General features: G+C 33.7%; 1 pseudogene; it reads left to right on the top strand.

The window, feature by feature from the left end:
• The first annotated feature begins 28,284 nt into the window (after positions 1-28,284).
• LOC143388316 (protein SIX6OS1-like) lies at positions 28,285-62,245 on the top strand (annotated as a pseudogene).
• The last annotated feature ends 9,844 nt before the right edge of the window (positions 62,246-72,089 follow it).

Raw genomic sequence — 72,089 nt, 5'->3', positions numbered from 1 at the left:
AAACTATCCTGAACAATAGCTAGTGAACCTCTTCTTGTGCCTTCTGTGTGCCTCCAATTCCCTTTAGAACTATCCCCCGCCCCACCCTGGATTTTTGTATCTAGTGACCTTTGCTACTGCCTTATCTGGACTAGGACACTGGCATCCCAATACTAGTGCCTACTTTTTTTTTTTTTTTTTTTTTTTTTTTTACTATATTGACTGATGCGAATACCTCTAGGCTCAGTCTCTGTCCAGCCACATTAGTGGCAAAATTTAATCTATGGAGGAAGAAAGTTTCTAGTTAACTATGCTGACGTAGACTCAGCAGTAGGGAATGATAAAAGCAGTTCCTCTCTCTGAGCCTTGGGGAGAGTTTGATTTGAACTCTTGTGGGTAGAGGTGTCAAAACACTCCCAGTGATTGGATGGTCCCAGGAGGTAGAGTCAGGCCAGGAGCCTTCCAAAGAACCCTAAGGGATGGCCTGTTTGTGAACTCTGATAACAGCCACTTCTATTAACAATTGTATTACCTGTTTAATATTTCCTACCTGTTATCTTTTAACCTTAATTTTTCACAAGTTATAACTTCACATTAGCTATACGTCAAGGATTTTAATGGAGGATATGTCCCATAGAGATGGAGATGCAAAGGGGAGAACTTTGAGATAGGAGAGAAGTTACAGGGACAGAGATCATAAGTGGGACCGCTGTGCCTGGTGGTGTGGCAGTTTCGTGCAGTAGTAGGAGTGTGGTGACAAGGAAACATAGCAGAGAAATGTAAACAAAATTCAAAAACAATCTGGGGAAATCTCAGGTATTTTACTTCAGTCAAGGCACAGGTTCATTGTATTTTTCATATGTAGAAGAAGTATGGTCTGAGACCTTATTTTGTGGTTATAGGCTGTGAAAGCCTGGACATTTGAACCAGACCTATTAAAATTTATCTTGTGTGTTTGGGCCAAACATTCTACAATAATAACATCATGTTGAATTTTATTTCTGTCAACTATCATAGAAGTTATTTTTTTTAGTTATATTTTTTAACCTTCATACAAATCTAAAATTAAAATGTTGGCTTAGGATGGTGACCTGTGATACTCACTGTGGTCCACCATGCAGATACAGAACTATCTATGGCTTTTTAAAATGTATCCTTATCCCTTTTCTTTCAGCTGAGGTAATCATTCTCCCATCCCAGGACTCTGGCATTTCTTTCATTGCTCATTGAGTATCTAAGATTTCTAGTAGTGACTTAGAGAGACAACCTCAGCCAGTTCCCACTGGATCTTGGAGTGTAACTTATCATTGTTTGAATATTTGGATTTACTTACGAGGGCTAAGTGCTCCTTTCTGATCTCTATCTATTAGACATTCATTTACTGATAATTACTTAAACTGTGAAAAGGTGAAGAAACTTTCAATGTGAGTAGAAACCTGAAAATGCCTGTACATAGTAGGTAAACAATAGATGTTGGATGACGATTTTAGATGATTGAATGAGTGAATGAATTTCTCACCAGTTTGAATGTCTATAATAGTGTTAAGGATACCATTGGGGTATTGACAGTAATTGTTTCTTCATTAGAAGAATGAGACTTATGATTTATATAAACTAAGATTTTATAAGTTTACTACTTAAGATGTTGCAATGAAAATACCAAGCTGATCCTTTTACCTAAATGAAATGATATTTTAGTTAATTACAAATTAGACTCTAAATTGATTGTGTCAAAAGACCTGATTTTCAATCTTAATCTAGAAGAATGATATTGTATGCCAAAATACATTGCACTGTCATGTATATCTAAAAAGAACAGATTAAAAAAAAATGAGATTGCTTTTTCTTCTCCCTTTGGTCTATTAAGCTGCTTACTTTTATTGATTATTAGCATTATCCATCATGGTGAGTTTTAAAATTTTATTTAGATGACAAAATATTTCAAGATATGAGGCCCATGATTGCAAAAAAGAAAAAAAAAGCCCTTGGATGAAAAGACTGAAGATGACTGGATCAAATATCTAAAATACTTTTCAATTTAACATTAACCTTATTTTCTCATTTTCAAAATCACTCATCCAAAAATTTAAATTTCAATAAGTTCTGACAAAAGGACATTTTTTCTTCATTGGAAAGAAAAACTGTGAATTAGTAGATGAAGAATATGAAGAATTCTGAATTCTCTGTTACACTTAATTTTTATGTGAAATAATTTTATTTGAACCCTTTGAATTTAGCTTCAGTATCAGTGTCATTATCATCTCCAGGGCTATTTGTTCCAATTAATACAAACTCTGATAGAATTTACTAGAATAGGTAATAATTCACATGGTTAAACTAATTTAAATATATCATTTTCATCTTTAAGTTACTTTTTTGCTTTACAATATATATTTTATTATGATTATTAGCACTTATTAATTGTATAAAATGATTGGTTTCATTGTAACATTTTCATACATGCTTATGCATAGCATGCTTTGATCATATACACCTTCCCTATTACCCTCTCTTACCCCCGCTCCTGCTGGTCCCCTTTCCCTCTCTTTCTACTTTCACATCATCTTCTCCCCACTACATTCCATATATGAGAAATAACATGTGATACGTATCTTTCAGATTTTGACTTATTTCACTAAACAAAATGATTTCCAGTTCCAACCATTTCCTGAAAATGACATGATTTCAATTTTCTTTACAGCCATAGCATTTTTCAAAACAAGAACACATGCCATCACTTATGCATATTTCATTAGAAGGTAAGTTTCTCCTTTCATCTTGGAGGTGAAGAATGATCTTTACCAAAAACTTCACTTTAGTTATTAGTTTATTCATTTAATTTTATTTTCACTTTTGAATAGGTAATGATTCACATGGTTAAACAAATTTAAAATATACAAAGTTATACATTGAAAAGTGTCCCTCTCATCTTGGGCCTCTATTTTTTTAGCTGCTCTACCAAACTTGAAACCACTGTATAGGTTCTTGTGCATCTTTCCAGAGTTTATTTATTCAGATAGGAGTAAATATAAACATAAGCTTTTATTTCCTCACCTTTTAAAAAAATCTGATTGCTATCTTTCCCTAGCAATCAATGGGCTATTCTTCTTTTATTTTGGCTTTGGGGAAAAAATACTTTATTTTATTATTATTATTTCCTTTGAAATTCAGCTCATTCAAAATAAAATTTCCTAATATAAAATATTATGATTCTGGCTATCCTTTATGTTATGTTCATTTATTTATTTCATGTATTCAGCAAAGATCTATTGAGTTTTCCGCTGTGAGAAAGATCCTGGAGGATCCTCAGTTCTTGGAGGATCAAAAATATTATGAATCTTGTTCTTGAAGAACAGATGGTATAGTGGGAAATATAAGATTTGAAGCTAAATAGCTATGAGAGATACATGAAATGCCTCAGCAGTTCAAACAAGGGAGCCATTAGTTAAATCCTATGGGTCAGGGAAGCTTCTGGGAGGAAATTGGCCTTTGAGCTGACCCAGGAAAGTTAACTCTATGTACCTATGAAGGAAGAGGAAGAATATTTCTGAGGTGACAGAAACTCAAAAGTAGTTTAAACAACAAAAGAAAAAGGAGAAGGATATCATGTTAGCTACTATAAACAAACCAGAGAGACAAGGCCAGAGCTGGCTTCAGCATGGAGCTGGCTTCAGCATCAATAGCACAAATAGGATCCTTCCTGTAAGAGGTGACATGGCTGAGGTATGGTGTTCTTACTGATCTCAATCCAAGAGTACAGAGAGAACTGCTTCTCTGCTTCCAATTCAGAATTTTTTCTGAAAGGGATGGCCCTGCTTGGGGGTTAGAACCCATTATGGGTTGGGGGAAGGAAAATTCTATGTGACAGAAACATTGAAGTGGGGAGGGCCAGTTCCCTAAGGGTGCTGCTACCAGAAGAAGGTAGAAAGGGATGCAAGGCAGATGCAAAACATGGAGATCTATTTACAACTGCATCATGAACAAAGGCATGAAGACAGCAAATTGCAGGCCTTGCTCTGAATTTGGTGAGATCCATTATGTTCTAGAAGGCTAGGGTGAGGCATCTTTGGAACAGAAGTTAAGAAGGTACTCATTCTTGGATGCCAACCCTAAACTTGTAGGACATTGAGTAAACACTTCCTTAACTTTTATACCTCAGGCAATTTGCTTACCTTAATCTATTCCTAGTCCTGTTAGAAGGAAGGGAGACTCCATAGATGACGATGAACAGGTTGCTAGTTTGAAGACCAGGTAGAGCAACTTTTGAGGTAAACATTTTGATGGAGTGATGTAAGTAAAAGTCATAGTGTGTGAGTTAAGGAGGAGCATATAGAGAAGAAATGGGGGCAAATAATGTAGGCTACTCATAAAGTCTGATGGTAAAGGGAAGAATAGAAAAGGAATTGTGTCTTGAGAGCAAAGCTTGAGAGGCCTGACTAGATGTTCTTTTTTATTTATTTTAAATATATTTTTTTAGTTGTCAATGGACCTTTATTTTTATTTATTTATATGCAGTGCTGAGAATCCATCCAAATGCCTCACACATGTTAGGCAAGCACTCTACCACTGAACTACCACCCCAGCCCCTTCATTTCATTTTCAATATTGCTGTTATATGACTTATAAAACAGTCATCTACTTCATTGGAGTGATTTGAAGGGTTCTTGGCTTCCTTCCAACCCCAAATAATTTTCTACTAGCCTGATGTGATGTCTGAATTGCACCATTAGTTACTTGGGTTATTGAATTAAAGGATTATCTCCTAGCAGTTAGAAAGTAGCATCTCAGGTCCCAATCTGTAGCTAATTCATTAAGCTTTTAGCAGCTATTTTTATGTGGATGTGAATTGGTTTATCTGACTTTTTTGGTGACTCCTGAGAATAGATTTTGATAAAGGGAGAGTGAAGAACACTGAAGGGCTTTTGACAGTTTGGGTTGGGACACTTGTAAGGAGGCAAAGTGGAGGGGGGACTCCCAAAAGGATAGGTAAGGGGGTTCAAAGGGATAACCCACCTGGTAGTTCTACCCAGGGCTAGCTCTCCATGAGCAATCACGGAGGCGTGAAACTGCCTGTGCTGCCCTGGGATCGCCCTCACCAGGCGGTGAAAGGGGAAAGGAAACCAGTTTGTTCTCTCTCGGTTGGGTATGTCTAAACATGCTTGGGAATATAAATCCTAGCAGAGACAGGATCAAGGCAAGATCTAGAGAACTGCGAGCCAGGATGCACCCTGAAATGTCTAAGAGTTTAGAAAGGGAAACAGGAGTCGCAAGGTTTCCAAAAGAAGAGGCGTCCTGGTGGCTTGCCAGGCTTAAATATGCGGTTTGTTCCTCGTAGTGCACTGCTCCTGGTCTCCTCCCAGACAGCTGAGCCTCTGCGGGCTGCGCAAAACCCCATGGAGGTCCCAGTGCCTGCATATCCCGCTCCGTGGGTCTGAAACTTCTCAGCTTTTTTACCCTGGCGGGGAATCTAGCTCTGCGCCGCCTACAGCCAGGGGCTATTACTGCGCTGGGGCTAGCGGTCCCGGCAAGACTCGCGCAGGCCTAGTCCCGACACGCGCACAGACACTTGCGCAGGCCCAGACTCGCACCGGCCGCCCTGCGTGGCTTAACTGAGGCTCTAGCAGAGCCCAGACTTCGGCGAGGCCCAAGGCGGAGCGCGTGTCTCCCGTGGCTCCTGGAGCGCTCACTTGGGTGTGTATTTTGCTCACCTTGTTTTTTATTTAACCCCGTCCCCAGGTTTTGAGAGGTTTCTCTCCCGGAGCTAGTTGAGTGTGGCCGTCACAACAGGAGTAGCTCGAGGTCTTCAGTGTGCGAGCTCCCTGGGTGCTGGACGGAAAAGGTGGGTGCGCTGAGTTGCCTCCCCTCAGAGTCCCCATCCGAGCCCGGAGGAAGGGGCACCTTCCCGGCAACTGTGGGTCCGGGCACCATTTTGCACAGGACCGCCTCCCCGAGGGGACCCACGCGACCACCGCTCCCGCGGCCGCTTTCCATCGGGCCTCCAGGAGGCCTCCTGGCCACTGCCGCCCGTCCCTCGCGCCGGGCTCCAGGGGCGGCCGTGCGACAGAGGGCCGCGCCTGGGCGCCCGGGCCAGTGCGCGGACACGACCCCTTCTCCCCTCTCTGCCTCCTTCTCCTGACACCGCCCCTTCTTTGCCAGCAGGCAAATCTATTAGCCATTCAGGCCGACAAAACCCAGAGGCCCCATGCATTGTCCCGCCGAGCGCCCGGCTGCTGTCATTAGCCCTGATCACGCTGAGCCGCCTGACAGCCCCGCGGGCAGCCCGGCAGACCCCCCATTCACCGCTGCGCCCCCCCCCCCCCCCCGCCCCGCCTCACAATGGGAGCGGAAATCATCCGGGCTCCTGCGTCCCCGCTGAATTCCTCCCGCCCCATTCACATTCTCTTTGGATACAATATTTTTTTCCTTTTTGTTAAAATTAGGGAGAGAGAACGAGGTCAAGGAAGACTTAGCCTGAGCTCTTTGCCTGTCATTTGTTTAATGTAAACAAAGAGCAAGTCCTCCCCCACCCAAGCCTCTCCTCCCCACCCTCTCAGAATTTTATAAACAAACTGGTGAAGGGGAAGAGGGGGTGGGCAGCGGCGGGTGGAAGCCGAGTGGGTCATTAAGTGGAGGCGACAGGAACTGCGGCATTTGGGGAGCAGGGCCATCGGTTTTCTTTCTCTTTCTTTCTTTTCTTTTTTCTTTTTTTGTGGAACTGAAGGATGATTGGAATAGTTACAAGCGGTAAAAGAACCTGAGCGGAGACTCGGGTTAAAATCCTGACATTGGTCAGGTCTCTTGAAATGTAAAAATGCTTCCTTCTACTCTGCCAGCCGGAGTAACTGCTTTTGGGGCAACTGTGATCAAAGAATTTCAGAAGAAAGGAAACTCATCATATGGAGATATCTCTAAATTCAGAACGTTAAGCCTTTCTACATTTTATTGATTAAAAGAACCCTGTCTAGAACAAGATGAAACTGATATTGGGAATAGGGGGCTTAAAAAGAAATCTTTTATAATAATGTTCTTGGGAAATTTTGGACCTTTAAATAAAAGAAATCGCAAATAAAAGAAATATCTGTGAACATCTGGACTAATTTCCAGTATGTGGTGGCCAAATAACTGATTATTCACAAAGGCAGTTAGGTGTCACCAGATTTCACATAAACTGTGTGTGTGTGTGTGTGTGTGTGTGTGTGTGTGTGCGCGCGCGCGCACTGGGGATTGAACCTAGGGCCTTGTGCATGTGAGGTGAGTACTCTACCAACTGAGCTATATCCCCAGCCCCAGATAAATACTTTTTAAAGGAATCTTTAAAAATGCATTAACTACTTAAGATTCTAAAGTGAAATTAGAGGAACAAATCTCCAGATTATTGAAACATTATAGCCACATTATAATGTAATCCTTAGGGAGCATGTTAATTTAAGTAAATGATAAATGTAGTTTAAAGGCTTTCCCTAAAGCAGAACGTTGAAAACAATAACAAACAAACAAAAAACCAACTTCCACCACTGTTTGGCCTTCTTGCTTTCTCCAAACAAGTAAGTGTCATTTAAAAATTCTTTTCAAGAGAAAGCTTAGTTCCTAGAAGTGTTACTTGTTTCCTTTAAAATGCAGAATGGGCATTTCTTTCTGCTTCTAGACATCATTTGAACTGATAAGTGGGTTGGAATCTTTAGAATATCATTTTTTTACATTATTCCACTCATTAATTATTTCCTTTTCCTTTTGGACCTGGAATCATCAAGTTAAGAGAAAAAGTTTGCCAAACAAATTCCTCCAAATGCTGTTTCTGGGCATCTCCATAGATAGGATGGGATGGAGCTGAGGCACAGGATTGGAAATCACTGGATTTTTCATAGAAGTGCAATACTACTTGGTAGATTCAGGACTATGGTGAGGCAATACAGGCATTCAGAGTGCAAAATTTACAGAGACCTTCAGATTCCTGGCACTTACATGACCTTGAAAATGAGTGGCTCCTTAAAATTTGCATTCTAGGTGCCTCCCTGGCCTCACTATAGCCCTTTCCTGCTCCTGGGCATTTGAGGAACTAGTGGAACTACTATGTGCTCTAGGAAACAAACTTCAGTCTGGAAAGAGCTCTATCATCTTAGCCTTTCAGGACCTACAGGAAGGCATTTGCTTGCTTTTGGGAAGAACACCAATTTGATCACAAAGTGTTTCTCAATGCTTCAGTCTAGGGCTCTTGTGCAAGAAAGAGTTTTGATTTTTAAAAATTCTCCAAAAAGGGCCACTGTGTGCAATGACAGTCATTTATAAAGTTCAGATGAGCCAGATCTGTTTAAGTAATTTAAAAATCAAAAATCAATCCTTCCTGGGCTTTCAAAGTATATCTCGCCATTTGACTGCTTTTTGTTTTCCATTACTTCAGTTATTTTGGTTGGTTTGCAGTTCAACATATCTGCCTAAATCATCCACTAGTTAGCAGGCTTCTGACCCAAAGAACATCTAAGGACAGAGAGGTAAATTTAAAGGACTCTAAGGGGGTGGGGAGAGAAGTCCAGCTCAAGTGATTTAAAGATGAGTGTCAAATTTTATAATATGCAATCTGTTTCATTAGGTAAAAAGCTTAGGAGACTCTTTGGATAGCATTTCTTTCTTAGTGTCAGAATAGTAGTACGTGTGTGTGTGTGTGTGTGTGTGTGTGTGTGTGTGTATGCAGAAGGAAAAATTAATGCTAGGCATCATGTACATATTAGTTATATGTATTATATATATGTATATATGAATGTATACACATACACACATGTTTATTTATATTATTTTGGTAAGTCATGAATCCTTTCCACATACTGCAATGTCAAATAGAGACAGTAACTTTTAATAAATACCTTAAATTCTCTGAATTGACCTAACTGGTTAGCAGAAAATACTTTTAAAAATTGCATTATAAAAAATACATATTCTTACCCTTTAAAGCTGCAATTCTCAGCTGAGGGCAATTTTGCTCCCCTTTCCACTTCTCAGATATTGGACAATATCTGAAGACATTTTTGTTTGTAGCAACTGGCATCTAGTGGGTATGGGCATGTTGTTAAACATATTGCAATCAAACAGAACATCTCCCTATGACAAATATCAATAACATTGCTGTTAAGGAACTTTGCCTCACAGGATCTCAAAATAATTAAGGCATATACAAAACCTGTTGAAATTCTGTTTATTCTGGAGTCAAAGTGTTTTCAAAGGAATCAGTGCATTTTTAATTTCACCTTGGATGTAGGCCATACTAATAAAATCTATTCCTAAGAATATACTATTAATTTTTCTTCTTAGAATTTACCATAAGTGGTATTAGTAACCCATAAATATCTGTGGCCAAAGTGGGGATTTTATTTCTATCATGATGGAATCTATGTGTTTTTTTTCATAATTGGTGAAACAGGCAACAATGGGTTATCAGTCTCTCTCTGTTTTACAAATGAATAAAATAAGAAGATCAAAGAGTTTAAATGATTACCTATATTACACAGCTAATGACAGAGGTAGGTGTAAAATACATTCAAACTTCTGTTAGATACCTTGTTTCCCTCAGTCAGGAAAGGTGGTTTAATTTCAGTTGAGTTGAGGGCAGAAGATATGAATTACACAAATGATTATTGATGCCTGTCATATGTGAGACTCTGCACTATTTCATGCTGCTGTGATCTTCCTAATTTGCAGCAGGAATTTCAGAGATATTTAAACTATCCTCAGTCTTATCAGGTGGTGTGATCCTCCTTTCAAAATGTGACTCAGGGACATTCTGTGTTTTCTCTGGGGAGTCTGAGGCTGATGAAGACTCTTCCCTGAGTCAGCACACTGTCCACTAACAGGAAAAATGGAACTGAATGCAGCCTGTGGGGGAGAAGAGATTGGACTTGAGGTGTTTGTTGTAAAGCTGGGTTTAAGTGGAAAAACTCTGAACTCTTTTGTCAGGTCTTTCAAAAGAATAACAGTGATGCTTACAAGCATTTCTATAATTAACAAGCTGTCAACATTTCTATTATGACTACAGAGGTCTATTACAGACCTCAGAATTGTGATAAATGTTTCTTTAGGTCTGAAATGTTAGCCTTCATCTTTTTTTTAGCCTCGGGGCAATTTTTGAAACCAATTTTGTTTCAATCATTTTGGATCAGTTGTGTGGTAATTTTGGAAGTGCAGATGCTCTAGGCCCACCTATTGAAATAAAGATTTTTAAATGGAAACACAGAGAGGAGGCTGCTTAAGCCCCAGTGGGGACCAGCTGCAAAGCTCTGGCAGGGAATTGTATGGGCAGACAGTGGGAATAGATTTAGAAAAACATTAAGGGACAGAGAAATGTGTGCATGTTTCCTTTAACAACATTTTTTTTTTCCTTCAGGTTCTTTCAAATTATAAAAATTTAAACCTTCCTATTTTTTTCTGGAATTTTTTTTTGTTATTACCTTCTCTGTTGTGCTAGGTTTTGGAGTGATTAATGTAAGAAAATTCATCATTTCAGATATTAAAATTTGGGGCTGAACTGATTTTTTTGAATTTTATATTTATTTTTTACCCTTCCTTTAGATAAATTTTCTTCTGTTCCACGCATCTCCTTTTTGCTTGTTCATCTTTTCATCCTTATTTGTACTTTTGGGAGTTTCTGATGGTTATCTTATTTCCTAATGATTATATTTCAATATCCTAATAATTTATATTTATGTTCTTTCTGTTTGTTCTGATTCCACAACTCCTTCCTTCTGCTTTCTAGTCTCCATTGCCCAGTACCTCCTCAGTAGACTTTTATTAGTACATTATAGTTATACAAGTAGTTGGGTTCATTTTGACAAAATTATATATGCATGATTTGATTTCTCCATTTCAGTCCCTGGTCCCTTAATCTCTCTTCACTTCTCCCTTCCCCTAGTCTTCTTCCTCTACTGTTTTTTCTCACGCTTTTTTTATTTGTTTATTTATTTATTTATGATTTTTTTATAGATATATAAGGTAGGATTTGCTTTGGTATATTTATACATGCACATGGTATGATTTTATCAAATTCACTCCATATTTTTTCTCTTTTCCATCCTTCCTTTTTTCTTCCCAGTCTCTTTCCTCTTCACTGATCTTTCTTATATCTTTTTGACAGCTGACCCCCCCACCCCCTTATTTTACTCTAGCTTCCACATATTAGAGAAATCTTTTACCCTGGATTTTATGATCTGGGACTTAAGACTTCTCTTAAAATTGTGAGGTAGACAAAGACAAAAAGCTTATTACTGAAAGAATATGAAGGGGAAGGAGTGCAGTTCTCAGAGAAAGAGGGGTATAGTCACTATAATGATATTTTGGGCACTAATGTATGGGACAATAATAGACTGTCTAGTATACACATACACATGTTCCTCTCTTCATTCTTCACTTTGCTTTATTTGTTAAAATTTAGGTTTTTTACACATTTTCTTCATCCAGAATATTCATTTTCCCCTTATTGGAAATATCTTCTTTGTTTTTCTTCTTATAAAATCTCTAATGCTCATTGAAATAAAAATACAAACACTAAGATTATATGGAGTCAAAAGTGAAAGTTTCTTGTAGTGCTGTTATTCCAGAGATAACCAGAACTTATCAGTATGAGGTGCATATCTTTACAGATATATTTCTCTTTGTATAGAAATCTATACTTTTCAGGGGGAGTACTAGGAATTTAACCCAGTGGTGTTTTACCACTAAGTCACATCCCCAGTCCTTTTTATTTTTTAATTTGAGACATGGTTTTAATAACTTGCTTAGGGCCTCACTACATTGCTGAGGCTGACCTTGAACTCTCAATCCTCCTGCCTCAACCTCCCTAGTCGCTGGGGTTACCGGTATGGGTCACCACACTGGGATTAGAAATACACACTTTTTTTCCCCTTTGACAGAAACAGCCATATTATTTGCACTGTTTTAGAATCATTTTTCATGATAAAGTTTCTCAAACATTGTTTTCTGATAATAAATACATGTTACCACTTTGAATGGTTGTATTCCTTCATAAATGCTGTAATGTAGTTAACTAGTTTCTACTGATGTTTAAATTGTTTCCAGATTTTCACATTATAAACAATAAAGCAATGAACATCTTTATGTATCATTCAGGCTTTTCCTTCAAATTCTTGGAAGTGAAATGGATGGGCCAAATGGTATACATATTTTTAAAAATTGGTACATATTTCCAAATTACCATTCAAAAATATTTTTATCAGTTTTTATGTCTACCATACTGCATATGAATTTATTTTCCCCATATTCTGACCATTATTCTTCTCAGAAATATTTGCCAACTTAATAGGTGAAAAATGTATTTTTTCATTTTTTAAAATAGGTCTTTCTCTTATTATTAATTAGGTTATGCATTTTCATCTAAGTACTGGCCATATATTTTCTTTCTTTTCAGAATTTTCCACTTACATTCCTTGATTGGAATTTTTGTTCTTTTAAAATTATTTGTAAGATCTCTTCTGATATTAAGAATACTGTTCCCATCTTTCCATTGCTGTGATAAATTCCTGAGAAAAACAAAATTAAAAGAGGAAAAATTTATTTTGGCTCATAGTTTCAGAGGTTTCAGTCCATGGTCAGCTATCTCCATTGTTTGTGGGCCTGTGGTCAGATGGAACATCATGGCAGAAGGGTATGGTAGAGAAAAACTGCTCACCTCATGGCAGCCAAAGGCCAAGTATAAGTTATAGACCATAAGGGCCCTCCCTCATGGACCCATTCTCTAAAACTAGGCCTCACCTCTGACAGTTTCTACCACCTCCCAGTAGTCTATTCAATTATGGTCCATCAATGGATTAATTCCCTGATGAGGTTAGAGCTCTCATGATACAATCACTCCCCGAAAGTCTTACCTGTGAATACTTACTATGGGGATCAAGCATTCAACATATGAGCTGTTGGGGAACATTCCACAACAGATACATTTTCTTCCTGTATATATTGCAAATATTTCTTTCAAGTTTTTCATTTGCCTTTTAACTTCATGGTGTTGTTTGCCCTATAGGTTTATAGTTTTTACGTAATCAAGTCTGGTTCTGTCTTGGGTATCATATTTAAGTATAGGCCCTCTAGTCAACTATAGAAACAATCTGTATATTCTTACACTATTCTTCTTAGATTAAAAAAAAATTTAGACTTTTTATTCCATCTGGATTTATTTTGATATATGATATAAATTTGGAATCAAACAGGGTTTTATTTCCCCTTCTAATATCATTTTCTAATGTTACTGCTATTATTTATTGATTGATCTGTTCTTTCCCCAGGAAAATCGTACCTTTATCACATGATAAATTTCTATGTACACATGGAAATTCTTCAGGACCTCCTATTGTCTTTCATCATTATGTCTACTTATTCTTGTAATTTTAGTATGCTAGTTGAGCTACATTTTAATATCAGGTAGATCAAAATTTCTAGAATTTTTTTAAAGAAAATTCTTTGTTTTGTGAATATTTTCTTCCATATGAACTTCAAAATATGTTTGCATTTAGGGTGAACTTTTTGCTACTGTGACCAGAGACCTGACAAGAACAATCTTAGAAGAGGAAGTTTATTTGGTGCTCATGGTTTTACAGGTCTCAGTCCAGAAGTGGCCAACTCTATTGCTCTATGCCTGAGGGAAAGCAGAACATCAAGGCAAAAGAGCAAGACACAGGCAGCCAGCGGAGGATGTGAGGATCTGGAAGCAGAGAGAATTCTCCCTTACCAGGAACAAAGTATATACCTCAAAGACACATCCCAATGACCACGTTCTCTAGCCACACCCTACCTGCCTGTACTTACCACATAGCTCATCCCTATCAGAGGATTGATTCGCTGATTAAGTTAAAATTCTCATAACCTAATTGTTTCATCCCTAAACTTTTTACATTGTCTCACACATGAGCTTTTGAGGAATACCGCATATCTAAACCATAACAATTTGTCAAATTTCTTTTTTACTACCCTGATGAGTCTACTGAGAATTTTCATGGAATTACATTACATAAATGCCACAGTCTGGCTGTAGCAAAATAAACTAGATACAGCAGTCAACCAATAAGAAATAAACTAGATACAGCAGTCAACCAATAAGAAATCTCCACACTTAATGGCTCACTGGCACCACCTCACAAACCACTCCCCCTGGCAAAATGCCAGGTGCCATCCTGACTTGTTTACAGACTCTAACACATAAATAGATTGATTTGGAATAAATCTTCACCATGTTGAATGTTCCAATTCAGGTACATGGAATGTTTTTCATTTACTCAAATGTTCTTTTATTCCCTTCAGTTAAATTTTATAGTTTTCTCATGTAGGAAAAACAGACATAAGAATTGAAAAAGTTTCTCAATTTGAGGTTATTAGTGTTAAGGCCTTAAATCCTATAAAACTGCAGAGTTTAATGCCATCATTGTATTACAGCATAGTACAATAACTAACACTTAGTATTGCTTTAAATGAATGAGAAGGTTTTTCCCTTGAGTTCCCTTTAGTTGATAGATGAAGATAATTGGAGGGAAGGATGAGCAGAAAATGAGGTTAGAGCTTAAAGAGCTGTTTGGAACAAGGGCTTTGATAACTGGCCTTTCCTATCCCTTCTTAATCTGTGAATGCATCCAAGATATTCCTGAGAAATTGTAACTAATGGAATAGAGTGATTAATCTGGGAAGGTATAGGTCTCCCTAAATGGAGTGTTCATACTTATTCTGGGCCTAGAAATAATGTTAGCTCATTTGACAATGAATTGTATGCCAACTCATTCAATAACTAATAAGAAGCCAAAGGTTTTGATGCTACAATGAGTATGTGGGATTCTGTTCATAGAAAAAAAAAGAAATGCTATTAGAAACTCTAGGGAAAACAAAATTTATATAAGAAGCCATGGATTAATATGAAAAAAACCCTAAAATATGGCAGTACTATAAATAATTGGTGGAGACTAAACAAAGAAAAATGTAATTGATTTTGATGCTTGGAAAACTGATGCAAGTAAATTTTCAAGTGGCATATGCAGTGATACAGATTTTCACTACCTCTATGTTTTTTGCATTCCACAGGACCCTGTAGGTGCAGGTAGTAGAAATCCAAGTTAGACTACCTTGAACAAAAAGGGAATCTACTGTGTTATAGAACTGGAAGTAGCTGATTCTTCTATACCTTACATTTTCTTTCATCTGTGTTGCCTTCATTGTAGAACAGGCTTTTTCCATTTAATGTGATACATAATTATTAGCAGCCACAGGCTTACAAGGTTTTGGAGTTTACTAGTTGAGAGACATCTTTCTTCTATATCATTTAAGAAAATATTGACTCTGGGAATGGAGTGCTATAATGGACCACACCAATTTACATGTCTTTCCAAAAGAGCATACCCCTGTGGGAGCAAGATATGGTTTGATTCCTGTGGGGGGAAAAGTAGTTTTGTTGTCTGAGGATGAATTTTAAATGTCATAAGTCTTTATTTCTCTATAACTGATCCAATCTTTTAAATCTTCCACCCTTCTACATTTCAGGAACATAGGGATAGATGGGGAAAAACTTTAAATTTCTCAATCAGAGATATCTTAGATACTGCCAGCATGTAAGTTTCTTTTAGGTAATTTATTATTTTTTAGTTAAATACTAAATCTCTGCAATTTCCTCTGCCTCTCTAAAATGGCATCTTTTTTATGCGGGATATGGGGAAAATGTGACTTCATGATTTGGTCGATAGTGCCTTGGGTATATTTGATGTTTTTTGTTCCTTTCTGGTCTCTGCTGTAGAACAAATGACTTTATGGTGTATGTTTTGTTGGAGTGTTATGCAGGCATTCAGTACAAGCATCTGGACTTCTAGACATTTACCTTCAGGAGGAAAACACTATTTAATTGTCTTTGCTCATATCTTTATAAGTAGTCTCTTTACTAATGTCTTATCATTTTAATTTTTTGGTGTGAATTTTGTTTTCTGTCCTGAGCTACTGGCTGACTTTGAACTAAAGGTCATTGAGATCATTGATTTTTCTCTCAATATCATCCCAATTACATGTATATATTTCATAAGGTTTTCATCACCATTATCATCTGTCTTTGCTGTTAAATGGTGATGTTTTTGAGAGTGAGGACTTTGTTCTTCTTTGTAATCCCAGTGTTTAGTATACTACATAATTACATGCAGTTTTCTATAAAGTGCCATAGACTTCAGTTAAGGGATATGTGTATTAGTTTGGGTCGGCCAATCCTGAGCTATCTGAATGGCCTCTACTCGGCCTTGGAGCCAAGAAGATTTTGGTCTGGCATTGCAAGTCATTTTATGGCTTATTATGCAAAGCACATGGTGACCTCAGTCTTCAATGGGCTAGAGAGGCTGCTCTGTAGCTCCAGATTTGGGTGTTACCCATTGGCCTTGGACAGCACCCCCACACACACACCTAATTTGGCAAAAGAACATTCTGTTGAAATCCTATGAAGCCCCCTTGTATAAATAAAGAAAACACAGGCTCCTCTCTCTCTCTCCTTCCAGTGTAGAAGCAAAACCGTTAAGGTCACGGAGCCATCCCACCCTCGTTTTTCAAAATTATTTCTGTGTTGTGTGATTTTTCACCATATTTCTCAGCCAGTACATTTCACGCAAGAGAAACCCACATTTCATATCCCATGTGAGACGCAGGAGAGAAAAGTAAGAATCAAGATATTAATATAGGATTTCTGGGGAGGTTGGGACTTGACCATGAAGAATAAGTAGATCTTAATTGGGTCAAGAAGAAGAAACTTTTCAGTCAAGTGGAACAACCTGAACACAAAGCCACAGAGGCTTCAATAAGCACAATATCTTCATTGATCATTGAGGGATCTGTCTTGATTAAAGTAGAAAGATTTTGTTGAGAAATAAAGTTGGGGTCATAATATAGTCTTAAAATACTGAAGAGACATTCCAATTTGAAACAGAGGAAAATGTTTTGATTTTTTTTTAATCAGGTAAGTAATATGATGGAATATATATAAGAAAAATCAGTATTATTATTGCATGGAATAGAAAACTGCAGAGTAGATCAAATAGAAGATATCCCCAGTCTGTTACAGTAATCCATACTTAAACAGTGTATCCATTTTGGGGCACCCACTTCTCATTCATTCATTTATTCATAAATTAATTTATGTTGAGTTTCTGCTATGAGTTAGGCCCTGTGTTAGGTGCTGAAGATACAATGGAGTAAAAAACAGGAGTAAAGTTAAAGAATTGTGTAAGATAAAGGATAGGATAAGAGGGAATGAGTTGAATTGGATTTTAGAAGTAAGAAAACATATTTGAGGAGAAATATCCTCAAAAATATGAAGAACAGAATCAAAGGTACATAAACAGTAAAATAGTGGATGGGTTAGATTAACATTTGGTTTTGTCTAAAAGATATATTGTAATGAAAAAGTCTGCTTTTCACATTTGTTTCAAAAAGTTTGCATATCCTCTAGCATTAAGATTATTGTCAGAAAGGCAGAATTGTCAAACAATTACCCATATTTTATCAACATGATAATTTAAGGCAGTGATGAAGATATAAGCCTGATTTAGCCTAGAAAGTCAGCTGCACTGACCCAGACTTAGAAGATCCAATGAAGGGTCAAATAAAAAGCTTTGGGTATAAATCCAATCATGCTATTTGAAAATCATTGCACATTTTAAACCTGTTTTCTCTATTGATTTGACTGCCATGTCTATAAATAAATTGGTCTTAGCAAATTCACATTTTTCACTTCCTCTTCTGTAACTCTTTTTCCTATGAAGACTATTTGTAAAGTGAAGTGGCATCCATTCTCTTGGAAGTGCTCATGAGTTGAATTGGGATTGTAGCTATTAAAAAACTACTGCTGTAAGCTATTTGTTGTGGCTACCAAGGGGTAGGGGAGGCAAGACGGGGTTGAGTCTTTTCTCATGGCACTACAATAAGTGGATGATGTAGATATTCATACAATAATTATACAAATAGTGGAGAATTACAACTGTCTTAATGGCTATGAAGGATAAGTGCTTAAACATTACAGAGGCTGTGATTCTTGAGTTGAGAGTTGAAGAATAAGTAGGAGGTTATTAAACAAAGAAAGATAGAGCAGTCTAGGCTGAGGAACTGGCAAATAATATGTCCCTGTGATGGAAAGGATTATGTTGAGAACTGAAAGGTTTTTAATAAGGCTGGATTTCAGAGAAGAAGATGGAGTTAGTATAATATGAAGATACAGAGATAGGTAGGGACAGGACTATAAAGGACCCTATTGGTCATGATAACAATTTTGTTCTTTATCCCTAGAGCAGTAGAAATCACTGATGTATTTTAAGGTGTGTGTATATGTATGGGGGGAGATAGAGTATTAAGTTTTTATTTAAGAATTGCTCTATTAGGCCAATTGTAGTGGCAAATGCCTGTAATCCCAGTGGCTCTGGAGGCAGAAGCCTCAGCAATTTAGTGAGGTGCTAAATAATTCAGTGAGACCCTGTCTCTAAATAAAATACAAAATAGTGCTGGGAATGTGGCTCAGTGGACGAGTATTCCTGAGTTCAATCCCTCCCTCTCCCCCCGCCAAAAAAAAGAATTGCTCTATCAGAATGATCAGGATGGGTAGAGAAAGGACAAGAGGGTCAAAGTAGATATGCAGCAAAATTAGTTTGAAAGCTATTACAAAAATCCAGATACAAGAAAGAATGATGATAACTTAGAAACTAAGATGCTAGCAGTTGAAAATGAGAGCAATGGATGGATTTGAATTATGTTTAAGAGGTGAAATTGGTAAGATCTATGGTTGATTAGGTATGGGGGATGATAGGAGAGGAAGATTATTTCTGGTATGTATAAATGGATACTGATCTCGTACATGAAAAAAGAATTAACATTGAAAGAAGCCTAGCATTATTGGGGGGGGGGGGGATCAAGTTGAATTTGTGTGTGTGTGTGTCCCTCCAACATTTATGTTGAAATTTAATCCCCAATGCAACAGTATCAAGAGGTTAGGCCTTTAGGAGGTGGCCTAATCACCTCCCAAAGGCCTTATAGGTGGCATTGCCCTTATAGATGGGATTAGTGCCCAGGGAACAAGTTTATCCCTTCCATCACTTCTGTCCCTTTTACCATGTGAGGACACAACATTCATCTCCTCTGGAAAACACAGAAACAAAGTGCTGTCTTGGAAGAAGAGACCAAACCCTTATAAGATACCAAATGTGCTAATATCTTGATCTTGGTCTTCATGGCTTCTAGATATATAAAAAATAATCTTTTATTATTTAAAAATTGCCTAGTCGATGGTATTTTGTTATAACAGCAGCAATGAACTAAGACAGCTTCTGATGTTGGTGATTAGATACATGGGTCTGGAACTCAGAGGGTAGATAACATAAAAAAGTTGCTGTTTTTTTTTTGACTATTTGTCTATATGTAACTCTTTTATTTGGAGAATGCCTATTTGAGTAGTATGGAAGGAAGGAGAGACTGAGCATATATTCTAGACGTTTAAAAAATATATATACATATATATATTTATATTTAAGAAACTTATGAATAGTATGTGGAAAAGTGTTAGAGTCAAACATTCAACTCAACAAAAATAAGAAACATTTTTGATTCCTCTGTTAGGCATAGACTGCTTCTCCTTTTGCTAATGAATGTTTTGTAGCTGTAATACTACTGAGCTGAACAAATAAATCACCTGAGTACATAAAGAAAAATAAACACATGCTAAATGGATAAACATTACTACTACATCTTTATTAGACCATCTCTACCTCTAACACTTCAGCAGCTTAGAGTTTTAGAGTATTTTTACATTAACTGCAAGAAAAATTAAAGGAGAAATTCATTTTCTGAGGTCACAACTATAAAGTCATGTGGTTATAAAATTCTGTATTTGTGTGCAAAACATGAGAGTTCCTTAAAGATTCTTCATAATTGTATTGTAGAAGAATTTAGTAAGTCATAAGCACTTAATTTGACATTCAACTGTAGTAGCCATATGTTCTTTGATTTCCTTATGAGCACCATTATGGAAACACTCAAATGAATTTGAGAAAAATTGGAAGAAATTAGATTATTGGGTTCTGTTAAATTGTTAATGTATCTTGCTTAATTTTTTGTTCATTAATTTATATCCATCCAATTATATAAAACAAATTTGGAGGAAACAGCTGAAGTTGTGCAATGTTTTCAGTGATAATTACTTTTTGTTCTTGTCTTTTCTACTTAAAACATGATGTCTATGTTATCCAGTATTATAGTCAGACCTTGTTTTCTAGATTTTCAGAATTGCTAAATGAACTTTTTTTAAAAAAAACAAATTTCCATGTTGATTTAGTCTTTCTTTGTTATAAGGCTTCTTTCACAGAAGTTTGGTAATATTGAAGGCACCGGTATTGAACAGAATGATTTTTTGGGCACTTTGTATTTTTTGACTTTGTTCTCCACATATCATGTTAAAATCCATCAATTTTTGCTTTTCCTGAGTTGTTAAATAAAGATATATATATTTTTAGTTGTCGATGAAACTGTATTTAATTTATTCATTTATATGTGGTGCTGAGCATTGAACAACATCATTCTACATGGAGAAAAAATAAAGGCATTCCCTCTAAAAACTGCAACAAGACAGCGATGCCCTCTTTCACCACTTCTATATAACATAGTTTTTGAAACACTGGCCAGAGCAATTAGACAAAAGAAAGCAAAGGGATACACAGGAAAAGAAGAACTCAAATTGGCAATATTTGCTGATGATATGATTCTATACCTGGAAGACCCTAAAAGTTCCACAAGAAAACTTCTAGAACTAGTAAATGAATTCAGCAAAGTAGCAGAGTACAAAATCAACACCCATAAATCAAAGGCATTGAGCCTCAGAAAGGGAAATGAGGAAAACTACCTAAAAAAAAAAAAAAAAAAAACTTGGGAATCAACTTCATGAAAGAGGTGAAAGACCTATATAATGAAAATTACAGAACCCTAAAGAAAGAAATCAAAGAAGACCTTAGAAGATGGAAAGATCTACCTTGCTCTTGAATAGACAGAATTAATATTATCAAAGTGACCATACTTCCAAAAGCACTATACAGATGTAATGCAATTCTGATCAAAATCCCAATGACATTCCTCATAGAAATAGAAAAAGCAATCATGAAATTTATCTGGAAAAATAAGAGACCCAGAATAGCTAAAGCAATCCTTAGTAGGAAGAGTGAAGCAGGTGACATCACTATACCAGAACTTAATCTATACTACAGAACAATAGTAACAAAAACGTCATGGTATTGGCACCAAAACAGACTAGTAGACCAATGGTACAGAATAGAGGACACAGAGACCAACCCACAAAATTACAATTAGTTTTTTTTTAAAGAGAGAGAGAATTATTTTTTAATATTTATTTTTTAGTTTTCAGCCGACAAAACATCTTTGTTTGTATGTGGTGCTTAGGATTGAATCCGGGCCGCACGCATGCCAGGCGAGTGCACTAGCTCTTGAGTCCATCTGCAGCCCCTACAATTATCTTATATTAGACAAAGGCGCCCCCCAAAAAAAGCATTGGAGAAAAGATAGCCTCTTCAACAAATGGTGCTGGGAAAACTGGAAATCTATATGCAACAAAATGAAATTAAACCCCTATCTCTCACCATGAACAAAACTCAACTCAAAATGGATCAAAAATTTAGGAATACAACCAGAGACGCTGTGTCTAATAGAAGAAAAAGTAGACTCTAATCTCTATCATGTGGGATTAGGCCCCAACTTCCTTAATAAGAATTAAAATTAAGAATCAATAAATGGGATGGACTCAATCTAAAAAGTTTCTTCTCAGCAAAAGAAACAATCTGTTGGGCTGGGGATGTGGCTAAAGCAGTAGCACGCTTGCCTGGCATGCGTGCAGCCCGGGTTTGATCCTCAGCACCACATACAAACAAAGATGTTGTGTCCACCAAAAACTAAAATAAATAAATAAATATTAAAATATTCTCTCTCTCTTAAAAAAAAAAAGAAACAATCTGTGAACTGAATAGAGAGCTTACACCTTAGGCGCAAATCTTACCCCTCACACATCAAATAGAGCACTAATCACGAGAGTATATAAAGAACTCAGAAAGCTAGATACCAAAAAAAAAAATAAATAAATAACCCAATCAATAAATGGGCCAAGGGCATGAAGAGACACTTCTCAGAAGATGATGAACAATCAATCAACAAACACATGAAAAAATGTTCATCATCACTAGCAATTAGAGAAATGCAAATCAAAACCACTCTAAGATTTCATCTCACTCCAGTCAGAATGTCAGCTATTATACGTACAAACAAAAATAATTGTTGGTGAGGATGTGGGGAAAAAGGTACATTCATACACTGCTGGTGAGACTGACTGCAAATTGGTGCAGCCAATATGGAAAGCAGTATGGAGATTTCTTGGAAAATTGGGAAAGGAACCACCATTTGATCCAGCTATCCTTCTCCTGGTCTATACCCAAAGGACTTAAAAACAGCATACTTCAGGGACACAGACATCAATATTTATAGCAGCACAATTCACAATAGCTAAGTTGTGGAACCAACCTAGATGCCCTTCAATAGATGAATGGATTAAAATGTGGCATATATACACAATGGAATATTACTCAGCAATAAAAGAGAATAAAACCATGGCATTTGCAAGTAAACAGATGGAGTTAGAGGAGATAATGCTAAGTGAAGTTAGCCAATCCCAAAAAACCAAATGTTGAATGTTTTCTTTGATATAAGGAGGCTGATTCAGAGTGGGATAGGGAGAGGGAGCATGGGAGGAATAGGCAAACTCTAGTAGGGCAGAGGGGTTGGAGGGGAAGGGAGGGGGCATTCGATAATTAATGATGGTTGAATGTGATGATCATTATTATTCAAAGTACATGTATGGGGCTGGGGTTATGGCTCAGTATAGAGCACTCATCTACCATGCATAAGGTACTGGGTTTGATCCTCAGCACCACATAGATGTAAAATATTGTGTCCAGTTAAAACTAAAAAAAAAATATATTAAAAAAAACAAACAAAAACAAAGTACATGTATGAAGACACGAATTGAAGTGAATATACTATGTAAACAACAAGAGATATGAAAAATTGTGCTCTATATATGTAATAATAATTGTAATGTATTCCACTGTTATGTATAAATAAAAAGTATATTTAGTTGTTGATGAACTTTTATTTGATTTATTTACTTCTATGTGGTGCTGAGCATTGAACCCAGTGCCTCACACATGCCAGGTAAGTGCTTGTTTTTTAAACAAGTGTACCTACTCAAGGTTTTGAATTGGAAATGCATAACACAAAGAAGTGTGCCCTAGGAAGTATCCTCTTTGCCACTGGTAACAGCTGAAGAAAGATAGTTTGTAGGGTAATTGTAGTATTTAGTGTTCATGGCAGTGTTGTGAGCTACAGACTTTAGGGGCTGGTTGTGATGAACGTATCTTGACCACCAAATCTGTGATGCATCTTTAGGTAGTACTCCTTCTTGTATAGCCTCTGAGTTTGGCTCTGTAGCCATTCTAGGCAGTTTTGCAACACACCATATCTTTTAACAAATTCTTCCTTTGCTTTAGTTGGCCCGAATAAACTAACTTTGAAGTGAAAGTTGTTTGCAGCTGGGCATGGTGGTGCATGCTAGTAATTCCAGCAGCTCAGGAGGCTGAGGCAGGAGGATTGTGAATTCAATGCCAGCCTCAGCAATGGCGAGGCACCAAGAAACTCAGTGAGACCCTGTTTCTAAATAAAATACAACAAAGGGATGGGGATGTGGCTTCGTGGTTAAGTGGCCCTGAGTTCAATTCCCAGTACCAAAAAAAGAGAAAAAAAGAAAGAAAAGAAAAAAAGTTGTTTGCAATAACCAACTTGGATTGGTACTAGAGGCCTGAGTTATAGATACACATTTGTGAGTCATCTATGTAATGGTTGTATTGGAAACTTGTACATGAAATACAAAATGAGAAGAGACCTAGGATTGAACCTGAGAAATTTATAACATTTAATGGCTGAGTAGGAGGAGATGAACCTGAAGGAAGTGATAGAGAAATTTCTGTAGAGAGGATAAAAATAAGGTAAACTTGTGTTTTAAGGAATTATACTGTTGAATGCTGTGGAGAGGTAAGGTTAGATAAGGACTAAAACATGTTCATTGGGTTTAATAACATGAGATCATTGTCATTCTTAACAAGAGCAAATTTTATTGTGTAATGAGGTTGGAAGGCAGATTGAAGTAAATTGAGAAATGTGGTAGGAGTTTGGGTACCTGTTTAGAAATCAGGTTGGCTAGAAGCAGAGTAAGACAGTGATGTAATGAGACCTTCTAGCAATCCTCTTCCCACAGAAATATTAATTTGAACACCAACTTATGCTCAGAAATAACCTTCACAAGAGCTAAGGAAACCAGTCCAGATGGTATCATAATAATGAAAGAATTATCAAATAAGGACAGAAGCAGAGTTGTTCCTGTTACCTTTCCCCCAACTCCAAGCAGGGCAGCATAGAGAAAGATGCGTTCTTTTTGGGGAGGAACAATCCAGCCTAAGAATTGTAATCCTGGCTTACCATAGTGAAACCCAGTACCAACCAGTGGTCCATACTCTTACACCCAGGCCAGTGCCTATGAATGGAGCCTCTGAACCCACTCTAGACTGACCACCATGGGTCTGCCTCCACCTTTCCTTGCCACACCTTGGACAGCACAGAGTAGAGAAAGACTCCATCTGCTGGAAAAGAGGAGAGGTAAGTACAGGATTTTGCCTTGGAATTAAGCATCAAGTCAGTACAATCCTACATCTGGTAGATTCCAGTGTCCCCTGTTTCCAGGGAAGTGCCCCTATTTAGAGCCTCTGGACTTGTTCCAGTGCCAGGTGGATACCCATGGCTCCAGTGAAACTAACTTGTATTCTGGTTAGCATTACCAGATCGGAGGGATGAGAGAAATATGTTGACAAATAGAGATTTTTAGTGTTTAGGAAAGGTTGATTCCTTCCTCCCTTCCACCCTCCCTCCCTCCCTCTCCCCTCTTTTCCTCCCTCCTTTTCTTTCTCTCTCTTCCTGCCCTCTTTTCTTTCTACTGGTAGAGATTTCACCAAGTTAAAAACTTATGGTCAAGAGCTACCTGAATGGAAAAAGATGAATACACCTAAGAGGAAAGGAATACTTGATATTTTAACATTCCTGAGGAGGTGAAAGGAGATGATACTCAGGACGCAGAGGAAATGGCTTTATGGAAGAGATGAGATTGCTTCTGTTATGCTTTGAATGTGAGGTGTCACCCAAAAGCTCATGTGTGACAAAGCAAGAAGATTTAGAAGAGAAATGATTGGGTTATGACAGCCTTAACCCAATCAATGAATGGATTCCCCTGATAGAATTAACTGTGGCTGGAGGAGGCGGGTCATTGGGGGCTGCCTTTGGGGTATATATCTGATATCTGGCAAATGGAATCTGTATCTGCTTTCTGATCATCCTATGAGCTGCCTCCCTCCCCCACATTGTTCACCCATGATGTTCAGCGTCACATTGAATTTTGAGGAATGGAGCTTGCAGTCTGTGGGTTGAGACCTCTGACACTGTGAGCCCCCAAATAAACTATTCCTCCTCTACAATGAAAATGTAAGTGGGATCATATGAAATATGACCACATGGAACTTGAAGAATTTTGTTCTGAATGGCTTTTTAATTTTCTATATACCATGTGTTGGCCATTACAGTTGGGCATTACATTAGGGGCTTTATAGAAATAATTTAATTTTCAAACTATCCTATCGTAATAATTCTCATTTTGCTTTTGAGAAAACTGAAGCTTAGGTTAGAAACTTGCTCACAGTTTTGACCTAACAAATGATAGAACCATAGTTACAATCATATCTGTTTGACTACAAAGACTATGTATAGAGTGGATTGGATGCATACAAAGAATATATCAAAGGAAAAAATCAATGTCTTGTGAATAATTATTTATAAGAGATGATGATAATCACATAAGATAACAATTTTCATGTGTTGATTCTTAGAAAGTGTCAGAAAGACAGGAAATATTAGACAGGATGATATAATTTTGGATTTGGGTCAAGTTCAACCTGAATTCATAAAAGTACAGTGGAATGATGGTTGCCAGTGGGAGGGGAAGTAGAAAGTGGGAATGGGGAGATTTTAGTCAAAGGGTATAAAGTTTGAGTTAGGTAGATGAAAAGTTATGGTGTAGCATGCTGACTATAGTTAATTACACTGAATTGCATACTTGATATTTGCTAAGAGAGTAGATCTTAAATGTTCATGCCACACACACAAATGATAACTATATGAAGTGGTGAATATGTTATACAAATTAATTTGATTGTGATAATTATTTCAAAATTGCTATGGCTTGGATATGATTTGAGGGTATTCCCCAAGGCTTCATGGGTTGAAATTTACTCCCCATTGTGAGATACTAACAGGGTGGAACAATTCAAGTACAGAGTCCATAGGTGGGGCCTTTGGAAAGTGATTAATTATACCTCAATAATGCTGGAAAAATAAAGGTTTTCTTTCTCACACACAAATAAATATGGTAAATTCTTAAATCATCAGAACCTAACTTAGCTTTGATGGTTCACTATCATTAATACTAGTGATGAACATTACAACACATTATAATAAAATATACATATGGTATGTACTTAAGAAAAGCTTGTTTTCCATTTTAAAATATGAAATGATTTAGTATTGTCGGCTTAAGGCAATTATTGATATTATTTCACATGTTCACCAGGAATAAAAGATTCAAGAGGGATCTAGCGCAGTGGTAGAGAGCGTGCTTAGCATACTTGAGGCCGTGGGTTCAGTCCAGAGAACAACAACAACAGATTGAGGCAAATTGTTTACATTATTGTTTCTTCACTCTTCACTTCGACATGAAAAATCTAAAACATAAATTACCTAGTGGTGACAGTTTTAGGCACAAAATATGCTTTATTTGCAACAACAAATGAGGTAGTCATAAAATGTTTACTAAAACGTGTTTGAATTATGCTTTTCAAAGAAGCAAAATGCCGAATTCAAAACTGAATTCTGATTGATGAGTTTCTTATTGTCATGTTAAAGTTAATTTTATTGCTATTCTGCAATTTTTGTCTAAATCTATTATGTTAGAAGAGGGCTGGATAGTCTTCGAAGTTAACACTAGGTTGCAAGGCAGCGGGAGAGTTCACGACAGACCCCCTGTGTTTTTCTGAGTGCTACCTCACCCTGCACTCACTCCTGTGGTTCTAACTCCCCGGATGGCGCGATCCCCACCCTGTTCTCGCAGGGAGCGGGATCTCGCTCTTCCACGCCATCTGCTTCTTGCTGCGTGCTCCTCGGGGTCTACCCACGCTGACGCCAGGGGGCGAGGGCAGGACGGGGCTCCAGACCTTCGAGTTAGGTTTGGGGTCACGTTCCTGACGACTCCGGCCCTAAGTGGAGTTTGGGACCCTAAGGAAAGAGGGTTTGGACGTCGGGGTTTCGAGGGGCTGTTTAGGTGGGTGGGAAAAGGAACCGTGTGTGGTGGTTTCTGAGGAAAGCGGGCTGAGTGGCTAGCCTGGCCCTACTCCAGAGAACTACCCGCCACACCGAGCCTCATCCTGTGGCGGGCGCTTGATGCGCGCTGCGTGGTGGTTGGCTTGTGGTGGGCAGAGACCACCAGCGCTGCCTGAGGGGAGGGCGGGCCAGCAAATTCCCGCCGCAAGTCTCGACTGATAGCCGCAAGCCGCCCCTCGGGTCTACGGGGAGCCAGAGCTGTGAACCCCACCTCTGGCGTGTTCTGTACTGTGAGTTGGCTCTCGTGTGAATTTTTTTTTTTTTTAAATATTGGGAGGCAAATTGGTAAATGTAAACCTGCACCACTTTTCTAGGTTTCACCTTGCTGTTGGTGAAGGACTTTCACTGCGCGGGGCAGTACACACGCCAAGCAGGGACATATTCAGATATTTATTTTACAGGGCACACCCTTTTGAGAAGTCTAGTTGTCTGGATCCACAGAGATTCAAAGACTTACTGCAGTACCAGGAATAAACAATCACGAAGGCGCCCACCCTTGCCCCTAGTCTCAGCCATGCAACGACGTTCAGCAGCTGCCTAAGTGTCTCTTAGGGCTCTACCAGGAAGGTGGCTGTGGACTGAAAACGTCTCTTACCCTCTGTCTTGCTCCATCCACATTTTTTTGTGAGAATGTTATATTTAAAAAGTTGTTACTGAATATACATGTGTATTTTCATTTTATATTCATGTGTATATTCACTTATTTTTTATTTTCTTTACATAGTATCCAAGATGAATGACAGCCTCTTTGTCAGTCTGGACAGACTTTTGTTAGAATTTGGTAGGTATAAAATGAAAATAAATAGGTAACTGTATTATTATTCGACATTTTAACAATGAAGTAAAGTCACAATAGAATTGTTTTAGTTTTCCAGTATGAGCAAGATACAAGTACTAAAGAAGACATGATTCAAAGAATTAATAGTAAGTAGTTTTGCATGTTAAAGATGTTTTTGTCTTAATTTTTATGACATATAGCATAATATATAATTGCCCTGTTTATGGCAACTTGTAGTTGGCATTGTAACTCTTCTGGAAATTCTCTACTAATTTATTAGTATAAATTCTCTACTAATTCTGGAAATTCTCTACTAATTCTCTCCACTAATAATGAGCTTTTTAGCCTAGGCAAAATAGTTGTGATTCACCTACTGTTTTTCAGTAATTTTGTGTATTCTGCATTTAATTATTTTGTGAAGAATTTTGCTTTAAGCAGCAATGACCCCTAAGGTTCAGTTAAAAAATGTTATATTTCTCAAATAACAAGGTTACTTCAAATATTTGAGTGAAATGTTTCTCTTTAAAGAAATCATCAAAAATTAGGAACCAGAATTGATGCCACATTTTCAGGAATAATAATTCTGAAAATAAGTGAATTGGCTAGTAAATATAAGTGAAGTGGCTGCGCAAATTAAATAAATATAATGCTTTAAATATTTTAGTTCTAAAAATCTAACTATTAACTTCTTAATTGTCACAGAAAGATTGAATTTGGTTATTTTTTTCTACAATCAAAAAATAAAATATTATGAAATTATTTAATATTTTCAAGAACTAAGTTTATCTTAAATCATTGGTAAATAAGTTAGTTGATGGTGTATTTAATAATTAATTGATAGAAATTATGTATTTGTCAATAACAAAATCCTTATGTTAATACAATTAATGAGTAAACATTTGCATGAATTTATAGCATCATAAGATGAATTGACCTTAAGTGTTACCTAATCTAGCCCAGTGTACATTCTTCAATTGCAAATACAAATCCTCCTTAGTTTCTGGGGGGCTGTGGTCTTCTAGTTTTTAGTACAGGAGGCTTCCCTTCTCAAGCCTCACTTCCTCTCCTTTCTGGCTGTCCTCCTTTTAGGTAAGTTGACATAAACTGTTTTTCTTACTGTATTTGTTTATTTTGAATTTATAATTTCTACTTTAAGAAAATAAACATTTCCTCTTTTAGAATGCTGTGAAGACATAAAAGAAAACAAATCAACTATTTGTAAGATACATGAAACTATAAATACAACAGATGAGGAAATTGCTCATTACTGTAAACATAGTAATGAAATCAAAGACAACTGTAGTAAGTGAGTATTTGAAAGAAATGAACCTTCAGTAATTGCCATTTGATTTTTTTATTCAAGATTTCTAGGTTTATAGTTGAAGACACCATTGCTTGTTTTGTTTTGTTTTGTTTTTTTGGTATTGGGGGTTTAACTCAGGGTCTTCCTTGTACATGCTAATAAGCATGTTCTCTACCATTGCCCTAAGTGCTGAATTATGAGATTTCACTAACTTAGATAAAGTTAGTATAAATAAAGAATTTTAGTGTAGTCTATGTAAGTCTTATTAGTCTGAAATAATTTCCATTTTTTGACTTTTCAAGATCTTAGTGTTTTTGTTTATGTGGTGCTGGGAATCAAATCCAGGGCCTTATGCATGATAAGCAAGTGCTACCTTGATACATGATAGACAAGAACCACTGAACTACACTCTGGCTTAAGATCTTAGTTTGTATAAGGGAATCCAACCTAAAACTTTTCAAGATAAAACACTTCTTTTGAGAAATATTTCTCTAGGTCTTTTGTCCAATTTCTAATCAAGCTATTTCTTTTCTTGCCATTGAATTGTGTGACTTCTACTTCAACCATTTTTATGATAGGAAAATATTGGAAGTAACTCTAAATGTTCAACATTAAGGGACTAGTTAAATGAATTTTGGTATATCCAGATGACTGAACACTAGGCAGCCAATAAAATCATGACATAGGTATATGTTTGACATGGGAAAATGTTAGTATATTGCAAATTGAACAAAGCAGTTTATGCATCATTATTCATAATAAGAACCCAATCCATGATAATATATCTATATCTAAGAAAAACCTCAAAGGATGCACATTGAAAAGCTTATAGTAAATATCTTCTCATTGAGCTTATGTTTCTTATGGAATTTTAAATACTCAGAATATATGCATGTATAATCTTAGACCTTCAAATTTCCTTTTGGGGAATATATTTTAAGTATCAGAAATTAAGGGGTTGGGGATATATCTCAGTTGGTAGAATGCTCACCTGGAATGCACAAGGCCCTGGGTTTAATCCCCAGCACCACAAAAAAGAAAAAAAGAAAGAAAGAAAAGAAATTAAGACAAATATTTAAGTATAATTTCAGTAAGTGATAAAGGAGGATAAATTTTATGTGAATATGATCTCAATAATGTTAAAATATATAATTGTAGCAAAATCTTGAAACAATTTTAAAATTATAGTAGTTATTTAATATTGAGAATATGTAAGATAGTTTCTTATGTATACTCTTCTGTGCTTCCAAATGGGCATATGGACTTTTTTTTTCTTTTTCATTTTGCATATGTACTTTTTGAATTTGGAAAAAAAATGAAAATAGAGGAAATATTCAAACAATACTTAGAATGGAAGCTGCCATGGTATATATAGTAATTTTAGATTTTTTGCATTGGTAATAGTTTTCAAGTTATATAATAAAACAAAAATATATGAGGTGAATATTCATTTTATTCTATCTGATTTGATAATCTATTTTGGCCTAGTTTCAGCCATGCTATATTTGCTTCTTTCCCTATCATATCTCAAAAACAAATTTTATGTAAAAATTAATGAATATTAATATTTGAGCATATGAGTGTGTGGATATTGATAGTGATGGGGATAGGATATGCAATTTTTTTTCTTTTTTATACTGTTGTATTTATTATTTTAAAAATTGGTTTATATTAATTATACAGAGTAGTAGATTTCATTGTGGCATAGGGAATGTTTTCTTGATGTAAACTTGTTTTCTCTAGGAAGACACATTTATTTCTCTTTAAATGATTTTGTTCATTTTTTATTATCTCTGCAAATTTTTTTATTTGTTTATCGTTCTGAAGTGCTAATTACAACTATAACTTTTTTCTATAGCTGGAAGCCAACATGTGATGTTTTTCATAAACATGAAGATTATATGCAGGACCAATTTACTATTTATCAAGAAACCATTGAAAAAGACAAGTACAGTATATATATTAACTTAAGTGTATCAGTTTTATAAATTAGTATTACGGGAACATACTTTGTAAGAATTTAGAAAGTGTGTATTGTGAGGGAATTATTTTTAAGTAAATGTGATATCTTGGACTGAATGTTTGAAGGTCTCCATATTTGTTGTAAAAGCTTGAATATGTTGAGATATTGCCTTAGATATAAACCATTTATCTATCAGCATTTATAGCAATGTTCTTCAATTAATGGTATTTTTGACTGAACAGTGTAAGCAAACATTTAGGAGGATAATTATTTGTAGAATAAACATTTTGAAAAATTTGAGGTATTGTTTTTTTAAAGGCATTTTGTGTCAAATTTCAGTTTTTCAGATTGCTAATTTAGTAAAGTGGTTATATACTAATGGAGAAATACCAGTAGTTATCTGAATTTATTTTACTTCGTGTAAAATCACATCATCTTAGGGATTAAATGTAATTAATGAATATAATAAAACAATGTTAGAGACTTTGAACATGATATATATGGCATTAAAATTTTACCTAATTTTAAAAACTGAAGTGATTTGAGAACACTTATCAGTTTTTACATTTTATTTAAGAAACACACATGTTGAAGGCCTTGTGGTGCATACCTATAATCCTAACAAGTTGAAGGTTGAGATAGGAGGATCTCAAGTTCAAGGGCAGCTGTAGCAACTTAGTGAGACCCTAAGCAACTTAGCAAGATACTGTCTCAAAAATAAGAAATAATAAATAAAATAAATAAATAAATAAATAAATAAATAAATAATGCCGGGGATAAAGCTCAGTGGTAAAGCACCCTTGATTTCAGTCCCCAATATCAAACAAAAAAACCTCCTAAAATAACTACCCATGTAAAATCTATAATCCATTATTTTCAAAAATGAGTCTTAGGTTAGAACTAAAGTTTAAAATTGGGACTTAATGGCATTAGAAATCTTGTATGTAGATGAGGTTTCTCAGGAAAATATATGGAGCAAAGTGGAGAAAGGCAAAAGTATGCTATCATCCAAAGAGTAGACAGAAGGTGGAAAAGATGAAGGAGACTATTAGGTTGTCATTTATAGATCCTGCTTCAATCCCAAAAGAATTTGAGATATTTGTATAAAAATACCACAGTGTTTAAAAAAAATCAAGGCTACATGTGGTCCTGCATATTGTTTGTTAAAAGTACAGAAATTAGGCTTTGAAATTCTTAGTAGTCAAGGCATTGATCAAGAAATATGATCAGAGTGTTCATTTAAAAAAATTCAATTAGAGGCTGGGGGTGTGACTCAATGGTTGAACATTTTCCTAGGATGCTCAAGGCCCTGGTTTTAATCCTTAGCAGTTTACTTGCTTAAGATAAGTTATGAAGTTTTTCCCGAGACTTGAGAGAAATTTCTCTCCTGGGTCTTCAAAAAGGGGAAATTGGGGAGTGTGGTAATATTTTCAGTAAGTTCTTTCAAAAAAGTCCCCGTTTTTAATGTTTTTATTAATGCATTAAGTTATACATAATAGTGGTATTCATTTTGACATATTCATAAATGCATATAACTTCCTTCATTTCAACAATCAGTACTGAGGAAGTAGGGGCACTAGCTACTTATTTCTGATCTCCCATTCTTGTTCTGAGCATTCATGAAGACTAGTACTGCTAGAATAAATTAGATAATAATGAATTTCTGAATCATGACTTAGCTATGCTGTGTTCTGCCAAAGTTTCTATATGGAAGATGTTAGAAGTGGATATGACTATATAGTATGAACAAGATAGAATGTGGTATGCTAATCTCATATGAAACAGGTGACCCAGGCCTAATTTTTCAATGGTATTTCTCTTCTCCCTGGACCATTTTCCCAAGTTATTATATAAGTGGGGTCTTAATTAATAAACATACATTTAGAAGAACAGGAATTTATTTGGGGCTCAACTGCTTTATCTTGCTAAAGGGGACAGAGTTTAGCAATATTAAAAAATTAGATCATTCTTAAAATTCAGACTTGTTGACCCAGTACTTATCAATCATTACTTATTAAACCAGAAGTTTTAAGAATACTTGCTCCTATTCTCTGCTAAGGAGAACAATCATTATAGCATCTTTTAAGAAATTTCTTGATCCAAGAAATAAAATCTTGAGGAATATAAGGACTATATATTCTCAAAAAGTTTACTATGAATATTATTTTTGAAACCAGAATTTGGTAAAAAGAGAATTCAGGAATATATTTTCTGTAGGACTGGGGATGTATAGCTCAATGAGTGAGGTTCTCGGTGCAGTCCCTAACACTGAGGCTGAGGGTATATTTTCAGTGAAGAACTGTATTGAGTACTTTCAGTGTTATAGATCAGGATTGGCAAACATTTTTTGTAAAATACCAGATAGTAAGTATTGTAACTCAACTCTACTGTGTGGTACAAGATGGCTTTAGGCCATACATAAATAAATGAGATATGATCCACTAAAACCTTATTGGACAGTGAAATTTGAACTTCATATAATTTTATTATGTCATGGAGTATATTTCGAGTTTTTTTCAATAATTGAAAAACCATTCTTAGTTCACAGACAACAGAGGATGTATTAGATTTGGCACATAGGCAGCCTGGGGATGTAGCTCAGTGGTAGAGCACTTGCTTAACATGCAAGGCTCTAGATTCAATCCTCAGTATATTCTCCCCTACCCCATCACAAAGTTTTGGCACATAGGCAGTAGTAATCAACTCCTTTGGCGTATGGGTCAAATAAAAAAGAAGTCTTAATATTCTTTTGTAAGAATAATGCCTCACTTACAACTTGTGCCTAAATAGATGGTCACCCATTATTAGTTGAATTGATATAGAAGAGTTCCTCCAAACGGCTCAAATTTTTTTTTATAAGAATACTTGTGGGGTATACATGAATGATTATGAACCCAGAGTTTTAACACATAGAACGTGACTTCATGTAATAGTTTCAGCTAAAGAAAATTAAAGGAGATTTAAAAGGCATAGTTACAGAAGTCAGAACCCAGGGAGCATAGATATTTAAGAAGGTATAACTGATATTGGCCAAATTATATTATATCCTGTGCATGAATGAATATGTAACAACAAATCCCATCATTATGTACAACTGTAATGCACCAATAAAAAATGTGGGGAAAAAAAGGTGTGACTAAAAGAACCCAGTTCTTCAATGTCAGTTAGGATGAACATAAAAAATAGATCATTTGATTGGACAATTTAGATCATTGATGACCATGGAAAGAATAATGTCATTATACTGGTGGGAGTGGAAGTTAAATTGAAGAAGATTAACCAGGTGAGGAATAAAAAAAGTGTGGCTGAGAAGTGTCTTGGGGTTAAAGAAAGTTGAAGGACAGACAATAATGAGAGTAATACAGACAAATAGATGTTTGAATTGCTTTTTATACTTAATTTAGGAGACTTTAACAAGTGATATTTACTAGGTTTTTAGATCTATTCTACATCATTTATTTTTAACAGAAAAATGTATCATGATTATGTATGTCAGTATAAAGAAGTTTTGAAGCAATACCAACTAAAATATTCAGAAACACCCTTTTCACGTGAATATTATGAGAAGAAAAGAGAACATGAAGAAATTCAAAAGACAGTGTTGGCATGTTCTGAACAACTAAAAATGAGTGAAACTATTATTATGGAATTTCTAGGTATTAACCTTTCTGTAATATGATGCTTTAATTATTATATCTTTGTACTGAGAAGAATGCAATAAATCAGTCTCAACTATGACTTTTTTTCAGTGCCTGCACCCTTTCCATCACTTACCGAGTGGACATTACACATGTATCCACAATAGTATTTCTATTTATAATTTTATTAGATAAGTATTGTTTCTGTATTTTAATTATTATTTTGTTTTCCTGGTGAGAGCTTCATAGATTTGTTTTTGTGTTTAATTCAGGTTTTAAAGGTCACTTTAAGGTCTTTTGGGATTAGTTCTCATGTACATGTGATCAAAAGCAAGTAATTTTAAGGGGAATAAATTGTATATGTATTTGGCTTTAAAGTGGCATATCAACAATCAAACTAATGAAAATGTCATCTTGCTTTGTCTTTTCAAAGAAGTTCTGATTAAATTGATTAATTATTACTTGTTATGATAGATGGTGGTAAGGAAGTGAGTCAACAATTATTCACTAATATTTAAAAATTCAGTGGGTACTTACCTTGTGTCAGGCAGTACTGAAGAAATTACAAAGCTCTCTTGCAAGGAGCTCAGAGTTTAATAGAGGAGAAAGACAAATAAAGAATTCTAATACAGTATCACTGTGATAGATGCTTAAGTAATTCTTAATTGGTCTACTTTCATCTGGACATTCTGTTTAGGGAGGATTTAGACTCAATTTCAAGTAGAAAATTTATCTGCTATTAATAGACATCCTACATGGTTATTAATTAACACAATTACCTAAGTTCCTCTATTATCTATCTAGAATTTAGAATGAATAGAAGAGTAACAGTGAACAAGAACTCTAGAGAAATTTTATCAGAACTTCCTATCCTGCCTTAAAAATATGTGACTTATATGCTAGAACAAACATTTCAGGTGAATATTATTTATAAAGCTAAGTTATTACCAAAAGTATCAGTTTAAATTTTTAGAAATAGATATTTAAATCCTAATCTTTAATTCTTCCTACCTCCATCTACCTCTTCTTGTTTAACATGCAATTTTACATCTCATCCCAACTCATATCCAACTCCCTTATACTTTCTGTACTTCATCTACCAACTAACCTCTGCCCTTTCCCACTAAGAAGTTAATGCATAGATAAACAACAAATGTTCATAAAAATATAATAGGCTCAAACCAAAACATGAAGGATAAAAAGCAGCAGAAGAGATAAAAGAATGGTTTAGGATGAAACAGAAAAGAAGCAAGGTAGAATACAGGGATAAAGAAGACTTAGTACAAACATAGGAGTTATAATCTGATAGAAAATCATATAAAGAATTGTGGAGGTTGAAAGAGGATTAAAGTTTAAGTTCAGCATCAGGAAAGATCTCTCTGTTTGTCAGAGGGTGCATTGATGAACCTTATAAGGCAAGAAAAGGGAAATTGGGTGGATTTTTAATGTTGATTTTGGAATAATACATGATGGAAGCATAAAAAGTTAAATTGGGACCTGAATTTATTATATTTTATTAGTCATCCCAATGACACAGTGAACTTAGTTTAAAAAAAAAAAAACAAATAACACCTTGTGAAAATATTTAACTGAATAAAAACATTCTAACAAATATTTTTGATGGATGTTACTTTTAAGTTAATAGAGATCAATACTAACTTATCTTCATTAGTCTGCAGATATTTATATTAATCTTACCTGTTTCAGAAACAGTGCTTATTGCTTATATATACCACACATATAAATGACATTATATAATATTAACTATTTCTGACATAGTACATTTATTTTAAATGTAAGGTTTACTTGCACAGCATAGTTCCTTAACATAAAAAGAGTTAATCTGAGATGTAAAACACAAGATATCCTCAAACATGCCAACAGTTTTACCAAAAGTTCATCTGAATTGAAGAAAAAGCAGATGAAGCAGAAATGGAAATTAATTCATTAAACAAGGTATATATTTTGTTATTGTTTCTAAAATATGTATTAATATATAATAATGTGTTAGTTGACACCTTAGGAGAGCTGTTAAGATAGCCTCAATGTAGACAAAGGCCAATTGATAAGCTTTAGATCACTTTGAAGCCAAAATGTTTTTCAGGTGTGGAATTTATTTAACTCTGAATTTGGGGGAATAGGTTGGCTTTTGGGAGGGCCTGAAGAAGGATCAAGATGTAGGTTAAGAGGAATTTACTTATTGACTTGTGGTGCAGTAAGTTAAACCCAAGGCCTCATGCACACTAGGCTCTGGGTTTGATCCACTGGTACCTAATACCTCTGGCCCTGTAACAGGAATTTAAAAGCATTAAAAAGTAACCGTGTTTTCAGAAAGGTGAACAATAAATAGTTTAAATAATTTAATCTTGCAAAATTTACAACTGTAGTTTATAATTTTTAGGAAACCAGTCTAGAAACAGTTAAGCTTTTAAGGTTTTATTGAATATTTTTAGTATCATCCATTGAATTGTGGCTTTGATTCACATACATACAAGAACTCATCAAAATCATTTTATAAATTTTGAGAAAAAATTGAAAATTAAATTTTCTAAATTTTTTAAAAATTAGATTTTATAGTGATCATTCATAGTTACAAGGTACAAAATAATAACAATATCATTTTATTTTTTTTCTAAATATTTATTGGTTAGTTTTAGGTGGACACATATCTTTATTTTATTTTTTTATGTGGTCCTGAGGATGGAATCCAGTGCCTCATGCATGCTATGCGAGCACTCTACCACTGAGCCACAACCCCAGCGCCCCCAGCAATATAATTTTAATAATGAGAGGAAAAATGGATGCTATTTCCTTTAAAATATGTGATAACTATGTCCCTATGTAAATATTCAATGTCTATTTTGCTTATGATTATTCTTTTAAAAAATGGAAATTATTGATATTTATGATTGAAAATTTAGTAGTAAGGAAAAGTTAAAGGGGTATGATTTAATATTGATGTAACTCTTAATGACTTTCAATAGAAGATAGTAAATTCTGCCAAAAATACAAATCTTGTGATTCTACAGAAAAAAAAATCATATTCATTAATTAAGATAAAATATTCTTCTTTGCAGGTAATTATTTCATTTTCCTTTCCCATTTTTCTTTTTAGCTGATTGCAAGACTTAATGAAACCAAGAATCTTTCAGAAACTCTTGAAGAAAAGAAAAAAGTACAGAAAAGAGAAAGGAATTGAAAGAAAGGTATAGGTAAATTTTAAAATTCAATTTTATGTGACCAGAGATTCTGCATCTAAAAGTTTGATTCTGTATTCTATCCTCTTTTTTTGTTCTGATTAGTTATACATGACAGCAGAATGCATTTCGTTTCATTGTACACAAATGGAGCACAACTTTTCATTTCTGTGGTTGTACATGATGTAGAGTCACCCATTTGTGCAGTCATATATATACCTAAGGTAATAATGTCCTCATTCCACCATCTTTCCTACCCCCATTTCTGTTCTCCTTCCCTCCCTCCCCTTTGCCCAATCCAAAGTCCCTTCATTCTTTCCATGCCCCCTCCCCTCATTATGGATCAGCATCCACTTATCAGAGAGAATATTCAGCCTTTAGTTTTGGGGGATTGGCTTACTTTGCTTAGCATGATATTCTCCAACTCCATCCATTTACCTGCAAATACCAGAATTTTATTCTCTTTTAATACTGAGTAATATTCCGTTGTGTATATATACCACAGTTTCTTTATCTGTTCATCTATAGAAAGGCATCCAGATCAGACAGTTTTGCTATTGTGAATTGAGCTGCTATAAAAATTGATGTGGCTGTGTCACTATAGTATGCTGATCTTAAGTCCTTTGGGTATAGACAGAGAAGTGGGATAGCTGGGCCAAATGGTGTTTCCATTCGTAGTTCTCTGAGGAGTCTCCATACTGCTTTCCAGAGTGATTGCACCAATTTGCAGTGTACCTTTTCCCCAAATCCTCGCCAGCATTTTTTGTTGCTTGTATACTTGATAATTGCCATTCAGACTAGAGTGAGATGAAATCTTAGAGTAGTTTTGATTTGCATTTCTCTAATTACTAGAGATGTTGAATATTTTTTTTGTTTATTTGTTGATGGATTGTATATCTTCTTCTGAGAAGTGTCTATTCAGTTTCATAGACCATTTGTTGATTAGGTTATTTGTGGTTTTTTGTTTTGTTTTGTTTTTGTTTTGGTGTTAAGTTTTTTGAGTTCTTTTTATATCCTGGAAGTTAGTGCTCTATCTGATGTGTGTCTAGTAAAGATGTTCTCCCACTCTGTAGGCTCTGTCTTCATGTTATTTATCTTTTTCTTTGATGAGAAGAAGCTGTTTAGTTTGAATCCATTCCATTTATTGATTCTTGATTTTATTTCTTGTGCTTTAGGAGTCTGATCAAGGAAGTCAGGACCTAATCTGACATGATGAAGATTTGGGCCTACTTTTCCTTCTATTAGGCACAGGTCTCTGGTCTAATTCCTAGGTCCTTGATCCATTTTGAGTTGAGTTTTGTACATGATGAGAGAGAGGAATTTAATTTCATTTTGCTGCATATGATTTCCAGTTTTCCCAGCATCATGTGTTGAAGAGGCTATCTTTTCTCCAATGTATGTTTTCTACACCTTTGTCATGCAGGCTATCTTCTATTAATTTCTTATGAAAAATATTAATTTAAGGGGTTGGGTTGTGGCTCAGTGGTGGAGTGCTTGCCTAGCACGTGTGGGGCCCTGGGTTCGATCCTCAGCACCACATAAAAAATAAATAAATTTAAAAAACCTATTGTATCCAACTATAACTAAAAAATAAAATATTTTTTAAATATTAATTTAAATGATTTGAACTATTATTATTTAGTATGCTTTAGTGAGGCTGAGGATATTATAATTGTAGAGGGAGAGAGGGTAGCAACAGCACATCTGATGCACAATGTACCTTTTTATTATCTTGTCACCAACTTGTTTAGTTCTTTTATCATGGAGAGTGTAGAGGAGCCTATAATTGTGACTTAATCAATGACGTCATATGTTTCCTTGTTTTTTTGTCCTGTTTTTTGATAAAATAGACCTTCGTGATGGAAGCATGAAGAAAAAGTCATTAATTTTTCTCTTAAAGAAAAATAGATGTGTTACTCTTGCTGTTTCTGATCTACTTTCTATTTTTTTTCTTTTTGCCTGTGCCCTTTTTTCATTCTAAATTTCCATTCCTCAGTCTTCATTGCCTTTGTGTTAATTTTTCAACACACTCTTCTTGAGTTTATTTCCCTGAACCCACTTCCTTGGATCTGTTATTTGCTTGACCTCCTCCCCAACATGTTGCACTCCCACATATCGTATCTATGGCAGTATGTATTTAGTTTTATGATGAAATTGATTTTAAAAAATAGGCAAACATACAGAATTTTGCTTTGCCAACAATGTTTTAACATAAAATTCTGTATATTGAGAGGAACTTATATAGATATTTAGTCATTTTTTACTCAGTGTATACAGTAGCACCCCCTTATCCATGGTTTTGCTTTCCATGATTTCAATTACCTGTAGTCAACCATGATCCAGAAATATTAGATAGAAAATTCTGGAAATAAACAATTAAATTGCATGCTGTTCTGAATAGTCTAATGAAATTTCATGTCATTGTACTCTATCCTACCTGGGATGTGAATCATCACTTTGTTCAGTATGTCTAAACTGTATACACTACCTGCCTGTTAGTTACTTAGTGGCCATTTCAATTATCCCATCGAATGTTATATTATCATGGCGCTGGTGTTCAAGTAACCCTTATTTTACTTAAAAATGACCCCAAAGTGAAAGATTAGTGATGCTGGCAATTTGGATATGTTGAATAGAAGCTGTAAATGCTTTATTTAAGTGAAAAGGTGAAAGTTCTTAAGATAAGGGGGAAAAAACAGTTATATGCTTAGGATGTCAAGATCTGTGATTAGATTTATCTGTCCATGAAATTGTGAAGAAGAAAAAATAAATTTATGCTAGTTTTGCTATCATACCTCACACTGCAAAAGTTAAGCCACAGCTGAGTGTGGGGGTGCATGCCTTGGGAGACTAAGACAGGAGGATTGCAAGTTGGAGACCAGCCTCAGCAACTTAGGCCCTAAGCAGGTTAGATATAACTTGTCTCAAAATTTAAAAAATAAATATAAAGAACTGGAGATGTAGCTCAGTGATTAAGTACTCCTGTGTTAAATCCACCACAGGAGAAAAAAAAAGCTACAATGTGTAATAAGTGCTTGCTTAGTTAAGATGGAAAAGGTGTTAAATTTGTCTATGTATGTATAGGAAAAACTATGGTATATGTAAGGTTCGGTACTGGGGAACTTATCATGTGTCCTAAATTGATAAGGTAGAATCAGTGTATTTTGGTAGCATTTATTCTACTTCATTGATTTAGGAAGAAGTCAATGAAATTATCTTTCAGTAAAAAACTTAAAATACCCACTTATGTTGTATTATTGTTTTAATGATTTCTGTATTCATGGTAGTTGATTTATTTCCAAATCAGTCTTTTTAAAGTTTAAAGTACTCTGAAATCTAAAATGTTACTTTTATGATTAGACTTTTGGTTTAAGATGTTTTTGATATGTTTGAAAAGTCGTTAAAAATGACTATGTTTGCAGGATGTATTGATACATGTCTGTAATCCCAGTGACTTGAGAGGCTGAGGCAGAAGGCTTGCAAGTTTGAAGCCTCAGCAACTTAAGGCCCTAAGCAACTTAATGAGACTCTGTCTCAAAATATAAAAAAGCCTGGGGATATGGCTCAGTTGCTAAGTGTCCCTTGGTTCAATTCCTAGTACCAAAACAAAAAGAATGATTATGTCTTAAAAATAAAATTGTGACATACTGAGAAGACTACTGGACTTAATCAGGAAAGGTGTTCTAGCTCTGACACTATTACCAAGTAATTTAATACTATTGTACAAAAGTCTGTTAAAAATCTCTGGAACTGCGGCTGGGGATGTGGCTCAAGCAGTAGCGCACTTGCCTAGCATGTGTGCGGCCCGGGTTCTATCCTCAGTACCACATGCAAACAGAAGATGTTGTGTCCACCGAAAAACTAAAAAATAAATATTAAAAAAAATCCTCTCTCTCTCTCTCTTTAAAAAAAAATCTCTGGAACTTAGTTTCATTATTTGCAAAGTGGAGGATTTTAACTACATAGAATCTAAATATCCCTTCTATCTTCAGAATATGTTAATTTTTACTTAGCTCATTTAATGTAATCTATTCTTCTCTTTAGAGTTTTTGAAAAAGATGAGCATATGCTTGTATTGAATAAAATCCCTCAAAGCACTCAATTATTTCTTCCTTATGAACCTCATAAATTAGTAAGACCAAAAAAGATGCATTCTTCAGAACCAACAGTTACAGGTACAGAATTGTTTATTATTTAATAACTTTATTTGTTTGGGTAAACCCACAGAAGGAGAAATAAAAATAAATTTTAGTTATCATTTGATGTGAGCAAGAACAAACAATACTGGAGACTTACAGACTCAGGAAAGTACTGCTTTGAGTCGGAGAGCAAACAAAAAATGTCTTCTCTACATATTTTTTTCCCTCTGAGAAGGAAACTTTTTACATAAAATGTGTTTTGGTTGGGTTGCTCTGCTGTCAGAGGAATATAAATAATTATATATTTTTATTTGAGGAATTATATTGTCATATATATGATTTCTATGGGTAGCATACTTGTGTTAATAGTGTTTGAGACTTGGTCATTGAGACATTTGAATTAGATTTCATTCAAGGATCCATATATTAACTAGTTTAACTATATTATCAGTCTCCCCTCCATCATTACTATTATTACTTTGTCTTTTTTGGTTATGGATTCTAAAGATACAGTTTTGTCAGTTGGTCATTTTATCATTTCATATTTAATTGCTATCATAGTGAATATAGAGTGATAAATTAAGAGATGTGATGTTTAAAAATTGTGTATTTAAATTTAAATTTAATATTCATATAGACTTGATTGTCTAAATGATAAGGTTAGATTAAATGGTGGAGATGAGGGCCAGGGTTGTAGCTAAGTAGTAGAGTGCAAACTTAGTGTGCATAAGGCCCTGGATTTAATCCTCAGTATGAGAAAAAAGTCAGATGTTTGATTCTATCTTCAGAATTGATTTTTAAGTAGTATTACTTATTAATCTAGATAAAAAAGAAGAAAGTTCTGTGCAGCAGTGAAATCTTGCCAATATTGACTTCAGACAAAAGGAAAAAGACCCACACGTAGGTATTTCTTTTTAAATAATATAGATTAAATACTTGCTTTTGTTAAATGAGAGTAATGTACTACACTTGAGACAGAGATGTGTGTGTGCAGGTGTGTGTTATAAATATATTAAATCAGCCATTAGCATAACCTTTGGGATCTAAAAAAATTAAAATTTGAATATGACAATCTGAATATAGACTATAATATGCTCCATTGCCTTCAAAATAATGGAAAAAATATTTTAAAATACCAAGCCCTTTATCTATTGAACCAAAAACTTGAAAAATTTCTGGAAGAAGAAACAAAACTGATTGGATTGAAGAAAGAAATTATAACCTGGGACATGCATAGGATAATTCTGTTAACAAAATAGAGATCCAGGGACAATCAATAGGATAATTTGTTGGGCTCCTTCAGAGGGAGTTAAGTAACTTAACTCATGTTCATCTTCGTTTCTCTACTTTGCCTTTGGTCAGCCTCAGTAATGGGATGACTGACTCCAGGTGGAAGCAGTGAGTAGTGGAGCATGGGTAAGAGAAACTGGTTTGTGTCCTGGGTGGTTCTTGATGCCTGTGAAAAATAAGGACTACACCAATCAAGTAACTGACTGCTGATATTGCATATCTTTATTTTCCCTTGAAAACAGTCCAGAGGGAATTCCTCAATGAAAAAAAATATTTGTCCTTTCACTGATTTGTAATTAATACAGACACTAAAATGAAACTAAGTCTAAATATGTATTATAGGAATCTAAAATTACAGATGATTTTAATATGGGATGAAGGTAGATAAATGAGGAAAACAAATGTTTACCGAAGTTTTTAATTTTTTGGTGGTGGAGGGGTAGTAGATGTAGGGAGAGAATATAAATGCTGATTAAGTATACATTCTGGAAAAATGTAAATTTATGTCTGTATGTCAAATATTTAAGAAAATTATCAGAAGAGAAATGGAAGGTGTAAATTTTTTAAAAGTAGAAGAAAAAAGATAAAAATTAGGTTAACAGAGTGGAAACAACAGTTAGCATTTAGATAGAAAACAAACAAGATGCTGGAAAAAGTTCTGAACAGATAAACAATCATAAAAATCTGACTGGGTTAAACCACTATTAGAAGACAGAGGTACTTGTATGGGATATATTTTAAAAATACAGTTACATACTATTAAAACAGAATAGCTGAAATAATTTTACAAATAAAGGCTAAAAATAAAAAATGGAAAGTATGTATCAGGCGAATACAAACAAAAAAGCAAATATAACAATATATAGAAATAACAAAAGCATTAGCAAGGTTATATATATATTTCTTATTTTTTAAAGAGAACAGTTCATTGAGAAATCATGAAAACCATGTTGCACCAAATTATGCAAAGCAAAAATTGACAGAACATCTATCATAACAAAAACAATGAAATAAACTTACCACTTAAGCCAGATATTTTTAGGAAAAATTAAAGGCTGTAAACGAACATAATAAAGCAGTGGCTTACATGTTAATATAAAACAAATTTTATTTAAAGTTCAAAATGAAGTATTAGCTCTTTCATATGTAAATAAAAAAGAAAGTTCAGGCTTCAATCTTTTAATTTGTTGTTTTACTTTTCTGTATTCTGTTTCAAAGATTTTAGAGGATAGAGGGACACAGAGCAGATCATCAATTGAGAAATGGCAAGATTTTCTTAATTAATTATAATATGAAGGGAATAAATTTTAAAAATATTTACCTTAACTGTTATAAAAATAGTTATTATATTTATTATAAACATCAAATTCATTGAGGGTTTTGAATTTGTTTTCCAGTATTTGTATGTCTTATATGTAATAGTTTCAATTAATGTATATAAGCATTATATTGCTAATGATGATGATAAGGTTGAAATGCCAATGAAATGAGAGAACCTTGTATAGCTTTAGCAAATGTTTATTGTTTGTTTTGTTTTTTTTTTAGTTTTGTTGATTTTATTTTTTTAAATACACAACAGCAGAATGCATTACAATTCTTATTACACATATAGAGTACAGTTTTTTCATATCTTTGTATATAGAGTATGTTCAATTCATGCCTTTTTACATGTACTTTTTTTTTTTTTTTTTTGCATTGCAATTCTTATTACACATATATACTGCCGGGTTTCTGTTCTCTCGACTAAAAGGCTCAGGGTTTATTCCAGTTAAACTGGGCTGACTAGGCTGTGCAAAATAACCACACAAGAGACACAAATACCTTTTTCTTTGGGGTTGCTGTGAAGGCTCCTCTGACCTTAATAGTCCACAGGAAGAGAGAAAGCGAGAGCACACGCTGACCCCTTTTATTGAGGAGAAGCTATTCAAATGAGGCAAGGGGTCAGGTTTTAGGGGGCTGAGTCTATCTTCATGATGTCCACTGTCAGCAGGTTGACTGACACCTGGGCAGGCCACACCCAAGGACAAAGTAAGAGAAGGGGACACACAAGGCACTTCCATGGAAGATTCTATCCTAAACAGGGCAAGGGGTTATATTACAAAGGAGCAGGTGAGCATAGCTTCACCCATGGGGCTGTAGCAAGACACATCCATGCACAAGACACTGTCCCTCGAACCCAAGAAGGGTGGGGAAAGCTCTGCCACATTTCTGTGACTGAGCACCTCAGAATCCAGTCGGGGACTGTTACTCAGTCACATGTAAGGTTGGTCTCCCACAATATACCACAGGTTTTCATATCTTTGTTTGTATATAAAGTATGTTGATACCCAATTCGAGTCTTCATACATGTACTTCAGATAATGATATCCATCACATTCCATGATCCTTGCTAATCCCAAGCCTCTCCTTTTCCTTCCCATCCTTCTTCCCTATCTAGAATTCATCCAATCCTCCCATGCTCCCCATCCCTACCCCACTATGAGTCAGCCTCCTTATATCAGAGAAAATACTCAGCATTTGGTTTTTAGGGATTGGCTAACTTCACTTAGCATTATCTTCTCCAATGCCATCCATTTACCTACAAATGCCATGATTTTATTCTCTTTTAATGATGAGTAAAATTCTATTGTGTATATATGCCACATTTTTTTAAATCTATTCATCCACTGAAGGGGCATCTAGGTTGGTTCCAAAGTTTAGGTATTGTGAATTGTGCTGCTATAAACATTGATGTGGCTGTGTCCCTGTAGTATACTGTTTTTAAGTCTTTTAGGTATAGACTGAGGAGAGGGATAGCTGGGTCAAATGGTGGTTCCATTCCCAGATTTCCAAGGAATCTTTATACTGCTTTCCTTATTGGCTGTACCAATTTGTAGTCCCACCAGCAATGTATGAGTGTACCTTTCTCCCCACATCGTATGTAGTCAGTTCAATGCTTTCTTTTTTTCTTTCAGGTATTTAATGATTCTGGTGTGAATAACAATTCAAAATGTTCACATGTTACTGCTGTTAAATGTTCACAAAATTTTATGCAGTTCAGGTAATTTTTTAAAATAAGAAAATTCTTAAGAGGTTAGAATGTAGTTCAGTGGTAGAGGACTTACATGGCATGCTACTAGGTCCCTGTTTCAATCCCCACCCCTACCTGCCCCCAATAAAAAAACTTTAATTTCTGTAATTTGTGAATATCAATTCAAAATAATATAAAAATTATATGCCTTGCATTTTAGATTGTTAACTCCTCAGAAACGATCAAACAACAATCAGTGGTTTGAAAAAAGACAAACAGGTATTTGCTATTCATATTTTTCCTAATAAATAAGGGTAATAAATTACATCAGTTTTTTATACTAGAATTATTTACATCTCTGTATAATTGATCATGCATACCTGGTTTTAAAACATATTCCCTCTAAATATTAAGTAAATGTATTTTATTGAAGAAATTTTGAAATACAAAACAATATAAAAAATACTACCACCCAGAAATAATGGACATGATACATACCAGTGTATATTCTTTTAGTCTTTTTTTCTATGTGTATGTTTGTTTTGTTCTTTTACCCTCCAAATTTTAATTATACTATGTATATAATTTTGCATCCTTTTCCCCTTCATAATAAATTATTGAGGTTATTTCTACATATCATTAATTAATTTTTATTAGTAATGACTGTATAATGTCCCATTGTGTGGATATGCCATTATTTAGCCATTCTTTCACATTGAATTCTTTTTGATTTCCTGTTTTTTACTATTATAAATAATGTTATTATATTTTTGCATTGATATATTATTATCTTGGACAATTTTCTTTGAATAAAGTCACAGAAAGATCACAGTATATATGCATGAATTTATTATTCTCAAATGAACTAGCTATTGAAACTTCATATCTTTGAAAATATAATTTATTTTTCTTTCTCTCCATATACATTTCAATATGCATGTTTGTATAGTTATGTATATACATGTATACATGAATATATAAATATAAACGTGAGTATATATTGTATATTAAGTGCATACATGCATATGTATTTTGGTAATCTAGTAATTCACAATAATTATTTAATTTATTATGCCATATGGAAGTCTTTTTCTCTTTTTCTTGGATTATTGACTTTTATTTTGAAGTTTTAAAGATGGCTTTTTCTGATCCCAGGAAAATTCTGTTAATGTATGCATTTTAGAATGATTATATACTTAGAGTCTTTTTCTCTTACTCTTACTAGGAGATCCAACACAATATGTTTATTGTACACAAATGAATAGTCTCCTTGCTTTCTTCTAAGATAAAAACTTATCTTACCTGTACGGGTGATCTGTTCTAGCTATTTATAATTCTCTCTATATACCAAACCAACAGTGTTAAACAAGGACAAATAATTAATCAAACAATGCAGGGAACTGCATATAGCTGGCATAACTCTACCTGTTGTTCATACACAAGAAGTCATATAATTATCTTGAAATAAAAATATTTATTTCAATAATCTTTAGACCCAAAATTTGAAGAAATTAATATGTAATGAAAATAGTAATTTTTATTTAAATTCAGAAGACAAAAACAAGAAAGCTTTCAGAAGATCAGATAGAATAATATTGTCATGACTTCAATATAGAGAAAGATCTCTTAAACAGGAATTAAAAAGCCCAGTCATAAAAGAAAAATTGATGAATTTGGCCACATTAAAATTAAGATTTTTGTTTATCAAAAGATACCCTAAAAGAGTATCAAGTGCATCATCAAGCCAGAAGATATATTTGCAATACAGAAAGCTCTAAAAAGAGTAATTTGAAAGTATATACAGAACTTTTACAAAAGAAGAAAAAGACAACCCAATTAGAAATATATGCAAAATATGACTAGGTATTTTAAAAAGAGAAAGAAACGTTTGTGGCAGATAAACATGAAAAGATACTCAGCAAATCATGGAACTGAAAAAAAAAACGAAACCCACATTGAGTTATCGTTACATGTTTACCGAATTAGCAAAATTCAAAATGTCTCACAATATTATGTTTTGCTGAGAATACAGGACAATAGGAACTTTCAAACTATTGGTAGAAATTGTCTTTAATAAATTAGAGCTAATTTGTCTGATGAGATTGAATGATTTCCAAGGTGGCTAGTTGTCACCGTGGAAATTAGTACAACTACATTAGAAAAGGTTGGCATCTGGTCTTGAGAAATGCACATACTCTATTCCTCATAATTCCACCTCTAGGCATATACTTAAAGAAATACAAGTATATACATACAATTGTATCAGTAAAGAATGTTATTATTTGTAATAGTTTTAATGTGGAAACATCCTAGATACCCATTTGCAGTAGAATGTATAGATACATAATGTCCTGTTTGTGCAATGGAATACTTTATACAATAAGAAAACTATGTCATGTACTACAGAATGGATGAATCTCACAAGCTTATGTAACTCAAAAAAAAAAAAAAAAGTAAACAAAAGCAAGAGATAGGACATATTTAATTTCATGATATAACATTTTAAATCAGGAAAATATGTTATTGAGATGATAAAATCTTATATAACAAATTAGGAAAAAATTATCACAAAAGTCTGGATAGGGATTACCTCTAAGAGAAAGACATGGAGAATATAGGACCTTTTGGAGTGCTTGTGATGTTTTATTTCTTTACTTGATTTGGTTACATGAGTGTTCTCTTTATAATTTTGTTTGTTAAACTGTTTATATTTTATTCTCTTATATATTGGATTGAATATATATATATATATATATATATATATATATATATATATATATATATATATATATATATATTGGATTGAAACATGAAATTGCCATTTTGGTAGACTAACAGAGTTAAATATTGGCAATTTCATATGGTTAAACTAATGTGTTTTATTTTATAATAAAATTGCAAAAAGAAAAACAGTTTGTTTTCATGTAACAGATGCTGAGTGTGGAGAAAAAGGGACAATTAAGAGAATTAAGACAATTAAGAGAATCAAAATGCACTTCACAAGTAAGTCAAATGTTTGATTTGACCATTCTAATTTTAAAATTTTGTGTCCATTTTAATTTTGGATTTAGTGCAATAAAGATTGTTTATGTGAGATTTTATTAGTTGCTAATCAGGTTTCTAGGAAGTTACAGATTCTATTTTTCAGATTCAAAAGCAAGGCCAAAAACACGAGAGAAGAATAGCGTTACCTTAGGGAAGAACAGGGAGGAGAGGGGAGGGGATGTGGGAATAGGAAACATAGTAGAATGAAATATATATATATCTGCATGACCAATATGATTCTACAACATATACACTCAGAAAAATGAGAAATTATGTCCCATCTATATATGATATATCAAAGTGCATAAATGCATTCTCCTGTCATTTATAACTAATTAAAACAAAAAAAAAAGCCAAAAGGACTGGGGGTATAGCTCAGTTGTAGAGTGCTTGCTTAGTATGCTTAAAACACTGGGTTCAATTCCCAGCACCACTAAGAAAATAAAACAGAACAAGACGAAAACCAAAAGCCACAAAAAGTTTACACATAAATATGCAAAAATTGTCATTAATAAGGGCTGATAAATTAAAATTTTAAAAAACGAAGTGCTGATATATATTGAGATTGCAATTTGGTAAGATTAAATGATTTGTTGTGGCAGTCCAAGACCAGTAATTGCCATAAAAATGTCTTGAAATTATTTTTGAATAGTGGGAAGCTTTAATTATGATAGATGTAGACAATATATTTTAAACTTTACCCTAGATACTAAGGGTTTAAATAAGAGAAACAATATAGTAGTATTATTCTGTAAGGAAATACAAATAATAAGTACATATAAATTTTTTTGTCAGACCCAAATTACTCTTTCCTTTCAAGGAGTTAGTATATACAGTTCTTCATCTATACTACAGTCCTAAACATTATTCTTTATCAAGTTCAGTATTTTCTGGTTGTTATACTTTTCTCAAGTAGGAATGAGGAAGATGGAGCTGGAAAGAAAAGAAAAAAAATGATCATTAAAATAATTATTGTTTGAATGTGTATTTTAATATCACTTTTCCAGTTATTCTTATTTTACTTATCTGTGAAATGACTACAGATTAGTATGGTATTTTCTGTCTTGTGCATTTTTATATATGTCATTCAATTACTGCAACAACATTCATTTTTAGTTTTCTGTTACTTTGAATTTGCAGCCTATACATGCAGAACATTTTGGAAAGTCAATAGAATATAATAGTGATGAAGTAGAAGAAAGGCCTGAGAATTTTCCACCAACTCCTGAAATTCCTATATTTTTAAAAACTCCTGAAGCTATGAAGACACATGAATCTTTGGAGAAAATACAGTTTCCTAAAGCTCCCTCATTTGAAATGTAGGACTTTATTTGATAATTATAAGTAAATTATGCATTAAGTCAGATAAAGTTGATAGGAATAGTAAAATGACTTATACCTGTAACTTTAAATTTTTTTTAGTGTAGAGTATTTCAGACATGCAAAGTAGAGACTAGTATAATGAACTTCCAAGTACCTATCATCCTGTTTGAATTATTAAAGTTCTGCTGTTCTTGTTTCACAGGTCTTCCTCTCTATTTTTCCTGCAGCGTTTCGCTGAAGATGATGTAGATCCTGAGTAGTTACCCAGGGCAATACTATATAGATTTAAAATTTTCCAAAGGGTTAAATTTTGTAGAGAAATTTAAAATGTTAAAGAGCTACTGCCATATTATGAAGATTGTGGGCTTATCATTGAATAATGTTCCAGCAGTCATTTTCCCACATGTTATAGTGTCTGAAGCAAGAATTGCCATTCTGCTTAGTAAGCTAGTTAGGCATAAATATCTCTAACATGAATATTTATCTTTGAAAACTATAGATATATGGTTTGCATTCAATAAAATAGTGCTACCTTTAAATGTTGTCTTTAGTTCAGTCTCTTCCTTAATACTGATCCCTGAGGTTTTTCCAAAATATGTCAGATAGATTTCACTTTATCAGGGATATCTCACCTATATCCTACTTCTGTATTTTAAATTGTTAAAATAAGTTTTATATAAGAATACTATGCTATTGACTCAAGCACAGCATGTTTAAAGTGAAATTCAACTTCAAATCTGAGAATTATTAAGGAATATCAGATTATATGCTAAAATTTCTCTCCATGGATGAGAAAATTATGATCTGTAAAGTTAAATGACTCATTCATGGTCATAGAGATAGTTTATGGAAGTATTGTTACACTTCATACACACACACACACACACACACACACACACACACTTTTTTCCTATTTTGGTATTTGGAATTGTCTCCAAGGCCTTGTGAATACTAAGTACTTAATCTTCTGTTGAGCTATCCCCCTGGCCCCTATTATATTTTGAAAACACTTATGTAGCACTATCTGTGAGCCACTGTTATAAGCACTTTTGACCATTTAATATTGATCATTTGATGTTCACAACAATCTTATACATTTTAGATACATTATTATCATTATTTTATAAATGAGGAAACATTATTATAGGTAATACAAATAATCATTGTTAGAGTTGAGATTTTAAACCCAGGCAGTTCTGGTTTTAGAATCCATTCTCCTAACCAATGTGTTACACATTGTATTGTCTATTTTTTCCGGATCATTTTACTGTTTAACTCCCTGATAGACACTTAGTAATGGCTGGCTTCTAATCCAGACACAGCTTGTTGGGGCTTGGGCTGGGGCTTAGCAGTAATGCCCTTGCCTGATATGTGTGAGGCACTGGGTTCGATTCACAGCACCACAGATAAATAAATAAAGTAAAGGTCTATCAAAAACTAAATATATATATAAACAAAATAGACACAGCTTGTTACTGACTTTCAAGATCTTGAAGACCATGTTGGGGTTAAGCGCTTGGACTTTGAATCTGAAGTGCTGAATTCAATTCTCAACTCTAGAACTTACTGTATTTTTTTGAGCAAATCATTTATACTTTCTATGCTTAAAAATATTTTACTGTAAAATTAAAGTGACTGAAATAATATCTGTATTATAGAGTTATTATGAGGAATAAGTTATGCTTATGGAAGTACCTAGAAGAGTGCCTGACAGTATATTGAGTATATATTCATAAAAATTATCCCAAAGTTGATCTTCTATAGTAGTCTCCTCCCAAACCATCTTTTCTTTATAGGTTGCTTCAATAACTACTTCCTACCTTCCCTTCTATGCTAATTTTTACCCCCATGACACCCCCATGACATTGCTTGTGGTCAATCTTCAGTGTTTAGTTATAGATTTTTAACATTTTGATAATTTTTAAAAATCTCTTTGTAACAGAAATGCAGTTCCTGAAGGTCAAACACAAAAAGAATCCTCTGGATTTTCATTTCTTACAAGTTATACTTCTAGATCACCTAGATTGAATTTATTTGATTCTTCTGTATTTGATTCAGAAATTTCATCAGATCAGGTAAAATGAGAAACTAAAGTTGATTTCTAAAAATTGTGCACTGAAACTTAGGGGTAATTTTATTTCCTTAGTACCAAACTATCCTGGGACAGAGTGCCAGTAAAGGCAATTTTTAAAAAAATTCTGGGTAGCTGTAGTATAGCATGCCCCATATTCACTGTATTTATTTATTTAAATTTCAAGATAGGGATGATTTAAATTTCAGTTAAGGGCAATTTGCAATGAATTTGTCTTTTTAATTAACGTGCCTACTAAACAAACTACATATTCTTTTTTTTGAGAGAGAGAGAGAGAGAAAGAGAGAGAGAGAGAGAGAGAGAGAGAGAGAGAGAGAGAATGAATTTTTTAATATTTATTTCTTAGTTTTTCAGCAGGCACAACATCTTTGTTTGTTTGTGGTGCTGAGGATCGAACCCGGGCCGCACGCATGCCAGGCGAGCGTGCTACCGCTTGAGCCACATCCCCAGCCCCCAAACTACATATTCTGAAAACAAACTTTACATATTATCAGTGAACTTACAATGGCTTCATGTTTTGTCTTTTCAACTATGTGTGTGTACATGGCAACATTATCATTGGTTCATTTTAAAAGACCTAAGGAATTTCCTGCATCAACATTGCTACTGTTCAGTGGAAATGCTTATTTCTGTATTTAGTAATTAAGCCCCCAAATTAAGACATGCTTTATTTGAAAAGCAGAGACAATATAAATTTGTGGTTAAAACTAGACTCTGAAGCCTGATTACTTGAGTGTATACTATATGTAAGATTTTGGGTAACTGTCAGTTTCCTTATCTGTAAAATGAAAATAATTATTACCATAAGGTTTGTAAATATTTAGGTGAGTTTATGCACATAAAACATTTAGAAAAGTTTCAATCACTTAATAATACCATATAAGTATCAATGTAATATAAGTATTATTACTTATTTAAATTAGTCATATTTAGCCATTTTTTATATTTATTAGAATTTTTATTACTGTGTTCCTTGCACTATATTAAGCTGTTGAAATTATAAGTTTGTTGATGATATAGTAGTATACATTTCATATTTTGTTTCTTTTAACTTTGGTGTCAATTTTACTTAAATACTTATTTCAAAAACTAGTGGGGCTGAGGATATAGCTCAGTTGGTAGAGTGTTGCCTCACATGTACAAGGTCATGGGTTCAATCCCCAGCACCCCAATAAACAACAACAAAAAATTAGTAATCCCTAAAAAAGTACATTAGAAAAATAGATTAGAGTTACTAAATTCTCATTTACAGTAATACTATGAATGTTAAAATAAGTGTACATAAATAACCTCATCAGGGGACATGTACATTTTGAAAACAGAAAACTACTGAAAATTATTGAATATATTACATGATGTACTTGTTTAGAAAGAAAATATTTTAAAGATAATTTCCCTCTCAAAATAATTTATAAACGTAATCCATTATGGATCTAATTAAAGTGCTGGCAAGATGTCTTTAGTTTTTGTTATGTTTTGTTTTTGTGGTGGTAGAGCTGGGGAAGGAGATTGACCAAATAATTACTGTGTGTCCTGGGAGAAATGTATTCAAGAATAAGCAAGAACATTTTCAAAAATAAGATTGGTGATAGATTAAAATAGAATTCTAAGAAAAAGTTTCATCCAAAAGAAGGCAAAAAAGAAGACATGGAGTGACAAAAAACAAGGGAAAAAAACATAGATAGCAATATGTTAGTCTTAATCATGAACTTTAAAATGATTTTTTAAATATGAATGGGTTAAATACTCCATTAAAAGATAGAGACTATAAAAATGCATAAAAAATAAATTGAATGTGGTGGTGCACTCCTGTAATCACAGCTATTTGGGAGGCTGAGGCAAGAAAATAGAAAGTTCAAGGCCAGACTTGGGAATTAAGTGAGATTCTGTTTTAAAAATAAAAAATAAAAAGGGCTGCCAGATGCAGTGGCACACACATGTAAATCCTACTGGCTTGGGAGGCTGAGGCATGAGAATCTCAAGTTCAAAGCCAGCCTTAGCAACAGTGAAGTGCTAAGCAACTAAGTGAGACACTGTCTCTAAATAAAATATTAAATAGGGTTGGGAATGTGGCTCAGTGGTCAAATGCCCCTGAGTTCAATCCGTGGTACTCCCCTCCCTAAAAAAAAAAAAAAAAGGTCTTGATGGATATATTGATACCATTTTTGGTAGTCTTGAGATTCAGAGTATTACTGAAGATAGAAATGGTTCAGAATGGTAAAACGTCCACTTTATAAGGAAGACACAACAATCACAAATGTGTAACTGTGCCTAATAACAGCTCCAGTATACATAAAATCAAAGTTGTCAAATACTCAGGCATAGTTGGAAGTTTTTAATACCCTTTTATCAGCAATTGATAGAATCACACAACACAATCAGATCTTCTGTAATATCTGAATACAGCATCAATCCCCTACACCATTTTTAAACACTGTATCCCACAACTGCCTCATACATGTTCTTTTCAAGTGCTAATAGTACATTCACCAAGATCAACTATATTATGGGCTATAATAAGAGTAAAAGAATTTAAAAGCATTGGAATTAGAGTGTGTTAAATTAGAACTCAGTAACAATAAGATATCTAGAAAAATCCTAAATATGTAGGTCATGAATCATAAGAGAAGTCAGAAAACATTTTGAGCTGAATTATCATGAAAATTCAGTTTATCAAAAATTGTGGGATGCTGCCAAAGCCAGAGCAAAACTATAACTTTAAATAATTTAGTTAGTTAATAACTTAAATAATTACTTTAATAGAAAAGAGGAAAGATTTAAAATTAATGACCTATATTGAGAAACTAGAAAAAGAGCAATAAAGCAAATCCAAAGTAGAATGAAGAAATAAAGAAGACGACATAACTGAAATAGAACAAATAAATAAATAAGAATAAACAAAACCAAAGATTGTACTTTAAAATAATTGACAGAATTGATACATTCCCATCTAGATTGACAGAGAAGGAAAGATAGTTATTAAACATGAGAGAATATCATTACAAATCCTATATATTATGAAATAGATGGGTGAAGGGAACTTCACTTTTTACACATTAAAACATCCCTATATAAACTTAGAGTAATCAAAATGGTGTGATATAAAGTTTGAAAGAATGATATTTGGTATGGGATAAATAGTCTTGATACAAAAGAATTTAGAATATGATAAAGGTGAGACCACACAGGGATAAATTAGACACTCAACTTACACTGTATACCAGTAAATTTACAGATGAATTAAAATAAATGAAAAAATATTAACCATAATATACTTCAGAGGAAATATAAGTTAACATTTACTAGACCTCAGAAGGATGGATGCCCAAAGCATAAAAGCAGTGGAAAAAGAACCAAAAGAAAAAGCAATTAAGTTAATTTCATTCAGACTTCCAAGTTAAAAAATTGGACAGGCAATATGATAACAGTATAAAAATAATTAACATCTTTATTATATTAAGACTTAAATTAATGGGCTGGAGTTGTAACTCTGAGGTAGAGCGCTCGCCTAGCACATGTGAGGCCCTGGGTTCGATCTCAATACCACATAAAAACAAGTAAATAAAATAAAGGCATTGTGTCCAATGACACCTAAAAAAAATTAAAAATAAATAAATAAATAAATATTAAAAGAATTTTAAAAAATTTAAAAAAGAACTTAAATTACTACCTCAGTATAGAAATGGGCAAAATCCATTTGGTGAGTAGTCCTCTGAAAAAGAAAATTAAATTACATAATTTATGGTAAAAAAGTTTTTATCATTAATTGTTAAAGAAATATGATTCTGTGCTTAAATGTTTTAAGTGTGGTGTTTATAATTAGAAAAATCAAAACAACCTAAATGTTCAAAATAAATGAATAATTGAATAGTACAGTATGTCTATATGGAGGAATATTATACTGCCACAAAGAGGTTTCAGAAGAATAGCAACATGGTCATATGGTAATATTAAGATAAAAAAAAGGACAAAAAAACTAAACCATCATGAAAACATTTTTAAAAGCCCATCTTACTGAGAAAATAGACTTTTTTTGGCAGCAAAATTTGATCTGAATGGACATGAAGCTGTCAGCATCCTTTTACTTTTATAGTCAGAAAAGCAGTACTGAGACCCTGATTTGTTAAAGGCCTTCAGAATCAAGCAAGTTTTATTAGAATTTAATGTTATAGTAAGATCCTGAAGCAGGAATTATCCTTAGTGCAATGCATATTGGCTATTAATTCTTTATCTATTAGTATAGTAAAATTAGTAGGCCTTATTTTAATAAGTAAATGACAGCTTTTGAAGACAGAACACTCCCCCCACCTCTCTTCAGTTTTGGAGATTGAACCCAGGGCCTAACATATTCTAGGCAAGCACTGTACCACTGAGCTACATCTCCAGCCTAAAAATACAACTTTTTTTTTTTAAAAAAGTACAGTAATGTGCTGTATAGAATATTGCTATATGCTTACTCTAATGCTGCATATTAGAAGTACCAGGCTTTGGATTCAAATACAAATGCTGTGTATGTTTTTCTACTGGTTTGACAAGTAATATTTTATGGAAATTATTTTCCAGCTTAATGAACATTATTCTGAAGTAAATCTAAATCCTCCCTCATCACAACAAGGAATTGGTAAGTGATTTACTACTTATAAAAACATGCTAACTTTCCCCCTTGGTATTTTAGTTTGTTTCTAATAGATTTTTCTAGGCATTCAGTTAATTCTTTAAAAAATTACTCTTGACTTCTGTACTATTCACTGCTTTTATTTTTAGCAATTTAGCTTGATTTTTTTCACTGCATTGACAACACTTGCTTTCTCCAAGATTATTAATAACTTCTCAATTTTCAAACATTATGAATATTTGGCATTGTTTATCATATTCAGTCCCTTTGCAGCATGATATAGTTGACTGTTCACATCTTCTTTCTGGACTCTTTGGATTTCTTCCTATCTCTCTGTGCTTACTTTTTATTGCATTTTCTTTCTTTTATTCTTTTATCTGTTCAAAATATAAATAAGTGTGTGTATATATTATATTGTTTTATCAATTACTACTTTGGTTTTGATGATAGAACAGTGGACAAACATGCAAAATTCTCATAGGGTTTCTGTCCCACTAGAGTGGGAGAGACTGAAGATAAGACAAGTCAATATAGAATATATCAAGTGGTACATTAAACAACAATTTTTATGGGTTTGAATGGCAACTGATCATATGTTGTGATTTTTAATTCAGTATTTAATTTATTCTATAGCTAACAAGGATGATGCCAAGGTTTGACAATACTGTAAGAATTTATTGAAATGTGAATGGCTTAATAAGAGGAGGAATAAGAAATAACATAGGTACAATATCTTTTGTCTCATTGAGAGGCTCATCAGATACCCAAGTAATAATCTTACTTCTGCCACCTCATCCATGTGAAAGATTTCAGGCAGCTGTGGATAAGTTATATTGCATGTAGGTTGCCTTGACACACAAAAGCTGCAGCCTCAGTTTTCAGCAGGCTCTTAAAGAAATCTAGTCATGAGGCCCAAGACCTATACAACTCTTATAATTCAGGTGTAGTTTCACACAGAACTGTAGACAAGTAATGCTGTAGACTCAGCATTCCATATCTACCTTAATTCTGTATTTTCTAAGGAGACAGTGCTGTGAGAAATCAGACTCCAAGATCATTCTTCCAAGTGGGTCTGAATCAGTCTAGGCTTGAGGTTAACTCTGTACTTACTGGTTGTAATTAATAAAATAAATAAAGGTAAAGCAGAATAAGGGGAATAAGAAGAACTTGGATTGAGAAGGCAGTTGCTGTGTTACGAGAGAGTCAGAGAAGGCAATCATTAAGAGGTGACATTTGAGGAAAGACATGAAGGAGGTGCAGTACAAGCTACTGGGAAAAGCTTTCAAAGTGAAGGATGAAAAGTTGAGATAGGCACATACTCAGTATGTTCAATGAACAGCAGGTAAATTGGTATAACTGGAATGGAATAAGGAAGGAGCAATTATGTAGGAAGATTAAATCAGAGAGGTTGGAGAGGAAGCAAATCATGGGACCTATAGACTGTTCAGATCTTTGGAAAGTAAGATGGGAAACCATTGGAGGGTTTTGAGCAAAGGACTGAAATTATCTAACCGGCTTTTAAAAGATTACTGTCTGCTATATGGGGAACAAATAATGGAAATGAGTGAAAACAGATTAGGAAGCTATTAAAATAATACAAGTAAGAATTGGTGATGGCTAAGATAATGACAGTAGAATTGGTAAGAAGGAATGGCATTTTGGTTGTCAATTTTTCTGAAGATAGATCTGGAAGAATTTGTCTATCACCTTTAAGGATGAGAAGGAAACAAGGATGATGCCAAGATCTTGACAACAATAACTGTAAGAATGAAGTTGTAATGAAAATCTTTTTATATCGAAGATATCTTTTAACATTAAAAACTCACCATATCTGAAATCAAATTTGTTCTTTTAATGTCCCTAATGTTATCTCCATTATTGTGGTGGCCAAAATTCAGTAATAATTTTAACTTCTCCTTGTGACTGTGACTAAATTCAGCTAATCAAGTTTTATCAGTTCTTTCTCTGAAGTACTTATTTCCTTTTTCTATATTAATCAAAACTGTTATATTTCAAACTCTAATAACTATTCACAGTGCTACTGCAGTCATATCTTAATTGGTCTTTTCATCTTCTTAGCTTACCCATAAATCACAGTTTAAATGATCTTCCTCATGCCTAATGTTGATTTTGTAATTGCACAAATCAGATGCCTTTGGTGGCTCTCCATCAACTCAAATTATTTTCCTACTTTTCTAACCTAGCTCCAACATACCTTTCAAGCTCTTTCCCTTGTAAGAATTACTCATGCTTTGGCTAGACTGAAGAACATAGTGTCAGATAAGCTATATTTTCTTATCTGCTTTTTTTCTTCTTGTAATCTCCAACTTCCATCCCTAACCATCTTTCAAGTTCTCTTCCAAAAAAACTTTATTTTCCCCTCAACCTTGCATTCCAGAAAGACCTCTTTTTAACTTTTGTGAATATTATTTCTTCTTCTTCTTCTTCTTCTTCTTCTTCTTCTTCTTCTTCTTCTTCTTCTTCTTCTTCTCCTTTTGTAGTGCTGGGGATTGAATCCAAGGCCTGTGCATGTGAGGCAAGCACTCTACCAACTTAGCTATATCCCCAAACCCTTTTTTATACTTTTAAATATTCTACCTCCTATCATTTATTATTTGTGTATATATATATATATATATATATATATATATATATATATATATATATATATATATATATAATGAGATACTCTCTGGATTTTTGTTTCTTTAAGGGCAAAGACCTGTTATATTCACTTCTGAATTCCTCACAGCACCTAGAATCCTGCCTTGCATAGCAATCTATATTTATTTACAGTGAACATAGTTTTATGAAGCCCACATATAATCTTCTGAAATTAAAAAATAAAATCAAATTTATTTATTCAAAAAGTGATTCAAGATTTTAGTTTTTTCTGTATCTATGTCTAAATTTTCTTTTTAAGATTTATGGGTATGTGCTGAAGACAGTAGAATGAGAAAGGGAGAGAAACAAAACACAACTGTCTGGTAATCAGTCCATCCAGTCAGTCAGCCATTTTAATTGCTAGTTGGCTTATTTAGAGTAAAATAACTGAGATATTAAAAAATATAAGAAAACTTCAAAGTGTTACAAAGTAATTTCTTTTGCTTAATGTACTAGTTGATCAGTTCTCTATGGAAAAAAATATTAGGTGCCTTAGAAGACTTGTTTTAGGTAAATCTTTCATTTATTGTAGAGTTAATAATAATTGATTTTAAATTTAAGATGTTGACAAATTTAATATTTATAGTTTTAAATAATATAATGATGAAAACAGTATTTTTCTTTAGTGGAAATTCAGAGAGTCAAACACCAAATAATTCTATACATAAAGTTGATTTTTGAACAATGCTATGAGTGTATATTGTAGTCGGTCAATAAATAATGGTTGGATAAGTTTGACTTATGCAATGTCTCTCAGATCTAACATTTTTTCTCTCCATTTCCATTGTTATGATGGTATAGGTAAGGTCAATTTTCACCATCTCTTTGCTGGACAATAGAGTTTTTTTCCTTTTGGTTTTCTCCACTTCTAGACACTTCTGTTCCAGCCTTTCTACACATCTCTCCTGAAGAATCCTTATAAAACAATTTATTTAATATCATATTATATTTGATAATGCTTAATGTTTTCCTGTTGTCTACTAAATAAAGTCCTGATTCTCTAGTGAGACATTCAACTGTCTTTCCAAGCTCATCTTCATTAATTCCTGCTTAATATATCATTATTATTTCTCAATATCTTGCCAAGTTGAGCTGATTTCTGTTACTCTAATAATTCCTATGCCTATTTCTGGGCCTCTGTGCTAGTCTCTTCATTTGAAGTGTTTTACTACACCTTCTACCACATATAGTAGTTCTTTATTTACTTGAGTTCATATTACTTACAAGTTGGGTTTATGTTTGAGTCTGTTTATCCTTCCATAGTGTCAAGAATAATGCCTCCCATGTGAGAAGAGTGCATTTAAATATCTGTTAAACAGGTAAATAATTCAGTGGTACTGTATTTATTGTATACATTATATTGTAATCCTCTAGGTTATATATATGCATTCTATATAACATGGATAGCATAATCTTATAATATTTGTCTTCCTCAGGAAATTTATTTGGGAAACCAGAAGGAGAAGGCACCTTTACATTTTCTTTTTCATAAGACACTTCAGCTCATACATTTGGTACTGGAAAAGATGATTTTAGTTTTCCCTTTTCTTTTGAACAGGATCAAACAATACCTTCTTCTTCATTAAAAGGTTTTTCATCTTCCTCACAAAATACGGCACAATTTACTTTTTTTTGAACTAGTTATTAATTTCTGAATGATTTTAATATTTTATAATCATCTAGGGCATAAATTTACATTACTACTAAAAACTGAAGATACTCCTTTTTTGGTGATGAGATGAAATGGTTTACCATAGTGAAATTATTTGATTATATTAATTTAAATATTTAATATTTTTTATTTATAACATTAGCTAGTCATTTATTTTGGTTTGATTTTGCAAGGCATACCCAGGCAGAACTTTTGTTAATCTGTAAAATTTGATACTTCTTCCATTACTTTTTATTATAAATATAAATCTGTTTATTCCTGGAGTCCAAATTTCATTCTTAATGGTATTTTAGTTGTTTTCATAAGAAGAAGAATTCCTGAGGTCATCAGAAGACTTTTTAGTGGCAACTGTTTAAAATTAGTGCTCGGGTATACTATAGCAACTAAACATTTTTTTTTTTTACAATTACTGGGTTTCACTTATGCATCAGTGTTCCAGAATTTGAATAATATTCTAATAATCATTTCAGAGGCTTTATTATTGACAGTGAATTAAATCTCTGTTGTTTTCTCTTAAATACAACAAATAGTAAATTTCTAATTTTATCAGTTATGTTTTCTATCTTTAATGGAAGAAAATTATATGAGAAAGACTATTTTCTGAAAATTGAGTTGTTGTTATCAATGGTGTTCCTGCTTTTTGTTTAAACCTTTTTTGAAGAACATATAAAACTTTATTCCCTGTCTTCAACAGAAAACAATTTCATACTTATATTTTGTATTTTCAATTAATTATATATAACTTAAATCAAGATGTTTAAAATTTTCTGAAATTATGTAAATATTGTACAGTATCTTGTATTTTGTGCTTTTTAAATTGGTTGTAATGTCAAGTAATAAAGAGTATAAAACCATATTTGATGTGTAACTGCTGTCACATTTTTAAACCTTACTTCTTCTGATTCCCCTTCTTTCCCACATCTGGTCAAACTGATAAGAAAATCTAGGAGCTCTCTCCTTTGGTGTCAGTAACAAGTGTACAAGAACTCTCACCCCACCTTCACTCCTAACCACCTTAAAAACCCATGAGCAGTCTCTTTTCTTAGGCCAATTTCAGATCAATATGGAGGCCTGCCCTCCCCTCCCCATAAAATCTTGTTATGTGAGTAGAAAATCTTTTCATATTCTATTTGAATGGGGATGTGTGGCATCATCAGTCTCAATATGCAAACCACATTTTGGGTGAGAGTCTGTACTGTTTCATCAGATATCCAAAACATCACAATTGTGTTAAATTAAACCTTCCCAAAGACTTGTAAAAAAGGCTAATCTAACTAATGATAATATTTTTAAAACTTTAGACTTTGTTAAGGAAAAAATACCCACAAATCTTCAACTGATTGGAATATTGAAATTCTAGTTAAAAAGCTGAAATTTGGGGCTGGGGCTATAGCTCAGTGGCAGAGTAGTTATCTAACCTGAAAGGCACTCAGTTTGATCCTTAGCAACACATAAAAATAAGCAAACAAAGGCGTTCTGTCCATATACAATTATAATTTTTTTTTAAGCTGAAGTTTTTCTTTTCATATTAGGTATTTGTTTTATAACCCCATGATTTAATTAATTGGTGGTTTTGATATAATAAAGAAATTGACAATATATGAGAAAGGAGAAAAAAAGTTGAAATCGGTTTATTTGTTGTTTATTAAGAAATTCAAAACTGGTTTTAGCCTTGAGTGACTCAGTGAGTCTATGGTTTATTTTTACTTCAGAGTAATATCTAGCACAGTAGTGTAGTTAAATAATGCATCAATAATTGGCAGAAAATAAATATTTTTGGTTTTTGTTCTGCAGTACTAGGCCCTGCACATGCTAGGCAAGTTTTCTACCTCTGAGCTACAAACCAGCCTCTAAAATCAGTACTTTAAAATATCTATAGTGCATATGGCAACTTGGGAGAATATAAAATGTCTGGAAAACATAGTCCTACATTCAGGTAACAACTAGTTGAAATTGTTGTTTTTTAATACTTTTTAGATATAAGTGGACACAATATTTTTATTTCATTTTTTATGTTGTGCTGAGGATCAAACCCAGTTCCTCACACATGCTAGGTGAGTGTTCTGAGCCACAACCCAAGCACTAGGTGGCAGCGTTATGGAATTTTTATCCTCCAGTTTGTGTTTAATATGACAGAAAAAAAAAAGTGTCACTGACACTTTGTAATGAAATGCTTATTCTTTTCCTCTCTTTGTCTTTTATAGAAACAGATACTTACTTGATTGTCTTTGAGTCGGGATTCCCTCTTGTGGACTTTACAAGATGATATGTCCTCTTGTCACTCATGTAACTCTCATACTTTCTCCTTGGTCAGGGGTTTCTGATGTATCCATAGCTATCATGTCCACATAATTTTGGAGTGTATAGCCCATTTGTGTCTCTGTGTCCTCTTCTGACAAAAGCGAGCAGTGTGAAATATGGTGTGAAGATTATCTGGTGAGTAATTGGATGCCCTGGAGCTGAAAGAAATCTCTTGGAACACCCTTCACTTAAGTCTATCATTTTTTTTCTTTGACTATTGAAAATACTGCTATGTGATAATGGACATGCAGTCATTTATTTGACTTCCTCATTCTAACTTCTTGAAATTCTACCCAGAATTAATGTAATCATGTTATGTGTTAGCTCTGTTTTAAATAGTTCAAGGAGTCTACATGATTTTCCCAAATGAGTTTTCTAAATTTACATTTTTACCAACAGTGTACAAGGATTTCTTTTTTTCTATATCCATAATTTCTTGACTCAATTTTATTATTAAATTATTGACAAAACTGTTCTCCTTTTTAGTGTAGGCACTGGGGATTGAACTCAGATGCACTAAACCACTGAGCCACATTCCCAGCCCTAATTTGTATTTTATTTAGAGACAGGGTCTCACTGAGTTGCTTAGTGCCTCACTTTTCTTGAGGCTGGCTTTGAATTGCGGGTCCTCCTGCCTCAACTTCCCAAACTGTTTGGATTACAGGCATGTGCAACCATGCCTGGTGGCAAAAGCTACTCTAATAGTGGTGTTCAGTATACAAGTGTCCACTGTTTGACTAGTGCATAAAATTAATGTTAGAAGATTGTAGAGTCCAATCTGTCAAGTGGCCACAGAGAGAGTGTGTAGAAAATCTTTTCTGGGAATTAACAGAAAAGATTTCTGCTTTCTAACCTCTTCTCTGAACTACTGGTTGGGATTTTAGCAGCCCATAGACATGCTTACAAACCAATAGAAGACCTCGGGTTTTGATCTAGTAGATATTTGCATATGATCAGTAAGCTTTACTCCCAGAACTTTGAGGGCTTGAAATGTCTTTCTATTTGTGGTCCCCCTGCCTAAGACTTATACTTTTTTTTTCAGAGTGTTTGGTTATATATGAGGAAAATAGTTTTTTGTCCATTGAGTGGAACATGTTAAAAGATTAGATGGTCAGTGAAGAAAACGTTTTTCTCCTGGGAAAAATTGGCAGTCATGGAATTTTTAGAAAGGCAAGCTGGAGATTGGAGTTCTTTGTGTGTTGAACACACACAAATGCATAAACCAAATCTTTTGTGATTAACTTCTCTCTCCTGATCTCAGGGTTTAAGCACATGGATGCCCTTGCATGGACATCGATAACTATCACTTTTTCTGGGTTCTTAGCACTTATTAATGTCGAGATCCTTCTTCAGCACAAGCAAAATTAAGCTGTAAGCACAAAAATTATTTAGAGGTATTGTGTTATATATATGGTCCCAATCTTTCTCTTTTCAGGGAGATACTGGCTGTTGGTAATTCTGTTCCAATTACATAGTACAATGCCTAAGGCTGAACTGAGGCCCAAGTTTACCCTAGCTTTTTAAAATCATCAAGTGGCAGGTATTTTCCCAGCTATTCAATTTATATAAATCTTTCAACTCATTTTTTTACTTTGCCTAAGAGGAACTTGAAACAATATTTGCATTCAATGTATCCATGGATGGCGAGAGAGTCAGTAGCTCCTATTCTTTTATATTCCCAAGATTGCCCTCACTTAAAATATGCCTTTTATTATTGGGCTGCAATTTGAACCCAGTGCCTTGCATATTGTATACAAAAACTATACCAGTAAATTCTGCCCTGTAGTTGATTTTCCTTTAGGTTTGGCCATGTCATCCTTTCACATGTGGTGAGTTTCTTAAGGTGTTTAGATTTATGTTGGCCTTTCAATTTTTATTAAATAAACATTGAGTTTTACAGACATATACATTCATTTATGGATATTGTTTTGTATTATGATTCTTTGGTTTTTATTATTGAAAAATAAGTTCTTTTAATTCAGAATTTGAGTGCTAATTTTATGTATAACATATAACATTCCAGATAAATTTTAGAATTTTGCTCTGGTCACTTCGTCCATAAAAGTAAAATATGTTAACATTTTAATGAGGTGATGTTTGAGATTTAGGGGGAATTTTACATCTTGGTAATGATGAGTTTTATCATGTACACAATAGTGAGTATAATCAAGTCTTTTATATGTATATATTTATTTTCTCAAACTCTACATATTTTTAAATATGTATGCAAGCAAAATATTACATATATGTTACATCTACATAAAACTATTTGATGATTTACATATTTGTCAAACTGGATATATTATGATAAAATGGGTTCTGGAAATCATTTTCCTCACTTTATTCTTATATCTTTCTCAATGTACATTGCCTTTTCTTCATGTTTTGGGTTTTATCTGTTTGGACCAATACTGTCATATCTTTATATGTTATCATGGTTCAGATGTGCAGTAATTTTTATAAGCATATGCTTCTGTTGGGGAATAAACATGTATTTTCAATAGCCAGTTTCTTTGAAGAAATAACAATTTTTACTTCCTCTTTAGTTAATGAAAATTTGTTTCATGTGTTTACTGATACTATTTAATTTTGTCTCACAGTTATTATTTTATTTGTCTTTTCCTAATTTCTAATGCTATTGAGATATCTTATGATTATTTAACACTTATGTTTCCTTTTGAAAGATGTATATTGAAATATGTTTCTTTTCTTTTTTGGTTCTGGGAATTGAATCCTGAGGCACTTAACCCCTGAAAAATATCCTAGATCTCTTTAAATATTTTCATTTTACTCACAATCTCATTTAATTGCTTAGGTCCTCACTACATTTCTGAGACTGTATTTGAACACACAATTCTTCTTCCTGAGTATCCCAAGCTGCTAATATTATAGGAATATTCTACTATGTATATATAGCTTTTATGTTCTCTTCCTTGGGGTCTCAGTTTTTGACATTCTTTAAATTATTATTTACTTTTTTGTTACCCAGTTTTAAAATCAGGAATGCGTAACTACTGTGTAACATCCCCTCCTCTTTTTATTTTATTTATTTTTAAATTTTAAGGCAATGTCTCTAATTTGCTTATGGCCTGAATGAATTGCTAAGGCTACCTTTAAACTTGGGATTCTCTTGCCCTAGCTTCCTTTTCTATTTTTCACATGTGAGGCATACATTTTGTCATATGTGAGGCAATTAGTTTTTCCAAATTTGTTACTTCAGTTGGTACCGTTTAATGGTATCATAACTATAAATTACATTTTAATATTTCCCTGTTTTGTTATGGAAACATTATATAACTTGAAAACAAACAACCATATTCATGTATTTATTATTGTTATTATTATGATTATTATTGTTTTATTTTGGATGATTAAAGAAAGGTTTGCCATACTACTCAGGTACAATTGCGTCCTTTCTAAAGTTTATTTTAAGTATCTCACTATAATTCTTAAGCATTTAACAAATATTTTTAGTTGTAGAAAGACACAATAACTTTATTTTATTTATTTATTTTTATGTGGTGCTGAGGATCAAACCCAGTGCCTTACACATGCTAGACAAGTGCTCTACCAACTGAGTTACAGCCCCAGCCCTGAAGATGAACTTTATCTTGCAATTCTTCTTACTTTTCTTACCAAGTAGCTGGTATTACAGTCACCCACCACTATATAAATTGTATAAATCCCTTTCTTGTAAAAGTTTTTGCATATCTTATATTTTTCTTTTATACTAAAAGTATTTTTTTTTTTACCAATGAATGATTTATTATGTCTTACCAGGAAATAATACAATGACTTTTTTGTTATGCAGATATTCCATTGTTTTAGCAGCTTTCTTTGAAAAGGATATCATTTCTTCTCCTTTATGGCAGTAAAGTATCTGTCTTTCATCATTGTATAAGTGGTGAGAGCCTTTTTAAGTTTTCTGTCTTTAATTTCAAAGGGCTAATTATTTGTCTCATTATAAGGTCTACAGTGATTGTTATAATGTTAAATCCTAGAGTCATATGTGGCTCTATGGATTTAACATTATAAATCATATTGTTTTTATTAATGATGGACTTCATGTACAGTATAATGGCTAAATTATAATGTAGGTATGTAATGCTCTATACCATCTAGGACTGTGTTAGTACCCATCATATTAACAAAATAACAGAATCATCTTATGGTGCATTTTCCAGAATGTATCCACATCATTAAATGAAGCATCATTATACATACCATACATGTTAAATTATATAATATATAAATAATATAAAATTTTTACATGTAAAATTTACCATAGCCCTTTTAATTTTGTGTTCTCATTGCAACATTTGGTATTATTGATACTTTCTCTGCTATGTTCACTGTTAATATGTTTAAGTATTACTCCTTTGTCAGTATTTTTCTTGAGCCTCTTCCTATAAAAATTACCTTTCCCAAAATACTGATACTGATAAGTAGCTAACAAATTCTTAGTTTTATTTTGAATTTAACTCTTAATAGTGTGAATTCTTTTTTTACCTCAACTTAAACAAATTTTTCAGGTTTATTGATATAGTTACTATTTATCTATCTATCTATCTATATCTATATCTATATCTATCTATATCTATCTATATCTATCTATATATATATATATATATATATATATATATATATATATATATATATATATATATATTATGGTGCTGGTGATTGAACCCAGGGACTTGCTTGTGAGGAAAGTACTCTACCAACTGAGCTATATCCTTTGCTCTAATTACAATAAATATTTAAGGTGTATACTTTTATATATAAACTCTTTCTATATATATATATATATATATATACACACACACACACACATATCCATAAGAACAGCTCAATAATCAATTAATTCATCCATTACCCCAAAGTATTTTCTAGTACCATTTTAGTCTCTCCCTTAAGTTCTTCCCCACCACCTTTCATGAAATTAAGTTGATATTATGTAACAATGCAAATAATTGAACAGCATCAAAACTATACAGATCAGTGAATTATTACAAAGAGAATAAACTATGTAACTACTATTTATATTCAGAAATAGAATATTAATGATGGTACATAGAACAGCTTCATGTCTTTTTGCTTTCACTATACCCTCCAGTCACCCTAGTGGTATCTTCCACTTTTTCTTCCAACTAATTGCTTAAAAATATTATTATTTTTTAAAAGAAAACAAAACACAGAATTGGTAACATCTACTCATTTAATTATTTTAAAAGTGTAGATTATGTAGCTAATTGTGTAGGAAACCAAACCTTATGCCAATCATGCTTGATTCTTTGTTGGTGGAGCAAATTGGAGAGTTATCAAGGAGTCAGAATATAGAGGGGTTGGGACATTAAGAATTCAATTATAAAAATTTATCAGAGTATAAGTATTGGTTGGATTGGTTGAAGAAAAAAAAGAGATTGGGTATGAGTTACCAGAGACAATCTGAGGAATCTCAAATGGCACAGATACAGAAGTGGAGCAAAAGCATATTGAAGTTGAATGAGCAGTGCCTGAAGAAGAAGAAATTACAAGTCTTGAGAGAAAAAAGTGTCACATCTCCAGTAGAACTCTAAGATCAAGAAGCCAGGTGTGTGGCATACTTGTTTGATTTCACCATTACACCATTAAGTTTTGGCTTTTAGGAATTTCCATATATGAGGCCACTGGCATACATATTATACTGCCACAATAGATTCTCTCTTCTCCCACTTGTGATCAGCCTTTTTCTTATCTAATACACCCTTAGCCATTTTTTTCTTTCTCCTGAGATCCATTCTCTTGTTCCTTCACCAATTTTTCTTCTTCTTTGTCAAGTTTACCTTTACTTCCATTGTCTTCTCTTTTAGATACTTGATTCTCACCTATGCCACATTCCACATTCCCTATGCTTTTCTCTGACATTTTTGTGGTACTGGGCATAGTTTCATGGGAAACTTGGTTACCAGGGCCCTAACTTAGAGGGACTAGACAGTGGAAGGTAATAGCAGATTCAGTCTCTTTTGGTGGTGAAAGCAAAAGTGGCAGCCACCTGTTGGAACATTAAGAATATTTTGGTGTCAAAGAGTAGAACTGATGACAAATTAAGGTATGCCTATGTAGATAGTACCAAACCAATTTTCCACAAGTCTCTAAAAGTTTACATGGCAAAAAATAAAAGAATTTGACAATTACAAACAATTAACATGTTTGTAATTTTATTCTTCCTAAAAAGAGGGGAGGGGAGGAGGGATAGTAGGGGATAGTAATGGTAGCAGAATACAACAGTCATTAACATGCCATTATGTAAAAATGTGAGTGTGTAACCGATGTGATTCTGCAATTTGTATTTGGGGTATAAATGGGAGTTCATAACCCAATTGAGTCAAATGTATGAAAGATGATATATCATGAGCTCTGTAACGTTTTGAACAATCAATAAAAAAATAGAGATAATTCTGCCAAATTTCCTCATCAAATGTGTTTTTATTTTCAAAGATTGGAGGATTTCTTTATTGTTTCTGTCTTCTACTTAATTGAGAACAGGGAATTTGCTGATTCCTGTTTCATTTACTTCTTGTGCTGATGTATGTATTTGTGTCTGTTTTGTAGTCTTTTTTTTGTTGTTGTTTCTGAGTTGTATGTTTGTGAGATTCCCAATAATGTTTTTAATATGGTGAAAGTAAGGTACATGCAGTTTCTTCCTTGTGTCTCTTGCTTTCTTAATATTTTTCTTTTCCCAAATGAGAAACAACAGAGCTTAAAAAGTATATATTTTCAAGGTCACAAAAAAGAAGTGTGTAAATATAGGAAAAATTTTATGAAATGGAAAGGCCAACAAAGCATTTGCAATTGGCCTTCTGATTAATGTATATAATGTGGTGAATTTCTGACTGTTATCTGAAGTGAGTTCTCATTGTGTAGATAAAAATTTGAGAGTCAAGACTTATGTTTAGTATGTCCACATAAAACTGTTTTTCATATTTAATGTGTCTTAGAGTTGTGACCAGGGGTATTAAATTATCTCTGTGGTCCTTATTGTATAGTGTTTAGTGACTTTGAAACCATTCTTGAATTTACTTTTGTGACTTAAAAAAAACTGAGAGCAAAATAACCTGTAAAACATAAAACAATCAGTATAAAGTATAATATATCCTGTTGTTTAAATGGTATTTCAGGCTATAAATAATGACATTGAAAATTTATACTTAGGACTATGTGGTACATAGGAAAGAAAATTTAACAAAAATCTTCATATCCACTAATATTGTAGCAAATATGTCACTGATAAGATTACATAATTTGCTACTATTATCTATTAAATTCTGTATGAGTTATATTATTGTCAAAGTTTTACCACACTGCTAATTTTATAATATATTAGAAATCTTTTTTTGTACTATTGATTAAACCTAGGTACACTTAAACACTGAGCCACATCCTGAGTTCCTCCACCCTTTTAATATTTCTATTAGAAAGTGTTTTACTGAGTAGCTTAGAGCATTGCTAAGTAATAGAGGAAGTA

Source organism: Callospermophilus lateralis, unplaced genomic scaffold (assembly GCF_048772815.1).
Source record: "Callospermophilus lateralis isolate mCalLat2 unplaced genomic scaffold, mCalLat2.hap1 Scaffold_105, whole genome shotgun sequence".
In the NCBI taxonomy this organism is placed as follows: domain Eukaryota; kingdom Metazoa; phylum Chordata; class Mammalia; order Rodentia; family Sciuridae; genus Callospermophilus; species Callospermophilus lateralis.
Note: the sequence above shows the minus strand (reverse complement) of the source record. Positions and strands in the feature narration are given on the sequence as shown.